At 38.0% G+C, this 72,089-nt stretch overlaps 1 protein-coding gene across 2 annotated transcripts; it reads left to right on the top strand.

The window, feature by feature from the left end:
* The first annotated feature begins 55,279 nt into the window (after nucleotides 1-55,279).
* On the top strand, nucleotides 55,280-66,927 carry LOC130935094 (nicotinate phosphoribosyltransferase 2-like). Of its 2 annotated transcripts, none has more exons than XM_057864664.1 (15): nucleotides 55,280-55,775; nucleotides 56,047-56,194; nucleotides 56,677-56,796; nucleotides 56,903-57,037; nucleotides 57,145-57,206; nucleotides 58,483-58,558; nucleotides 59,017-59,118; nucleotides 59,840-59,956; nucleotides 61,986-62,044; nucleotides 62,483-62,657; nucleotides 64,095-64,229; nucleotides 64,317-64,415; nucleotides 65,251-65,359; nucleotides 65,783-65,895; nucleotides 66,711-66,927. In XM_057864664.1, the coding sequence occupies exons 1-15, from the start codon at nucleotides 55,639-55,641 to the stop codon at nucleotides 66,714-66,716; spliced, it is 1,593 nt and encodes a 530-aa protein (XP_057720647.1). In that variant the 5' UTR covers nucleotides 55,280-55,638; the 3' UTR covers nucleotides 66,717-66,927. The 2 variants fall into 2 exon arrangements, with proteins under 2 accessions (XP_057720647.1, XP_057720646.1); XM_057864663.1 differs by lacking the exon at nucleotides 66,711-66,927 and adding an exon at nucleotides 65,984-66,331.
* Nucleotides 66,928-72,089: the final 5,162 nt, after the last annotated feature.

Below are 72,089 nucleotides of genomic sequence, written 5' to 3'. Positions count from 1 at the left end.
CCAATGCATGGATCACCAAGAACCATGATCAAAGTGTGAACCCGGACCCAAAGAATTGGCTTACAATGGTTCGGGGGAAATACTTAGATTTTAGTCCGAAAAATGTAAGGTTGGCATTCAACTTGCCCATGATGCAAGGAGATGAACACCCTTACACTAGAAGGGTCAACTTTGATCAAAGGTTGGACCAAGTCCTCATAGACATCTGTGAAGAGGGCGCCCAATGGAAGAGAGATTCAAGAGGGAAGCCGGTTCAATTAAGAAGGCATGACCTCAAGCCCGTGGCTAGGGGATGGTTGGAGTTTATCCAACGCTCAATCATTCCCACTAGCAACCGGTCTGAAGTTACTCTAGACCGGGCCATCATGATTCATAGCATCATGATTGGAGAAGAAGTAGAAGTTCATGAGGTTATAGCCCAAGAACTTTATAAGGTGGCGGACAAGTCCTCTACCTTGGCAAGGTTAGCCTTTCCTCATCTCATTTGTCACCTCTGTTATTTAGTTGGAGTTGACATAGAGGGAGACATCCCCATTGATGAGGACAAGCCCATCGCTAAGAAAAGGATGGAGCAAACAAGAGATCCCACTCATCATGAAATCCCCAAGATACCTCAAGGGATGCACTTTTCTCCACAAAACTATTGGGAGCAAATCAACACCTCCCTAGGAGAATTGAGTTCCAACATGGGACAACTAAGGGTGGAGCACCAAGAACATTCCATCCTCCTCCATGAAATTAAAGAAGATCAAAGAATCATGAGAGAGGAGCAACAAAGGCAAGGAAGAGACATTGAGGAGCTCAAGCACTCCATAAGATCTTCAAGAGGAAGAACAAGCCGCCATCACTGAGGTGGACCCGTTCTTTAATCTCCTTGTTCTTTATTTTCCTATTTTTCGAATTTTCATGCTTATGTTTATCTATGTTTGTGTCTTATGATCATTAGTGTCTTAGTGTCTATGCCTTAAAGTTATGAATATCCTATGAATCCATCACCTTTCTTAAATGAAAAATGTTCTTAATTGAAAAAGAGAAGAATTGCATGAATTTTAAATTTTATAACAGATTAATTATTTTGATGTGGTGGCAATACTTTTGTTTTCTGAATGTATGCTTAAACAGTGCATATGTCTTTTGAATTTGTTGTTCATGATTGGTTGGCTCTTGAAAGAATGATGAAAAAGGAGACATGTTACTGAGGATCTGAAAAATCATAAAAATAATTCTTGAAGCAAGAAAAAGCAGTGAATACAAAAAAAAAGCGAAAAAAAAGGAGAAAAACGAAAAAAAAGAGAAGAAAAAGAAAAAGAAAAAAATAAAGTTGTGATCCAAGGCAAAAAGAGTGTGCTTAAGAACCTGGTGGACGAAATTGTGATTCTTATTCATTGTAATTGGATTTTAGAAATTGGCAGGGGCAGCAGCTTGAATTCACAACTCCGTTCAACTAACCAGCAAGTGTACTGGGTCGTCCAAGTAATAACCTTACGTGAGTAAGGGTCGAATCCACAGAGATTGTGGTATGAAGCAAGCTATGGTCACCTTGCAAATCTCAGTTAGGGAGATTAAAGGGTAATTGTGATTATTGAATTGTAAATAAAAGGGAATAATAAAAGGGATAGAATACTTATGTAGATTCATTGGTAGGAATTTCAGATAAGCGGAATGGAGATGCTGTAGAGCTCACGGACGCCTGCTTTCCTATTCCTTCTACTCAATCCTTCTTACTCCTTTCCATGGCAAGCTTTGTATAGGGGTTCACCATCAGATGTGGCTACTTTCTTCCTCTCGGGGAAATATCCTATGCGGCTGTCACTCGCACAGCTAACCAGTCTGGAGGCATCACCCATGGCTGATGGCTACATCCCATCCTCGCAGTGAAAGCTAATGCTCACGCACTCTGTCACAGTACGGCCAATCACCGGTTGGTTCCCTCCCCTACTGGAATAGAATCCATTGATTCTTTTGCGTTGTCACTACACCCAGCAGGTTACAAGTTTGAAGCATGTCACAGTCATTCATTACCGGAATCCTACTCGGACACCACAGACAAGGTAGACTTTCCGGATTCCCAGGATCCTACTCGGAACACCACAGACAAGGTTGGACTTTCCGGATCCTCATAAATGCCGCCATCCATCTAGCTTATACCACGAAGATTCTGTTGGGGAATCTAAGAGATACACATTCAAGCTTGTGTTGCATGTAGAACGAAAGTGGTTGTCAATCACGCGCGTTCATAAGTGAGAATAATAATGAGGGTTATCTAACTCATCACATTCATCATGTTCTTGAGTACGAATGAATATCTTGGAATAAGAATAAAAGAGGAATTGAATAAAAGAAAGTAGAACTTCATTAATCTTTGAGGTACAGCAGAGCTCCACACCCTTAATCTATGGTGTGCAGAAACTCCACCGTTGAAAATACATAAGCATAAGGTTCAGGCATGGCCGAATGGCCAGCCCTCTCCTAACGTGATCAATGATCTCCTAAGATGAAGAATAAAACAAAACTGAGACCAAAGATGTCTAATACAATAGATAAGTGTCCTATATATACTAGACTAGCTACTAGGGTTTACATGAGTAAGTAATTGATGCATAAATCCACTTCCGGGGCCCACTTGGTGTGTGCTTGGGCTGAGCTTGATCAATCCACGTGTAGAGGCATTTCTTGGCGTCAAACTTCAGGTTATGACGTGTTTTGGGCGTTTAACTCCGGATCATGACGTTTTTCTGGCGTTTTACTCCAGACAGCAGCATGAACTTGGAGTTTAACGCCAAGTTACGTCGTCAATATTCGAATAAAGCATGGACTATTATATATTGCTGGAAAGCCCTGGATGTCTACTTTCCAACGCCGTTGAGAGAGCGCCATTTGGAGTTCTGTAGCTCCAGAAAATCCATTTCGAGTGCAGGGAGGTCAGAATCCAACGGCATCAGCAGTCCTTTTGTCAGCCTTTTTCAGAGTTTTGCTCAAATCCCTCAATTTCAGTCAGAATTTACCTGAAATCACAGAAAAACACACAAACTCATAGTAAAGTCCAGAAATGTGAATTTAACATAAAAACTAAGGAAAACATCCCTAAAAGTAGCTTAAACTTACTAAAAACTATATAAAAACAATGCCAAAAGCGTATAAATTATCCGCTCATCACAACACCAAACTTAAATTGTTGCTTGTCCCCAAGCAACTGAAAATCAAATAGGATAAAAAGAAGAGAATATACTATAAAATCCAAAATATCAATGAATATCAATTTAATTACATGAGCGGGACTTATAGCTTTTTGCTTCTGAACAGTTTTGGCATCTCACTTTTTCCTTTGAAGTTCAGAGTGATTGGCTTCTCTAGGAACTTAGAATTTCAGATAGTGTTATTGACTTTCCTAGTTAAGCATGTTGATTCTTGAACACAGCTACTTATGAGTCTTGGCTGTGGCCCTAAGCACTTTGTCTTCCAGTATTACCACCGGATACACAAATGCCACAGACACATAACTGGGTGAACCTTTTCAGATTGTGACTTAGCTTTGCTAAAGTCCCCAGTTAGTGGTGTCCAGAGCTCTTAAGCACACTCTTTGCTTTGGATCACGACTTTAACCACTCAGTCTCAAGCTTTTTACTTGGACCTTCATGACACAAGCACATGGTTAGGGACAGCTTGATTTAGCCGCTTAGGCCTGGATTTAATTTCCTTAGGCCCTCCTATCCATTGATGCTCAAAGCCTTGGATCCTTTTTACCCTTGCCTTTTGGTTTTAAGGGCTATTGGCTTTTTCTACTGCTCCTTCTTTTTTTTTTCTAATTTTTTTTTTCGCCATTTTTTTTTCTTTTTTTTTTCGCAAGCATTTGCTATTCACTGCTTTTTCTTGCTTCCAGAATCAATTTCATGATATTTTTCAGATCATCAATAACATTTCTCTTTGTTCCTCATTCTTTCAAGAACCAACAATTTTAACACTCATAAACAACAAGATCAAAAGACATATGCACTGTTCATTCATTCATTCAGAAAACAAAAAGCATTGTCACCACATCAATATAATCAAACTAAATTCAATAATAATTTCGAAAATTATGTACTTCTTGTTCTTTTGAATTAAAACATTTTTCTTTTTAAGAAAGGTGAAGGACTAATGGAATTTATTCATAGCTTTAAGGCATGGTTACATACTAATGATCATGAAATAAAGACACAAAACATAGATAAACACCATAATTAAAAATCGAAAACAGAAAGAAATAAAGAACAAGGAATGAATCCACCTGAGTGAGGGTGGCGCCTTCTTGAAGGTCCAATGGTGCTCTTTGAGCTCTTTTATGTCTCTTCCTTGCTTCTGTTGAATGATCCATAATAATTTTAGTGTTTCCACCCTTAGTTGCTTCCAATGTTTGTGTGGAGGATAACTTTTCCCCTGAGGTATCTCAGGGATCTCTTGATTTGCAGCCACATGTTCTACCACTAAGCTATGACGGCTTATATTTTTGGCTTTCCATCTCCCATGACTCAGAGGTGGAAGCTTTTTGTCTTCCCTTTGAGGTTTCTCTGGCTTTAGGTGCCATTAATGGTAATGGAAAAGCAAAAAAAAACTATGCTTTTACCACACCAAACTTAAAATATTGCTCGCCCTCGAGCAAGAGAAGAAGAAGAAGAAGAAAATATGGTAGAAAGTGAGGGGAGATGGAGTCGGCTATATGGGTGGGATTGGGTGGGAAGGAGAAGTTGAATTTTGAAGGTGAGTGAGGTTTATGGGAAAGAGTGAGTGGTGAATGAAAAATAGAAGGAATGGTCATGGATGGAGAGAGAGAGTGGATAGATGTAGGTGGTGAATGAAAAACAGAAGGAATGGCCATGAATGGAGAGAGAGAGGGCGAGGTAGGTGGGGATCCTGTGGGGTCCACAGATCCTGAGGTGTCAAGAAATACCATTCCTGCACCAGATAGGCATGTAAAATGCCTTGGCACACCATTCTGGCGTTTAAACGCCCATTGGTGCACATTCTGGGCGTTCAACGCCCGTGTGATGCTTGTTTCTGGCGTTGAACGCCAGTTTCAAGCTTGTTTCTGGCGTTCAGCGCCAGATTGTCCTCTGTGTGCGCATCCTGGCGTTAAACGCCAGGATGTAGCTTGTTTTGGGCGTTCAGCGCCAGAATGGTGCTCTGTTCTGGCGTTGAACGCCGGCCAGATGCACCTTCTGGGCATTGAACGCCAGCCCGTGCGTCCTCCAGGGTGAAAAATTTTTTTCTTCTATTTTTGACTCTGTTTTTAATTTTTTTTTTATTTTTTTCGTGACTCCTCATGATCATGTACCTAATTCAACACAAAAATAACACCAAAACAAAATAAAATAAAATTAGATAAATAAAATTGGATTGCCTCCCAACAAGCGCTTCTTTAATGTCAATAGCTTGACAGTGGCTCTCATGGAGCCACAAGGTGATCAAGTCAACTTAAGTGTGGTATTCCCAACACCAAACTTAGAGTTTGGATATGGGATTTGGACACCAAACTTAGAGTTTGGTTGTGGCTTCACAACACCAAACTTAGAGTTTGACTGTGTGGGCTCTTCTTGACTCTGAACTGAGAGAAGCTCTTCATGCTTACTCTCTTTTGTCACAGAGGGATGGCCATGTGCCTGAAACACAAGGTAATCCCCATTCAATTGAAGGACTAACTCACCTCTGTTGACATCTATCACAGCTCCTGCTGTGGCTAGGAAAGGTCTTCCTAGGATGATGCATTCATCATCTTCCTTCCTAGTGTCTAGGATTATGAAATCAGTAGGGATGTAAAGGCCTTCAACCCTTACTAGCACGTCCTCTACTATTCCATAAGCTTGTCTTATGGACTTATCTGCCAATTGTAATGAGAACAAGGCAGGTTGTACCTCAATGATTCCTAACTTCTCCATCACAGAGAGTGGCATAAGATTTATCCCTGACCCAAGATCACATAGAGCTTTTTCAAAGCTCATGGTGCCAATGGTGCAAGGTATTAAAAACTTGCCAGGATCTTGTTTCTTTTGAGGTAGAGTTCTCTGAATCCAAGTATCTAGTTCACTAATGAGCAAGGGAGGCTCACTTTCCCAAGTCTCATTACCAAACAGCTTGGCATTCAGCTTCATGATAGCTCCTAAGTATTGAGCAACTTGCTCTCCAGTCACATCTTCATTCTCATCAGAGGATGAATATTCTTCAGAGCTCATGAATGGCAGAAGGAGATTTAAAGGAATCTCTATGGTCTCTAGATGAGCCTCAGATTCCTCAGGATCCTTAATAGGAAACTCCTTCTTGCTTGAGGAACGTCCCAGGAGGTCTTCCTCACTAGGATTTTCGTCCTCCTCCTCCCTAGTGCATTCGGCCACTTTGATCAAATCAATGGCCTTGCACTCTCCTTTTGGATTCTCTTCTGTATTGCTTGGGAGAATACTGGGAGGAGTTTCAATAACTTTCTTACTCAGCTGGCCTACTTGTGCCTCCAAATTTCTAATGGAGGATCTTGTTTCATTCATGAAACTGAAAGTGGCCTTTGACAGATCAGAGATTATATTGGCTAAATTAGAATTATTTTGTTCAGAATTCTCTGTCTGTTGCTGAGAAGATGATGGATATGGCTTGCTATTGTTCAGCCTTGTACGCCCACCATTGTTAAAGCCTTGTTGAGGCTTTTGTTGATCCTTTCATGAGAAATTTGGATGATTTCTCCATGATGAGTTATAGGTGTTTCCATAAGGTTCACCTAAGTAATTAACCTCTGCCATGGCAGGGTTCTCAGGATCATAAGCTTCTTCAGAAGCTGCCTCTCTAGTACTGTTGGATGCATGTTGCAATCCATTCAGATTTTGAGAGATCATGTTGACCTGTTGAGTCAACACTTTGTTCTGAGCCAATATGGCATTCAGAGCATCAATTTCAAGAACTCCTTTCTTCTGAGGTACCCCATTATTCACGGAATTCCTCTCAGAGGTGTACATGAACTGGTTGTTTGCAACCATGTCAATGAGTTCTTGAGCCTCTTCAGGCATTTTCTTCAGGTGAATAGATCCACCTGCAGAATGATCCAATGACATTTTCGAAAACTCAGAGAGACCATAATAGAATATATCTAATATGGTCCATTCTGAAAACATGTCAGATGGACATCTCTTGGTCAGCTGCTTGTATCTTTCCCAAGCTTCATAGAGGGATTCACCATCTTTTTGTTTGAAGGTTTGAACATCCACTCTCAGCTTGCTCAGCTTTTGAGGAGGAAAGAACTTATCTAAGAATGCAGTGACAAGCTTATCCCATGAGTCCAGGCTATCCTTGGGTTGAGAATCCAACCATACTCTAGCTCTGTCTCTTACAGCAAAAGGGAAAAGCAAGAGTCTATAGACTTCAGGATTAACTCCATTTGTCTTTACAGTGTCACAGATCTGCAAGAACTCAGTTAAAAACTGGTAAGGATCTTCAGATGGAAGTCCATAAAACTTGCAGTTTTGTTGCATTAAAGCAACTAGTTGAGGCTTAAGCTCAAAGTTATTGGCTCCAATGGCAGGAATGGAGATGCTTCTTCCATCAAACTTGGACGTTGGTTTTGTAAAGTCACCAAGCATTCTCCTTGCATTATTATTATTATTTTCGGCTGCCATCTCTTCCTCTTGTTCGAAATTTTCTAAAAGGTTACTTCTGGATTGTTGTAATTTAGCTTCTTTTAATTTTCTCTTCAGAGTCCTTTCAGGTTCTGGATCAATTTCAACAAGAGTGCCTTTATCCCTGTTCCTGCTCATATGAAAGAGAAGAAAACAAGAAAAGAAAAAGGAATCCTCTATGTCACAGTATAGAGATTCCTTTATGTTAGTAGAAGAAGAAGGGGGTAGAAGAAGATTGGAAAAAAGAAACACAACTGTGAGGATGGCAGAGATGTGAGATGAGATGTTAGGAAATGAATGAAGAGAGGTGAAGAGAAGTGTTAGTAATTAAATAATTAAATAGAAGAAGAAAAGAGAAGAGAAATTTCGAAAATAATTTTTGAAAAAGAGGTTAGTAATTTTCGAAAATTAAAGATAAATGTAATTAAAATTAAAATTTGAAACAATTAATTAATTAAAAAGAATTTTTGAAAAAGAGAGAGATATTTTCGAAAATAGAAGAGAGAGAAGTAGTTAGGTGGTTTTGAAAAAGATAAGAAACAAACAAAAAGTTAGTTAGTTGATTGAAAAAGATTTGAAATCAAAGTTGAAAAAGATAAGAAGATAGCAAGTTAGATAAGATATTTTGAAATCAAATTTTGAAAAAGATAAAATTTTTGAAAAAGATAAAATAAAAGATAAAAAGATTTACTTCAAAAATTTTTTGAAATTAATTGCTTAACTAACAAGAAACTACAAGATAAGATTCTAGAATTTAAAGATTGAACATTTCTTAACAAGAAAGTAACAAACTTCAAATTTTTGAACCAATCACATTAATTATTAGTTAATTTTCGAAAATTACATATAAAGATAAGAAAAAGATTTTGAAAATAAATTGAAAAAGATTTTTGAAATTTTCGAAAATAAAAAAAAATTGAAAAAGATATGATTTTGAAAAAGATTTTGAAAAGATAAGATTTTTAAAATTGAAATTTTGACTTGACTTGTAAGAAACAACTAATTTTGAAAATTTTTGACCAAGTCAACCCAAAATTTCGAAAATTTGGAGAGAAATAAGGAAAAGATATTTTTTTGATTTTTGAATTTTTAATTATGAGAGAGAAAAACAACAAAAATACTCAATGCATGAAATTTTTAGATCAAAACAATGAATGCATGCAAGAATGCTATGAATGTCAAGATGAACACCAAGAACACTTTGAAGATCATGATGAACATCAAGAACATAATTTTGAAAAATTTTTGATGCAAAGAAAACATGCAAGACACCAAACTTAGAAATCTTTAATGCATGGAAAATATGAATGCAAAAATGCACATGAAAAACAAGAAACAACACAAAACAAGAAATCATCAAGATCAAACAAGAGGACTTATCAAGAACAACTTGAAGATCATGATGAACACTATGAATGCATGAAATTTTCGAAAAATGCAAAAAATTTTTAAAAGCATGCAATTGACACCAAACTTAAAAATTAACACAAGACTTAAACAAGAAACACAAAATATTTTTTATTTTTATGATTTTCTAATTTTTTTGGATTTTTATTATTATTTTTCGAAAATAAAGTTTAAAAACACGAAAAATAAAAGAAAAATTTTTGAAAAAGATTTTTGAAAAGAAAAGTACCTAATCTGAGGAACAAGATGAACCGTCAGTTGTCCATACTCGAACAATCCCCGGCAACGGCGCCAAAAACTTGGTGGACGAAATTGTGATTCTTATTCATTGTAATTGGATTTTAGAAATTGGCAGGGGCAGCAGCTTGAATTCACAACTCCGTTCAACTAACCAGCAAGTGTACTGGGTCGTCCAAGTAATAACCTTACGTGAGTAAGGGTCGAATCCACAGAGATTGTTGGTATGAAGCAAGCTATGGTCACCTTGCAAATCTCAGTTAGGGAGATTAAAGGGTAATTGTGATTATTGAATTGTAAATAAAAGGGAATAATAAAAGGGATAGAATACTTATGTAGATTCATTGGTAGGAATTTCAGATAAGCGGAATGGAGATGCTGTAGAGCTCACGGACGCCTGCTTTCCTATTCCTTCTACTCAATCCTTCTTACTCCTTTCCATGGCAAGCTTTGTATAGGGGTTCACCATCAGCTGTGGCTACTTTCTTCCTCTCGGGGAAATATCCTATGCGGCTGTCACTCGCACAGCTAACCAGTCTGGAGGCATCACCCATGGTTGATAGCTACATCCCATCCTCGCAGTGAAAGCTAATGCTCACGCACTCTGTCACAGTACGGCCAATCACCGGTTGGTTCCCTCCCCTACTGGAATAGAATCCATTGATTCTTTTGCGTTGTCACTACGCCCAGCAGGTTACAAGTTTGAAGCACGTCACAGTCATTCATTACCGGAATCCTACTCGGACACCACAGACAAGGTAGACTTTCCGGATTCCCAGGATCCTACTCGGAACACCACAGACAAGGTTGGACTTTCCGGATCCTCATAAATGCCGCCATCCATCTAGCTTATACCACGAAGATTCTGTTGGGGAATCTAAGAGATACACATTCAAGCTTGTGTTGCATGTAGAACGAAAGTGGTTGTCAATCACGCGCGTTCATAAGTGAGAATAATAATGAGGGTTATCTAACTCATCACATTCATCATGTTCTTGAGTACGAATGAATATCTTGGAATAAGAATAAAAGAGGAATTGAATAAAAGAAAGTAGAACTTCATTAATCTTTGAGGTACAGCAGAGCTCCACACCCTTAATCTATGGTGTGCAGAAACTCCACCGTTGAAAATACATAAGCATAAGGTTCAGGCATGGCCGAATGGCCAGCCCTCTCCTAACGTGATCAATGATCTCCTAAGATGAAGAATAAAACAAAACTGAGACCAAAGATGTCTAATACAATAGATAAGTGTCCTATATATACTAGACTAGCTACTAGGGTTTACATGAGTAAGTAATTGATGCATAAATCCACTTCCGGGGCCCACTTGGTGTGTGCTTGGGCTGAGCTTGATCAATCCACGTGTAGAGGCATTTCTTGGCGTCAAACTTCAGGTTATGACGTGTTTTGGGCGTTTAACTCCGGATCATGACGTTTTTCTGGCGTTTTACTCCAGACAGCAGCATGAACTTGGCGTTTAACGCCAAGTTACGTCATCAATCTTCGAATAAAGCATGGACTATTATATATTGCTGGAAAGCCCTGGATGTCTACTTTCCAACGCCGTTGAGAGCGCGCCATTTGGAGTTCTGTAGCTCCAGAAAATCTATTTCGAGTGCAGGGAGGTCAGAATCCAACGGCATCAGCAGTCCTTTTGTCAGCCTTTTTCAGAGTTTTGCTCAAATCCCTCAATTTCAGTCAGAATTTACCTGAAATCACAGAAAAACACACAAACTCATAGTAAAGTCCAGAAATGTGAATTTAACATAAAAACTAAGGAAAACATCCCTAAAAGTAGCTTAAACTTACTAAAAACTATATAAAAACAATGCCAAAAAGCGTATAAATTATCCGCTCATCAGAACCCTGGACACCTCTAATTGGGGACTCTAGCAAAGCTGAGTCACAATCTGAAAAGGTTCACCCAATTATGTGTCTGTGGCATGTATGTATCCGGTGGTAATACTGGAAGACAGAGTGCTTTGGGCCACGGCCAAGACTCATAAAGTAGCTGTGTTCAAGAATCATCATACTTAACTAGGAGAATCAATAACACTATCTGGATTCTGAGTTCCTATAGAAGCCAATCATTCTGAATTTCAAAGGATAGAGTGAGATGCCAAAACTGTTCAGAGGCAAAAAGCTAAAAGCCCCGCTCATCTAATTAATACTGATCTTCATAGATGTTTTTGGAATTCATTGCATATTCTCTTCTCTTTAACTTATCTGATTTTCAGCTGCTTGGGGACAAGCAACAATTTAAGTTTGGTGTTGTGATGAGCGGATAATTTATACGCTTTTTGGCATTGTTTTTAGTATGTTTTTAGTATATTTTAGTTAGTTTTTAGTATATTTTTTTTAGTTTTTAGTTAAAATTCACTTTTCTGGACTTTACTATGAGTTTGTGTGTTTTTCTGTGATTTCAGGTATTTTCTGGCTGAAATTGAGGGACCTGAGCAAAAATCTGATTCAGAGACTGAAAAGGACTGCAGATGCTGTTGGATTCTGACCTCCCTGCACTCGAAGTGGATTTTCTGGAGCTACAGAAACCCAATTGGCGCGTTCTCAACGGCGTTGGAAAGTAGACATCCTGGGCTTTCCAGCAATGTATAATAGTCTATACTTTGCCCAAGATTTGATGGCCCAAACTGGCGTTCCAAATTAGCTCAAAATTGCCCGGCGTTAAACGCCGGAACTGGCACAAGAATGGGAGTTAAACGCCCAAACTGGCACAAAAGCCGGCGTTTAACTCCAAGAAGAGTCTCTACACGAAAATGCTTCAATGCTCAGCCCAAGCACACACCAAATGGGCCCGGAAGTGGATTTTTATGTCATTTACTCATCTTTGTAAACCTTAAGCTACTAATTCTCTATAAGTAGGACCTTTTGCTATTGTATTTTTCATCTTTAGATCTTTGAATCTTTGGATCCTTGATCATTTTGAGTCTTTTGATCATGTATTGGGAGGCTGGCCTCACGGCCATGCCTAGACCTTATTCTTATGTATTTTCAACGGTGGAGTTTCTACACACCATAGATTAGGGTGTGGAGCTCTGCTGTACCTCGAGTATTAATGCAATTACTATTGTTCTTCTATTCAATTCAGCTTGTTCTTATTCCAAGATATTCATTCGCACTCAAGAACTTGATGAATGTGATGATTATGTGACGCTCATCATCATTCTCACTTATGAACGCGTGCCTGACAACCACTCCCGTTCTACAAGCAAACAAGGCTTGAATGTTTATCTCTTGGATTCTTTAATCGAAATCTTCGTGGTATAAGCTAGAATTGATGGCGGCATTCAAGAGAATCCGGAAGGTCTAAACCTTGTCTGTGGTATTCTGAGTAGGATTCAATGATTGAATGACTGTGACGAGCTTCAAACTCCTGAAGGTTGGGCGTTAGTGACAGACGCAAAAGAATCAATGGATTCTATTCCAACCTGATTGAGAACCGACAGATGAATAGCCGTGCCGTGACAGGGTGCGTTGAACATTTTCACTGAGAGGACGGGATTGTAGCCACTGACAACGGTGATGCCCAACATACTGCTTGCCATGGAAAGGAATAAAAAGGATTGGATGAAGACAGTAGGAAAGCAGAGAGACGGAAGGGACAAAGCATCTCCATTCGCTTATCTGAAGTTCTCACCAATGAATTACATAAGTATCTCTATCTTTATTCTATGCGTTATTTATATATCATCCATAACCATTTGAATATGCCTGACTGAGATTTACAAGGTGACCATAGCTTGCTTCATACCAACAATCTCCGTGGGATCGACCCTTACTCGCGTAAGGTTTATTACTTGGACGACCCAGTGCACTTGCTGGTTAGTTGTGCGAAGTTGTGTTTATGCCATGGTATTGAGCACCAAGTTCTTGGACTCATTACCGGGGATTATTTGAGTTGTGAAAAGTAGTGATCACAATTTCGTGCACCAAGTAGCTTTCTCTCTGCCTTTCTTGGTGGCCATCCTGAAAAGGGAAAAAGAAAGTAACTTTTAAAGCTAAGGGTTGGAGCAAGGAAGAGAACGGGAAAGGTGGTAATCAATGCACAGTAATGAAGAATGACGTTAACACATGGTCATAACTACATGTGAGAGGTTCATCAATGGAAATATAGCAAGTGCATGTAATGACAATTAAATGCAAGGTAGTTATTGGCATGCTGGCAAAGGCATGAGTAGCATAGATCAAGCATTCAATGTCCAAGTCAGATTACCAAGTTTTTCAAACTAAAAGTCTGTTTGTAATAACAATTATATTAAATTAATAAAATATAAAATGGGTTTTGTGAAAAACAGGCATTAAAGTATGATAACATAAAAGTAGTGCATAATGCCATATGGGTGTTTTCACAAACACATAGCATGCATGGTGAAAATATGATGAAAAGTAGTAACTTGAACATGCAAGCAATCCCATGAAAAAGTGATATAATTGTCCCAACAGATCCTCAATAATCCACAAACAAAAGATAGAGAATAATGACCCAAATAAATTTCCAACACCAATTTAAAAAAAAAGAAAGAAAAAAGAAAGGAAGGAAGAAAGAAATAAGAAGGGAAAGAAAAGATTTAGATTTGGGGAAGAAAAAGATAAGATATTTGGCTAATTTGGATAAGCTGTGCACCGCTGGTGACGCGGACGCGTGAGTGACGCGTTTGCGCAGATAGCGCTTCTATGAAATTACGCGGACGCGTCATCCACGCGGTCGCGTGGATCGATTTGTGCCATTAGCGCGAGGGCAGCCTCGCGGTCGCGCAACTCTCTGTGTAAAATTCATATTGCCAAATCTTTGGGTGACGCGGTCGCGTGGTTGACGCGATCGCGTGGATGGCCTAAATTTGAAAAGCGACGCGGCCGCGTGGGGTACGCGTTCGCGTGAGGGGGCTTGTGCTTCCAGCATGGATCCAGCCTCATTCCAGCCCAACTTAATGCCATACACCCATATACGTCGTTTCCATAGAGCCACACGTTCGTGTGGGTGGCATGGACGCGTCAGCGACGCGGTCGCGTGGACCAATTTGTGCCAAGGGCACGCCTCCAGCCACGCTTTCGCGTGACTCTCTATTCAATTTATTTTCTTCCCAACGCACCTATAACGCAGACGCGTCGGTGACGCTGTCGCGTCGCGTGCGATTTTTTTATGCAGTATGCAGAATGAAAAATGCAATGAATGTTATGCAAAAATTTCAGGTTCAATCAAAATTCAAAAATAGACAAAAATTCAAACTGAAGAAGAAACGATCATACCATGGTGGGTTGTCTCCCACCTAGCACTTTTAGTTAAAGTCCTTAAGTTGGACATTTGGCGAGCTCCTTGTCATGGTGGCTTATGCTTGTACTGATCCAGAAATTCCCACCAATGTTTGTACTTCCAATAGCCTCCGGGATCCCAGACTAGGCGCATAAAGCCTTTAAGCAAGTTAAAGCAAGTGACAAGGCCCCACGAGTGTTGATTGTTGGAATGAATTCCGGGGTCCCAAACCTTGCTTTTGCACCCGTCTTTGTGTAGATCATTGTGATTCCATCCGGGTGGCACGCGATTGAAATTCTCACTACAGCTTGCAAACAACTTCCAAGACCCATTCAATTGAGCTCTACACCAACCTTTGCGTTGAAACTTAGAGCTTCCAACCATAATGAACCTTGCAGGACAATTCTTACCACTGACCATCTTCCTCTTACTCTTAATGCCACAAAGAGCTCTAAGTTGACCATCCGTCTCCAGTAGCCCATATTCAAGTGGAATTAGAAAGCTAAGGGATATGAATTTTACCCACTTGAATGTTGTGAAGGGTGATGGCAACTTAGGGGGAGGGGTTTCTAATGAACTTGCAAGCTCCACTCCTTTGTGCTCTTCTTTGACATCTTCCACCTCTTTGCAAGCTTCTTCAATTTCAACCTCTTCCTCTTGGTAGCTTTCTTCTGATTCAATTTCTTCTTTATTGTTCACCAAGGGCATGGGAGGTTGTGCTTCTTCTTTTTTAATCTCCGTCTCTTGATCAACCTCTTCCAAGTCTTCAACCATGATATTCCTTGGAGGTTGTACACCCTCTTCAGCATCAATTTCAATCGCCTTGGAAGGAGGCTCTATAACTTGACTTTCCCATGGAGGTTCTGCATCTCCTGAGTCTGCAACCACTTCTTCCTCTGCAACTATTATGGCTTCCTCCACTTGTTCCAGTACAAAGTCATGCTCCTTATTGTCCACTAGAGTCTCTAGTGTCTCCCTCATGCTATTTTCTTCATTGAATTCTCCACATGGGGCCATGGGAGTCTGTTGGATGTCTGAACGTCTGGAAGATAATTGATTTATCGCTTGCTCCAGTTGATGAAGGGTTGCATGAAATTGATCTACTGTTTCCTTGAAATGATTCCTTGACTCTTGTTCCTCCTTGATGATTACCTTTCCATGACAACTCCCTTCAATTACTCCTTCACCTTCAAAGGTCTCTTCTACCTTCACCTTTAGTGCCTCCTCTAGCTCCTTATGAAGTATGGATTCGCGAAGACGATCCTCTCTCTCTTGTTCCATATCAATAGCATAATTGGGATCATCTTGCTCTTGGATTGATAAATGTGGGTGCTCTTCCATGGATGGTGGTGATGGGATGGGTGGATTATTATGCGGTTGAGATGGAAGTGCATTAGAGCTTGAGGGTAGAATATTGAAGGTATTCAGTGGTCCAATTTGGGCGGCGAGGGCTTGTATAGTAGAGTTTAGATCGGTAAATGCTTTCTCCAAGGAGGTTTGGGGTGGATAGGAGGGTTCATTTGTTGGGAGAAAGGGTTCATGGTAGGAAGGTGGTTCTATATATGGTTCATAAGGTGGATAAGGTGGTTGGTATGGTGGATACGGGTTAGGGTCATATGGAGGTGAATGGTGGAAAGGGGCTTGTGAGTGTGGTGGTTCAAAGCTATATTGAGGAGGTGGTTCATTGGCATATGATGGAGCTTGTTGGTAACTACAAGGGGGTCCACCATACCTATCATCTTGGTATGCATTATAGAATGGTCTTCGTCCATGATATCTTGGAAGGTGTTGTCGCCTAAAGGGTTGATCAGATCCTCTTGGCTCCGTTCATCTTTGATTGCTTTGACCTTGATGCATATTCATGTTATAGCTTCCTCTTCCTGCAACATAGTTGTAACCAGACTCATAGCCAAAGGGGTGAGAGTTCATAGTAGTAGGAGAAATAAATACAAAAACTAACAAAAAGAAAATATTTTGAAAAAGATATAATTTTTGAAAAAAAATAAGATAGGATTTTGAAAAAGATATGATTTTTTAAAAAGGATAAGATAAGATAAAAAATTTTAAAATCTGAAATTTTTTTTTGAAAAATATTTACAATAACCAATAATAAGGCGCACGTTTGCAATTCCCCGGCAACGGCGCCATTTTGAAGAGAGGATTTTTGCGTGGTCTAGAATTCAGAATAAATTCCCATTGCAAGTATAGCTTCTAAACCAACAAAAGTCCTTTCTTACAAACGTTTTGGTTGTCACAAGTAACAAACCCCTAAATAAATTAATAACCAAAGTATTTAAACCTTGGGTCGTCTTCTCAAGGAATTGCAGGGAGGTATGTTCTTATTATTGGTTATGAGTTTTGTAAATTGGGGGTTTTGGAGTTTGAGCAATGGGCAAAGATATAAAGGAAAATAAATTAATAATTATAAAATCTTTTGGCAAGGTATGAGAATTGGAAGTCTTATCCTAGTTATCCTTATCAGGTGTGATAAGAATTGGATTTTGCTCCCACTTAATTATCCCTTATTAAACAAAGAAAGGTCAAGTGGACTAATTAGCTTGATCCTCAAGTCATAGTCAATCCCTGTGGGAAGACTAGCTTTAGAGCGATCTATATCAATTAGAATCTGTCCATTTCAATCACTACTGAGTTTGACAACTCAAGAGTTACCAATTAATCAACCAAAGCCAATAGTAAATAATCTAAATTAAAAATAGAGAAAAGCAATCATAAGTTTGAAATACCTCAAATTGAATTAATAAAAATATCAAATGTAACATGGAAAAGTTCATAAACAAATAAAAGAGAAAACAAATAAAAAGAACATTGAACCTGTGATTGAAGAAGATGAAATCCTAATTCTAAAAATTCTAATCCTAAATCCTAAGAGAGAGGAGAGAGCCTCTCTCTCTCTAAAAACTACATCTAAATTATGAAAAGTGTGAATTATGAGTCTAATCTGAATTTTTCTCTTCATTCCTCCACTTTGCAGCCTTTAATTTGTGTTTTCTGGGCTTGAAACTGGGCCGAAAATAGCCCAGGATTCGCTAGTTGTGAAATCTGCCACGTTGATTTTTGTCACTACGATGCGTCCGCGTGGAGCACGCGTTTGCGTCGCCTAGTTGTACAGCCACTATGACAAATTATATATCAAATCGAAGCTCCGAACGTTAGCTTTCCAACGCAAGTGGAACTGCATCATTTAAATCTCTGTAGCTCAAGTTATGATCGTTTGAGTGTGAAGAGGTCAGGCTGGACAGCTTAGCAATTTCTTCAACTTCTTGTATTCCTTCCACTTTTGCATGCTTCCTTTCCATCCTCTAAGCTATTCTTGCCCTGTAATCCCTGAAATCACTTAACACACATATCAAGGCATCGAATGGTAATAAAGGATAATTAAATTTAATATTTCTAAAGCATAGGAAACATGTTTTCACATATATCATATCATAAGGAAGGAATTGTAAAACCATGCAAATAGTATGAATAAGTGTGCAAAGGCTTGATAAAAACCACTCAATTGAGCACAAGATAAACCATAAAATAGTGGTTTGTCACCCCACCTAAAGATGGAGTTTGATATATATAACATCAATTTTCTTTCTTGTTGAGAATGGAGTTTGATATATACAACATCAATATTCCTTCTTTCAAATCAAGGAGAAAAAGAAAAAGGAAAACAAAACACCCTACAATGAATCAAGTCCATGCAATAAAATATCATAATTCACTTGAGTTATGTTCACTAATTGACAACATATATATTTTAATATAATGATAAAGATAAAAAAAAAGAAGATATATACTGAGATAGAGTTGGTGAAACATAATGAGTAAGATGCAGCACAATTTTTGTATGTTCATAATAACTTTGCCACATTAATTAGCTTAATAAGCAATACCTCAGAGCTTAATGGTGCTGCTGCAGCATCATCCATAAGCTTTTGCATTGAATAAGAATGCAGTTTTTGGTGTCAAAAGATAGAATCCTATTCTATTCTATCCCCATTATATATCTGAGTCCAAAATTATCTCAAAAGTTCAAAGCCTATTCCTGATTTCAGGGCCACATCAAGATCAACACTTTATATCCCTCTTTCCATATAAGTCACGGTCACACATTACTCCACCATCAACTGAATACACTAAGCTACATTATATAAATCAAGCATTGTATAAGGGAAGTTGTTATCTCATTAGGCATGGATTCCAAAGATTATATATCAAGTTATGAATGCAGTCTCAGAAAAGCAAGCAAAGCATTTAACAAACTCACAACTCTTTCAAAAAAAAAGGTTTTCTAACACATTTAAAGTGCAATGTCAATTGCACCAAAAGCATTTAACAAACTCACTAACTGTTCTTTCTAGCAACTTATACAAAATGCAAGTAAATAACAAAAGAAACCCATCATTCTATCAAATAGTTGGCAGTCATAACTAACGAATAGGGAAAAAAGAGGAAACTAACCTAGATCATGGTGATACTCATAAGGATTCATCATCATCCTTTTCATAGCAGTGGTATTGCTGGTGGAGGGTTTGTGCTTCTTCATCATCAATGCCTCTTCATAGCAGTGGTATCCGAGTGACAGGACACGATTCAAAAGCAGCGACGTCCAGAAGGGTAGACGACGGCATGACAGCATAAGCAGAAGAGGTTCTGTTCCTCGGATTCAAAAGCATCTAACAGTGCAGCCTCGAACCCCTCTCGCATGTTCTGTTCCTCGCATCAACGACGGCTCAGCGGCGACTTCGCAGACTCCCTCTCTCCCTTCGCGAGCTCGCACCGGTGACGGCCTCCTCGGGGCTCCATGATGGTGACGATGGCGAGCCTGCAGCAGACGCGACAGCAGCTCTCTCCCCCTCAGCGATCTCTGGCCTGACCCACGACTCTTCTCTCCACGCATCTTCTCCCGGCAAAATCGACGGCAACGGCGAGGCATGTGACGGCGGCAGCAGTCCCCTTTTCCGTCGGTAACATCCCCCATTCTCCTCTCTTCTCATGGCGCAGCTATTCATCGAACCCTCTCTGTCGTGTGTGTGTGTGTGTGTGTGTGTGTGTGTGTGTGTGTTATCTTGTTAGGTTAAAGGGAAAGGGAGATTAGGTTTAGGATTTAATTAAAAACTAAGATTTTTTATTTAGAAATTTAGGGTTGAGTTTTTATAAAGAAAAATGTATTTTATTTTGATAAAATTGAATGCTGGAATAATAATTTTAAAATTAAATATATTTTATTAAAATATTTAACAATACAATTTATTAATATATTATTCATTTCTAATAATTATTTTTAATTTAAATTATAAAATAAATATATTAATTATACTTTATAAAGTATCATTTAAACTCAAAATATCAATTATTTAATTTAAATTATTTAAATCTTCATTAATTTTTTATTATCAAAAATTTAATTTCAAATTATATAAAATAACCAATTATAATAAAATTTACAAAAATATTAATTAACTTAACTCTAAATATTCATAAAACTAATTTAATTACTTTAGATTAAATTTTAAAAATAAAGAATTTAAATTAATAAAATAAACCATAATTTATTCATAATAGAAATTACTTAAATTAAACTATATAATTCTTCCATTATTGAATTTTAATCTCTATCATGCAAAATATTAAATTATAATAAAATTACATAAGAATCTTAATTAATAAAATTACATTAAGAAAAATGGCGAGGATTAGGATTAGATTTTGGAGAGTGTGTGTAAATTAGGTTATTTTTTATTAGTGAGGGTTAGAATAAGGGTTTTTATTTTTCACATTTGTTTTTATTTTTAAATTTTAACTATATTTATTTATGTTTAACCATTAACTTTTTTAATTTAAAAAATTAATTTTTAGTCAATATTGAAGACTTGATTTTTAGTAAAAATTATATATTAATTTTATAAAAAATATAAAATAATATATATTATTTTTAAAAATTAATCCTTTAATCTTTAATTTTTATAAAAAATAATTAATTAATACAAATAATATTTCAAAAAATTAAATTTTTGAACCAAAATAAAATTATCTTAAAGATTTTAATATTTTAAAATAATTTTTTTAATTACAAAACTTCTTGTATTTTGTGACAAACAAATAACTTGTTACAAATAATATTAAATTTTGTGACAAATTAATTTTTTGTTAGAAAATAGTTAGAGTTTTTGAAACAAATGGATGTTTTGTTACAAAATATTTTGAACTTTTGCAACAACTTCATTTTTTGTTACAAAATATTATAAAATTTTGCAACAAAACACCGATTTGTTACAAAAAGCAATATAATTTGTAACAAAAAAATTTAAGTCGTTACAAAATAACAAAATTTTTTGTAACAAATTATATTGTTGTTACAAAACATTATTATTATGTAACAATTGCCAATTTTTATTACAAAAAAAAATAATTTTTTGTAACAATTTTAAATTTGTTATAAAGTTTTTGTTACAAACATTCCATTTTCTTGTAGTGTTAAGTATTCAACCGGATTAAGGTTATTGCTCAGCTCAGGCCCCCGGTTGAACCAAATTAATCTTTATCCAGTCCCACACTTTCACACAGCACCCTCTTGGGAACAGCTACCTCACCCATACAGCTGCACATTGCCTCTCTCCATTCTCCTCTTTGTCATTCATTCCTCTACAGTGGCCACTTTGACAGTGCCACCGTTCGAGTCAGACAAACCTCTCATCATCGCTTTTTCCATTGAGTTTTTGATACTTTATTCGTTTGCTACGACATTGCATGGGTCGATATCTGCAGCGCCTAGTATCCATTATTTATAGCTAGGACTACTCGGGTCCAACTAAAAACGAGTTGATGTGAAAGCACCTCAAGCACGTTGACCACCACCACTGACCTCTTTACACAAACTCATTTACACACAATCCATTTCAGGCTTTCCTCAAAACAAAGTTATAAAAAATATAAAATTATTAAATTTATTAACTATAAAACTTTATGTTTTTACCTTCTTATTCCATTCCCCCAACAGCCCAAGCTCCTGTCCACGACCATTAACCACGTCACGAGGCACTAACAATGGTCCCAAAAGGCCAGAACCACATGCACAGTTGGTAATGTACGGGGCTCGATCTTGGAATCCAGCCCAAAGGCCCAACATATTTAGGCTAGAATTGATCAGGTTAAATCTCAAAACACCACAAAACCAAAAGCAAAGAAACTTGTCTGGTCTAAGTATTCAACCATATTCAAGTTATTGCTCAGCTCTGTCGCCCGGTTGAACCAAATTAATTTTTATCAGGTCCCATACTTTCACACAGTATCCTCTTTGGCATAGCCACCCCACCCACGTGGCCGCAGCATGCCTCTCTCCGTTCTCCCCTTTGTCCTTCATTCCTCTCCGGCGGCCACTTTTTTCGGAAGCGCCATCGATGAGTCTCGCCATCGTTCGAGTCATACGAACCTCTCATCACCGCTTTTTTCGTTGACTTTCTGATACTTAACGCGTTAGCTACAACATTGCATGGGTCGATATGCGCAACGCCTAGTATACATTGTTTATGGCTCGGACTACTGGGGTTTAACTATCGTTTTGGAGTTGACATGAAAGCATCTCAAGCACGTTGACCAATGTAACATCCTACCACACAGAGTCTTATGCTTAAGTCATAAAACAGAGGTGGTGAGGTATTACGACCTCTAAAAGTAAAACATATATATATATATATATATATATATATATATATATATATATATATATATATATATAGTAAGGATATTTTTACCTAGGAGCCTTTTGAAGAAAAGTTTAAAGCAAAAGCGTTAAACAGAAAAGCGCATCACTCACGTAAGTGATAAACGTAAACTGGATAGGATAAGAGTAAAGCGACATAACTATATATATATAAGGAAAGACTTCCAAGGATACAAATAACAAAGCTTCTGACTCAGCTCGCGAAGATTAAATCGACCAGAGCATATATATACATATATACAAAGTAACCTAAAATACCCAAAATACAGTTTATATAACCTGTTTCTCCAAATCATCCTCGAAGAGGGATAAAACATAATATACAAATGCAGTGGAGATATAAGAATATCTATATATACATCATAAGCCAAAATAAAGTCCCAAAACACAAAATTCCTTCACTTTCAGAAGCTCCCAGAATGCCTCAGTGAAGTGCCTCACGTCTTGCATCTGAAAACCACAAAATATGTATGGGGGTGAGAACCAAAGGTTCTCAGCATGGTAATAGTGCCCACATAACTAACATATAAGGTCCCAAGAAAGCCGAAGGCGATCCTAGAACTTTCGACAAAAGATTCAAACTTAAAGCTAACATATAAAACCATAAATAAGGTGAGGTATCTAAGGATTCTTGATTTTTACTCCAATTCTAACTTAATCCCTAAATTCAACGCCTTTCCTCCAACCCTCCGAAACACTGGTGGAACTACCCTCGTCACTCCTCCTCCAAACAAGGGGCATCTGAGTTACACAGACAAATAATGCATACAAGAAAAACACAGGTAGTTTATAGGTACAACAAACAGAACATATAGCAGTTAAGCATGAATATCAACTAGGCAAACCTAAGAATGCAAACCAAAGCAAACAGACAAATGCATATGATGTATACCTGCCCTATGGCTGATGATATCATCTGTCGGTTATATAGCCAACTCGACATGTCCTAGTAGCTAAGCTTGGACAGAAACACCCATTGCAGAGCAAGTGGGTCTGAGGTATAACTCCCTTACTACTACCCCCTTAACCTAGAGCAAGTGGAATAAACTACTACTACAACTACTATCCAAGCGGGTGTTTAAAAGCTCAACTTGGAGCAAGTGGAATAATTCATTACTGCTGCTACTACCCAGGCGTCACAAACACTGACCTAGAGCAAGTGAGACAAACCACCATCCTTGCTACTACCCAGGTATCTTCAACATGCATTCATTAAAAAATCATTCATTATGATTTTCATTATCATTTCAATTCTTTCATATTCATTCAAAATTACTCATTTTCATTCAAAATAATTCACAATGGCCATATTCATCACCTATATGTCTCACATTTGCACTTCTCATACATAATTCATTACTTTTCAAGATTTCTTCGTCTCCAAGTTACCACCTCTTCCCAATTTCATCTCATTACTCAAGATACAACTAAGGTTTAGGAGCTAAAAGAATAAAAATAGAGGTTTAGATGTTCAAAATTATGTTTTAAAAAAAATTCACTTTGCTGAAGATAGTGGTTCTGCGTACGCATGGATGGTCTCGCGTACACGGGATTGTGTTTTGCCTTGCCCGCGTACGCATACACTTGCTCGCGTACGCGAGATACCAAACCCGAAAGGAATGGTCGTGTCGTGTGCAAGTGTTCGCGTACGCAAACCCTTGAAAACTCAATTCTCGAGTACGCATACACTGGCTCGCGTATGCGAGATGCCAAACCCAAGGGAATGGCCGCGTCGTGTGCGGGTTCTTGTACACGACTTCTGCAGGATAGGCAAAATGGTTAAGTGCTACAGAATTTCAATTTTACACACCAAACTTCTGACGCGCATAACTTTTTTGTTTAAAAACATTTTTCGTTCGTTCTTCGAAAGTGTAAACCTCTCGGACCAAATTTTCTTTCTAGACAAGTTTAATAGAAATTGGAGGTCCGAAGGCCAAGTTATGCTCCGCCAAAGTCGGTCAAAAATCAGAGTTTTCATTGAAAATACTAAACCTTAATTTTCAAAACACCTATATTCCAATCTTTTCAAAACTTACCATAACCACATCAAACCAATCCAATCATTCTTCAATACATTGTTTTACTCCATATTACACTAATTTCACAATTTCAATCATTTCCACACAATAATTCATTTCCAAAGCATCTTTACACAAAATCATCAACAACGTGCATATACACTTCATCATTCTCCACAAAATTTGCATTATTTCACCAACAACACCCTTAATTAGCTAAACCTCATAAATACCAACCAAACCCAAATCAATCAACAACATCAACATTCTAATAACATCAGCATTACCATTTACCAATCTCAAGCATCAACAACATAAATAATTCAATCTTATCCTACGGTCAACTAATCTAAATTTTTATGACACATTATATTTTAGTTACGAGAAACCGAAACCATACCTTGGTTGATTCCTCCTAATGCACGGAACACCCCACTTAGGTAGTGTTTGGTTACTGGGTGTGTCTACACAAGACAGAGACACGTTGACACACGTCCTCTGTTTGGTTGTTGAGACACACAATTTTAAAGGACATGCTGGTACACAAATTGACACAAATTACATGTATTCAGTGTACCTCTAATAAGTTGAAGACACAAAATTAATATTGAGACACTGATTATTTTGACAATTTTATCCTCTCTTCTCCTTTCCATTTCAAGTTCCATCTCTTTTCTCTTCATGCCCAACCAAGCAGAATCTCTTCTCCCCTCCCTTCTTCTCCCCATTTGAATTTCTGTTTCTTCTCTCTTCATGGCCAACCAACCTCCTCTTATTGAAGTGTCTCTACCACTGCCATTGCTACTGCCACACTTCCTCCTCATACTCTCCAGATTGGGTCTCTGTCTTCTTCCTTCTTCCAAATCTCCAGATCTGCAACTTGTGTCTCTGCCATGTCGCAGGCGAGCCTCTATCATCGATCCATCGTGCCTCCATCTTCGTCTCTGTTCATCCTTCTATTTGCCTCCTTTTTGGATTTTTTTCCTAAAAATTTTATTTTTTCTTTATTTCTTATTATTAATCTGTGCTATTTTTAGAAAAAAATTATTGTCTGAATGCTATAAACAATTTTTTTCTGTTGGCTTCTATGTTATTAAAATATCTCACATTCCAATTAATTTTTTTATTTGATATTCCATTCGTTCATAGTCGTTTCAACAACTTAAAATTGACACAAGGGATTCAAAATGAAAATCATGGCAATTAATTACTTCCTGTTTAATGAGGAAGATATATATTAAATTTGTTGTTGAAATTACTAGAATTTTTGTTATCTGGAATTTCTTTTTTATGAATAGAGATGGAAGAAAATTAGTGTAGCTGTTAAAAAAATATAGATAGTGGTGATGGTGGTAAAGGTAAATGATGGAGGTATTATTGACTTTTTAAAGTTTGATGTATTTTATGTATGTTCTTTGCCAAATATAAAACATGTATACATATATTTTATGTCTATGTCTATATAATTCATGTCTCTGTGTCCATGTCTCATGCTATACATTAAACAAACGGAGCCTTATATACCACACCCCAAGCTTCGAAATCCCAAATCCTCTCCAAACAAAACCCAGCCTCCAAGATTAGCCTTCTAGCTTCCGATTTCTCAAATTGACTCCATCCAACAATCAATTTCAATCTATTATCATAATTATCACTATAATCAAAATAGAGTTCACTAATCCAACATATATACCAAGGGTTTGAGGGTACTCACCTCACCCAAAGCTCAAGTGAGCTAAACCCGACAATACTCGCAAGTTAATTCGAATCTAAACACCAAAATTACAAAAAATTCAACATAGTTGTTCATTGAATTTCAAAATTGGGAAAGAGAAAATTGGAAAGGAAAACATGGCTTTCTTACCAAATTAAGTACCGAGCTTTTTAGATCTCGACACTGCGATCGCGTGGCCGCAAACGGTGCGGCGATCGGAACTTAGAGTAGAAAGTTATGGCAACTTGAATTGGAACAAGGATTTGATGCTTCTCCCCTCCCCCTTTGTGTTTTGGAATGTGTTTTGTGAATGAAGGAGGAAGTAATGAGCTTAAGCTCATTTTGTTTATGGATTAGGTTTTGGGCCTTGCACCCAATATGGGCCCAGTTCGGTCGTTTGGCGCAATCATGGGCCAAATTTTCTAAAATGAGTGTCAAAGTTCTTATTTTAATTACTCGAGGTTTACAACCACCAACACCGACCTCTTTACACAAACCCATTCACACATAATCCATTTCAAGTATCTCTCGAAACGAAGTATTAAAAGAATATAAAATTAATAAATTTATTAACTATAAAACTTTATATTTTTCCTTCTTATTTCATTCGCCCAACAGCCCAAGCTCAAGTCTACGAGCATTAACCACATCACGAGGCAGTAACATTGGTCCCAAAAGTCCGAAACCACACAGTTGGTGGTATACAGGACTCGATCCCGGAATTCGGCCCGAAGGCCCAACATATTTAGGCTAGAATCGATCAGGTTAAATCTTAAAGGGCGACAAACCCAAATGCAAAGAAACTTGCCCGGTCTAAATATTCAACTGGATTAAGGTTATTGTTCAGCTCAGTCGCCCGGTTGAACCAAATTAATCTTTATCCAGTCCCACACTTTCACACAGCACCCTCTTTGGCACAGCCACCCCACCCACACGGTAGTACCTCACCTCTCTCCATTCTCCCATTTGTCCTTCGTTCCTCTTCGGCGGCCACTTCTCTGGCGGCACCGTCGATGAGCCTCTCGCCACCGTTCGAGTCATACGAACCTCTCCTCACCGCTTTTTACATTGACTTTTTGAACATAACGAGTTAGCTACAAGCATTGCATGGGTCGATATGCGCAGCGCCTAGTATCCATTGTTTATGGCTAGGACTATTGGGGTCAAACTATCGTTTTGGAGTTGACATGAAAGCACCTCAAGCATGTTGACCACCACCACTGACCTCTTTAAACAAACCCATTTACACACAATCCATTTCAGGTATCCCTCCAAACAAAGTTATAAAAAATATAAAATTATTAAATTTATTAACTATAAAACTTTACATTTTTCCTTCTTATTCCATTCGCCCAACGGCCCAAGTACAAGTCCACGAGCATTAATCACGTCACGAGGTACTAACATTGGTCCCAAAAGGCGGAAGCTATGTGTATAGTTGGTGGCGTACAGGACTCGATCCCAGAATCCGGCCCAAAGGCCCAACATATTTAGACTAGAATCGATTAGGTTAAATCTCGAAACACAACAAAACCAAATACAAAGAAACTTGTCTGGTCTAAGTATTCAACCGGATTAAGGTTATTGCTCAGCTCAGTCGCCCGGTTGAACCAATTTAATCTTTATCCAGTCCCACACTTTCACACAGCACCCTCTTTGGCACAGCCACCCCACCCACACGGTAGTACCTCACCTCTCTCCATTCTCCCATTTGTCCTTCGTTCCTCTTCGGCGGCCACTTCTCTGGCGGCACCGTCGATGAGCCTCTCGCCATCGTTCGAGTGATATGAACCTATCATCACCGCTTTTTTCACTGACTTTTTGATACTTAACGCGTTAGCTACAACATTGCATGGGTCGAGATGCGCAGCGCCTAGTATCCATTGTTTATGGCTAGGACTACTGGGTTCCAACAATCGTTTTGGAGGTGACGTGAAAGCACCTCAAGCACATTGACCACCACCACCAACCTCTTTATACAAACCTATTTACACACAATTCATTTCAGGTATCCCTCGAAACGAAGTTATAAAAAATATAAAATTATTAAATTTATCAACTATAAAACTTTATGTTTTTCCTTCTTATTCCATTCGCCTAACGGCCCAAGCTCAAGTCCACGAGCATTAACCACGTCACCAGGCACTAACATTGTTCCCAAAAGGCTGAAACCACACAGTTAGTAGTGTACAGGACTTGATCCCGAAATCTGACCCAAAAGCCCAACATATTTCGGCTAGAATTGATTCGGTTAAATCTTGAAATGTGACAAACCCAAATGTAAAGAAACTGGTCCGATCTAACTATTCAACTGGATTAAGGTTATTGCTCAGCTTAGTCGCCCGGTTGAACCAAATCAACATTTATCCGATCCCACACTTTCACACAGCATCCTTTTTGGCACAGCCACCCCACCCACACGGCCACACCTTGCTTCTCTCAATTATCCCCTTTGTACTTCGTTCTTCTACAGTAGTCACTTCTCTGGCAGCACCATCGATGAGCCTTTCACCGCCGTTCAAGTCATACGAATCGCTCATCACCGCTTTTTTTAATTAACTTTTTGATCCTCCCAAACTCGTGCACCGCCGTTAATCTCTGCACCTCATACATTGCCTTCTTTACTCCACTATGCTTCTGGCCACCCCACCCTTCTGCTGCCGATCTGCTGAATGCTGTTGTTAAACCCGATCTTAGTTTGGCCCGATGACATGGAAGTTTCATCGGGTTTAATGTTTAAGGTTGGGAAGGGTCTATCCGCATGCCACAATTTAGTTTTAATCAAGGTTTTGAAAATTGGTTTGACCAGTTTGTGGTTCGAACCGGTCAAACCATAAATCGGTGTAAAAAGTGAATCGGTCATATATCAAGATCGGAAGATTCAGAAACCATTATTCGAATGTCGAACCAGTTAGTCAAACCAAACCGAGATCTGACCAGTTTTCTGAAATTTGCTTAAAATGGCGCCATTGGTTAGAGTAACCCTAACCCATTAACCAAAACGCGCAGCACCCTCTTGGCCTCACCTCTCTCAGAGTCTCACTCTACTACTTTTCTCCTTCCTCTCATCAAGCTCCTCCCTCACTCCCTCACTCCCCTCTCTCTGGCCTCTGAACGAACACACCAAACAACAAAGAGAAGAGAACTCAAACGCATCTTGGAGGAAGCACCGAAGCAGCCCTCCATCTCGTCGCCGTTCTTCAATGTCCAGTCACCACCGCCGTCCGCGTTGCTACAGCTTGGGCGCAACGTTGCCCTTGTTAGCCGTACGTCCGCCTCCTTTTTGCCCAAGCTTCTGGCTCTGTTTTTTGGCCAACCCATGTTCTGCCCTTGTTCGAGCTGCTTAGCCCTCTGTTCAGCCCTCTATGCCGCGTGTTCGAGCCTCCGCCTTTCAGCCACCGTTCAGCCATCTCCATAGCTTTTTAAAGCTCCAGCTCCCTCTCCCTGTACTGTTTGAATTTCAGAACTATTCCATGATAAACCACTATTTTATGGTTTATCTTGTACTAAATTGAATGGTTTTTATCAGTTCTTCGCACACTTATTCATACAAATTGTACGGTTTTACAAATCCTTCCTAATTTTGTTCCATGATTGAAAACTTGTTTCTAAGCCATTAAATTGTCAAATTTTAATTTCTCTTTATACCATTCGATACCGTGATCTGTGTGTTAAATATTTTCAGGCTTTATAGGGCAGGAATTGCTTAGAGGATGGAAAGAAAGCATGCAAAAGTGGAAGAAATACAAGAAACAAAGGAGCTGACCAGCGAGGATCGACGCGCACGCATGGCTTACGCGTGTATGGGCATTGGCACATTTCCAGCGACGCGTATGCGTGACAAGCGCAAACGACCAGTGATGCGTACGCGTGGCCGACGCGTACGCGTGGCCGACGCGTACGCGTGGCCGACGCGTACGCGTGACTATGCGTCATGTGCTGCACTAATCAGAACTCGCAGGGGGCGATTTTGGGCTGCTTTTGGACCCAATTTCAAGCCCAAAAACACAGACTAGAGGCAGGGGGCAAGCTGAGACTCATCATCCATCGACATTCACTTAGTTTTAGTCTTTTAGTTTTGAATTTAGGAGAGAAGAACACTACTTCCTTAGTGTTATTATATTTTAGTTTTATGCTTCTGGATTGGATATTGAGAGAGCTATGTCTACCTTTAATTGAAGTCTTCATTGTTCTAGTTTGCTTTTCTATGACCTTACTCTTTTGTTTTCCATTCAACTTGCTCGTGGTCATATATGGATATTGTTAATTTTTGGATTTATTAATATAATGAACAATTTTTACATTTAATTCCATTTCTTGTTTGAATTTCTTCAATTAATTATCAGCTTTAAAATTTTCTTTTATTAATTTATTTTATTTACCATGTCTCTTATTTGTTCTTATTCCATGTTGTTGAAAAATGACATTCATGTTATGATTTAAAACTCTCAACTTGGCTTGGGAGTTGATTAATTGGAACCGCTTGAGTTGGAATACTCAAAAGTTACTTTGTAATTGGGGGTTGCTAGCTAACTCACTTTTCATTGACTCTAATCCTTCCTTAGGAAGGGATTAGGACTTGTGAACCAAAGTTAGTGTTACCCACTTGACATTCCTTTGCAACTGCATGAGGATAACTGAGTGGAAGTGACAACTTTTTACTATTATACTTGGGAAAACCAACAAGGATAGAAACTCTAATTAATCCTCTCCTAGTCAAGGCCTTTTATTTCAAATACATAACACTTCTTGTCATTATACTACTCCTTGCTTTAATTTTTAGCTATTTATTTTTCTGTTCTTAAACTCCTAAAGTTTCTCAGAAAAATCCTAATCAATAAATTGCACTCTTTTGTCAACTCTTTGGGAAACGACTTGGGAACTTTACTCCCAGTTTTTATTCTTAATTATGATATCTTCTAAATTGATAGCGGAAATTTCGTCGGTTGAGAACTGTACTTGCAATGCTAATTTTTACTGAAATTTCTTAATCGGCATTTTTTCGCCCGTCAATTTTCGGCGCCGTTGCCAGGGAGTTGCAACAGTGTGCTAATTTATTGGTTGATGTAAATATTTTTTTTTATTTACATAATTGCATTTTTTATTTTATTTTTATTTGTGTGCTTTTTGTTTATTAGTAATTTTATTATTTAATTTTCTGAATATATTTTATTACCATGAGCTATAAGTTTCTTTCTTTGAATGACGCGTTTGTTACCGAATCCGAACTTAGCCGCGTTTGATCCTGAGATCAAAAAAACTATTTCACGTATTAGGCAAGCTCGGCGTCGGTTAGCCTCTGAGGGTGGTGAATGGGTTTCTACCAATTCACCAGTCTTATCTGAGGTTGAATCTGAAGCGTCATTTGAGGAACAAATTAGTTCCTCTTCTACTAATTCTATTGATGCTTCTTCTGTTGATTTAAGTGCATGTACTATGGCGAAGCCTAGAAAAATTACTCTCTAGGAAGCAGGAGCTCCAAACTTTACACTGCAACCATATCAAGCGCGTCATCCGAATTTAGCTGCGAATTTTGAACTAAAGACCGCTCTGATCAATCTACTGCCTAAGTTTTATGGCTTAACTGCACAAGAGCCTATTAAGCACTTTAGAGATTTTCAAACAGCCTGTTCAACTACTAGAAGGCATGGTGCGGATGAGACTACCATTTGGTTATATGCCTTCCCATTTTCTCTTGAGGGAAAGGCAAGGGAGTGGTTCTACACTCAACCTGAAGCAGTTGTTACTAACTGGGATCAGCTCAGAAGGGAATTCCTGGACAAGTTCTTTCCAGCTAAAGTTATAGATAGACTGAGGAAAGAAATTTCCTGCATTATCCAAGGCGAATCAGAGACTCTTTACGAGTATTGGGAACGCTTCAAGAATCTCTTAGACTCATGTCCCCATCACAAGATTGACCAGTTGGTGTTGATTAGCTATTTCTGCCAAGGCATAAAGCCTCAAGACAAGACTATATTAGATGTTGTGAGTAATGGCTCTCTAACTAAGTACAAGACGGCGGCAGAAGCGTGACAACTAATCACCGATCTAGTTGAGTCCACCCGAAATGCAAGGCAAAGGAACAACCATCCTAAGGCTATTACGGAAGTTTCTTCGAGTAGTGAGACAACTGCTCTCACAAAGACTCTGGAAGAGATGACCAATGTACTGAAGCAGCTCCAGCTTAATCAACAACAACCTCAACCTCCTCCACAACAACATTGTCAACAGTTGGTCCCCTAGAGAGTGTGTGGCATATGCACTTATTACTCTCATTACAATGATGAATGCCCATAACTCCAACAAGAAGACAACACCTTGGCAGCTACCAATAGCTACTACAACCGTTTGAGTCAAGGGTATTGTTCCGAGGGTTACCTGAAACTGGAGGTCGATCTCGGACGAGATCTTCTGTACTGGTTGGTGCTAACGTGTCCGGCTGGTGGGAGACGGCCGGAGCTGTCGTGTCCGACTTATTGGACTGGCTGCACTGCTGATCCTTCGTCACCGGAGGGTGGGGGGTACCTGCAAGAGACTCCGATGCTTAAGTTAGCATGGGTATTAAACAGGTATTGAGTAGAATCAGAGTATGAGTTATACCTGGGTGCTCCAGTGTATTTATAATGGTGAGAAGTGACCTTCTTAGATAAGATAAGTTAGTTATCTTATCTTATCTTATCTTATCTTTGGGTGAGGTCAGCTTATCTTCAACGGAACCGCCTTTATCTTTCGGCTGCCTTTGGATTGGGCTGTGTTCCTTCGTTTGGGCCTTCTTGGGCCTCTGTGGCGTTTTGGCCAAGCTCTTTGTGAAGAGGTCGGGCATTGGCCGAGCTCTTTGAGAAGAGGTCGGGCATTGGCCGAGCTCTTTGAGAAGAGGTCGGATATTGGCCGAGCTCTTTAAGAAGAGGTCGGATATTGGCCGAGCTCTTTAAGAAGAGGTCGGATAGCCTGACCTGAAGAGGTCGGTTGGCTTGTTGCTAAACATCCCAGGTCGGACATCTTGACCCAGGGTATGAACAGTGCCCCTGCTTGAGTTCGATCTTTTCGTGAGATCGTGTTTTTCAGAGCTTCGATCTCTTTGGAAGTCGTGCTCAAGCATCTGTCTGGCTTTGATTCTTCATTGCTTTGAAATCTTTTGCAGATTTTCTAGAGGTTTGGTACTTTCACAGTCCGTCCTCTTTTGAGTAGTAGTGTGGGTTTTCTACCCTTGCCTTCTGGATCACGCCTTGCTTTTGTGTTGACAACCCTCTGCTTTGGTGAAGTTATCCTTGCGGCTTGATATCCGGACTCTTAGTGACTTGTCTGATGACTTTTTAGTGTTCTTTATATAGAACCCTTTTTTAGGATGATGTTCGTAGCCCTGTTTGAGATTGTGCCTTCATTGAGTGGAGTTGTATCCCTTTTGGCTAAGCACATTTGAGCCTTAAGTTGTTTCCCAACTTTTTGGCTTGTTCTTTTTTGAAGTCGTACTTGTGCCTCTTCTTGAGCTGACGTCGACTTGCATGACTTTGCCCCTGCTTGAGTTCGATCTTTCCGTGAGATCGTGCTCTCTTTGGGGGAAGTCGTACTCAAGCATCCTGACTTTGGTCGATCTTGAGTAGTTTTATCTTGTGCGAGTTTTGGCATTGCCTTTTTTAGTTTGTTGAGAGGTCTTTTCAGCCTTCTTCCGACTTGTTTGTCTTCACTGTTCGGGCTTTTTAGTCATAATCCAACAACTTTTTAGGTATAGTTCCTGATGGGAAACCTTTTATAGTCTGTTTGGATGACTTTTTAGCGCCGTTTTGATTTGTGCTTTTGCCTTTTAAGTAGTGTCTTTTTTCAAGACTTCGTACCTTTTAGCAAAGCATTCCTGGCATTCCTCTGGCCGTTGCGAGATGTCTTTGTCCCCTTTGTGGATCTTTGTAGAGTGTCGGTATTTTGTTGTCCGACCTCTTTTGATCACTGCCGGTTTTGTCCACTTTCTGCTTGGTTGAGGTGGTCCTTGAGGCTAACTTGTCCGACGACTTTTTAGTGTTCTTTGGTAGAACCTTTTTAGTTGGTCTGAACAATTTTGATAGCCTTGTCATGGAGCCGTGGCTTTTTGGGCAAAGCTATGTCCCTTTTAGCGCACGCTTTTCGTTGGTCCAATTTCTCGTGTCGACGAGCTGTAGCTTTCGTTGGTCCGACTTCTTGTCGGTCCAAGCTGTGGTTTTCGTTGGTCCGACTTCTTCTTGTCGGTCCAAGCTGTAGCTTTTGTTGGTCCGACTTTTTCTTGTTGTTCCAAGCTGTAGCTTTGGGCCGACTTCTTCATGTCGGTCGCTTCTAAGTTATTTCTAGTAATCCTCTTTATTGGACCTCTGTCAGGTCTCTTTCAGGGATTACTTTTTATAACTTTTTGTTTATGGGACGACTTCTTTACGTCAGTCCCTTCTCCAAGTTATTTTTTGTAATCCTCTTTCTTGGACCTTTGTCAGATCTCTTTTAGGGATTACTTTTATAACTTGTCCGTTGTAGGAGACCGACTTCTTTATGTCGATCTCTTCTAAGTTATTTCGTAATCCTCTTTCTTGGACCTTTGCCAGGTCTCTTTCAGGGATTACTTTTATAACTTATTTTTGTAGGAAACCGACTTCGTTAGGTCGATCTCTTCTAAGTTATAGCAATTCCTCTTTTATAGGGTTGTCCAGACCTCTTTCCAGGGATTTGCTGATAACTTGGGTTGACTTGGTCCGACTTCTCAACGTCGGCCAGTCTTTAAGTTACTATTTTAGCAATCCGTAAGACCTCGTCAGGTTCTTTTTTGGATCACTTTCGATAACTTCTTACATTATTCTGTGTTCATCTTTGCCGATTTGTAGAAAGTGGTTGGCATCTCTAGCTCGTCCTTTGGGTGAATTGCGTTTTCACCTTTATCGGACGACTCATCTTTATCGTGGTCGTGCAGTGAAATTGTTTTTCACTTTCTGCCGACCTGTAGCTTTATAATCGGACGATGAACTCTGCTTTCACTTTTTTGCCGACCTTGTCGAAATCGGGCGATGAATTCTGGTTTCATCTTTGCCGAATTTTATCATGATCGGGCGGTGAATTTGGTTTTCACCCCGCCGACCTTGTCGTGATCCGGCAGTGAAATTTGCGTTTCAGATTAATGCGTCTTGGTATAGCAGTGAATTTTGTTTTCACTTTGTCGAAATCGAATGATGAATTCGGTTTTCATCGTGGTCGGGCGGTGAAGTTGGTTTTCTCCTTGCCGACTTGTCGCTTTGTAATCGGACGATGAGTTTGGTTTTCATCTTGCCGACTTTGTCGTGATCGGGCGATGATTTTGGTGTTTCACCTTGCCGACCTGCCGTAGTCGGGCGTCTTGGTAGGAAACTTTTTAGGGAATCTGCAATCTTTTAAACAATAATATAAAGATAAGAGTGTGTACATGTTAGTACTTACCTTTCTAGGTCGGGCAATCTTTTTGGATCTCGGCCTGGCGCCCTTTTTAGATTGCAGGCATGCCATGACCTTGGTAGCTCTTGCCCTTCAAGTTCGGGCAGTCTGTAGCAACCTTTCCCCAGTTCTTCTAAACAACTTGGTATGGTCCTTTCCAGTTGGGTGCTAGCTTTCCTTCTCCAGGTCGAGTTGTTCCGATATCATTTCGGATTAGGATAAGGTTGTTGTTGGCAAAGCTTCGCTGTACTACCTTCTGATTGTATCTTGAGGCCATTCGACGTTTTAACGCCTCTTCCTTGATCGGAGCTCTCTCTCGGACTCTTGGAAGTAGGTCGAGTTCTTTCCTTTGGATTTGGGAGTTGACCTCTTCATTGTAGAAGATCATTCTTGGGGGATCCTTCTTCGATCTCTACTGGGATCATTGCCTCCATTTCGTAAATCAATCGGAAGGGTGATTCCCCGTGGTGAAGTGTGGAGTTGTCCGATATGCCCATAGGACTTGTGGGAGCTCTTCAGCCCAAGCTCCCTTTGTGTCCTTTAGTCTCCGTTTTAACCTAGCTAGTATGACTTTGTTGGCAGCTTCTGCTTGTCCATTGGCTTGTGGGTGTTCTACGGATGTGAATTGGTGCTTTATTTTCAAGTTAGCCACTCTTTTCTTGAAACCTGTGTCCGTGAATTGAGTGTCATTGTTTGTGGCGATGGAGTAAGAAACCCCAAACCTTGTAATAATGTTCTTGTACAAGAATTTCTGACTTCTTTGAGCAGTGGCATTAGCTAGGGGCTCTGCCTCAATCCATTTTGTGAAGTAATCCACCCCTACAATGAGGAACTTGACTTGTCCCGATCCTTGGAAAAATAGTCCGAGGAGGTCGAGTCCCCTCTTTGCGAACGGCCAAGGTGATGTTACACTGATGAGCTCCTCTGGTGGGGCAATGTGGAAGTTGGCATGCTTTTTGATGTAAAGCTTTGACTTTGTATTTGGGTTTTTGCTCTGTTGTTGCCTCCAAAGGGTGCCCTTGGACTTTTGTGTGAGTCCTGGGGTTTCCCTTTTACTGCCACGTCTGTCACTTTATGTTTTACTGTTATTGTCCGAGTTGTTTCCTTATTTGCCCGAGTTGTTTGGTAGTAATTCCATAGTCGACCTATGTCTTTGAGATGTCTACTAAGATCCCGGACAGCGTGTCTGATTAGCTGGATTTCATAGTTTAAATGCGTGTTACTGTGGCTGACCCTGAGTACATCCCTTATACCGCCTTCGAGACCGATTTGTTGTGGTCTTGTAATGTAGCTCGGATGAGGCTTCTGTTATTGCCCCTTGGTTGGCTAGTTTTGAAAATGCATCAGCTCGGGCATTCTGCTCTCAAGGTATGTGTCGGACCTCATATCCCCGAATTGTCCGAGCTGTTGGTGCTGGCTGGTTTTGAAAATGCATAAGCTCGGGCATTCTATGTGTCGGACTTCATTTTTCTCCGATTTGTCCGAGTTGTTGGTGCTGGCTGCATTAGCTCGGGCATTCTATGTGTCAGACTTCATTTTCCCCGATTTGTCCGAGCTATTTTCTGTTTTTGTCCAGAGTCCCCCGAATTGTCCGAGATGTTCTCTGGTTTTGTCCAAGGTCTCCCGAATTATCCGAGCTGTCCTCTGTAGGATTCTTCCAGCTAAGTTTGTTTTCTGCAGGATGCCCTTTATTGGCTGGTTGGTTGGAACTCTGATAGTGTGAGCTTGAAAGTATGGGTGGAGTCGTCGAGAGGTGAGTATGAGGGTGTAGGCGAACTTTTTCTATCTGTTGATAGGTTAGTTCGGTCCCTTGTAAAGCTTTGCTGATGAAGTAGACGGGTTGTTTCCCACTTTCGTCTTCTCTGACTAGTGCTGAGGCTATTGCCTGACTTCCCACTGCGAGGTATAATGAGTTCTTCACTTTCCCGTGGTCTGGAAAGGATGGGTGGTTGCCCCAAGAATTTTGAAATCTCGGAAGGCTTGTTCGTACTCCGTTGTCCTTTTCAACTCGTCCGACCTCCTTGGTGTGAGGTGGACGTTCAACTCGTCCGACCTCTTTGGTGTGAGGTAGATGTTTAACTCGTTTGACCTCTTTGGTATGAGGTGGACCTTCAACTCGTCCGACCTCTTGGTTGTGAGGTGGACCTTCAACTTGTCCGACCTCTTTGGTGTGAGGTGGACCTTCAATTCGCCCGACATCTTCGGTGTGAGGTGGACCTACAACTTGTCCGACCTCTTTGGTGTGAGGTGGAGCTTAAACTCGCCCGACATCTTCAGTGTGAGGTGGACCTTCAACTTGTCCGACCTCTTTGGTGTGAGGTAGACCTTAACTCGCCCGACCTCTTCGGTGTGAGGTGGACCTTCACCTTGTCCGACCTCTTTGTTGTGAGATGGACCTTCAACTTGTCCGACCTCTTTGTTGTGAGGTGGACCTTAACTCGCCCGACCTCTTCCGTGTGAGGTGGACCTTCAACTCGCCCGACCTCTTCGGTGTGAGGTGGACCTTCAACTTGCCCAATTCTTTGTTATGAGGTGGGCCTTCAACTCGTCCGACCTCTTTCTCCTTTTTGCTTTTGATTGGGCGAGGTGGTGGGATCTTCTCCGATTGATCTTCTCTTTTCTTGGACTCTTTATCCTTGTCCCGTGGTGGGTTAGGAGAATTCTGTTTTTTAGCTTTCTCCTAGTCGAGAGTTCTCTTCCATGTTGATGTATTTCTGTTCCCGTTCCTGTACCTCGTTCAGAGATGTTGTGTGCTTCTTGGATATTGAGTGGCTGAGAGGTCCTTTTCTTAGGCCATTGATGAGTCCCATGATGGCCGCTTTTGTTGGAAGACTTTGTATGTTAAGGCATGCGTTGTTGAATCTTTGCATGTAGCTGTGAAGGCTTTTCTGATCTCCTTGTTTAATTCCCAGCAAGCTTGAAGTGTGTTTGGCTTTATCCTTCTGGATGGAGAACCTGGCGAGGAATCTTCTTAACAAGGTCGTCAAACTTGTGATGGATCTTGGAGACAAACTGTCGAAGCACCATATTGCTGTCTTCGTTAGAGTAGTCGGGAAGACTTTGCATCGAATGGCGTCCGATGTGTCGGTGAGGTACATTCTTCTGAAATTACTGAGATGATGGCTTGGATCCAATGTGCCGCCGTACGGGATCATGTCGGGAGCCTTGAATTCCTTTGGGACTTTAGCTTTCATGATATCTTTGGTGAATGGGTCTTGATCTTTGTAGGGGCTGTCTTCGTGACCGGATCGAGTTGTTTTGGCCTTGAGATCTGCTTCGAGTTTTAGGAGCTTGTCCTTTAACTCGTGGCATCACCTAACTTCCCTTCGTAGGTCTCTCTCAGCTTCTTGTTGATGTTCCACCTTTTTTTTTTCGAGTTGCTTTAAGCGATCTTGAAGTGCCTCCATAGCCTCATCTTTTGGCGAATTCTCGCCTTTGGTGGGTTGAAGAGTATCTTTTGGTGTAGTATCCGCGTCTTTGTGCGGTGTTCTATCCTCTAGATCTGAATCATGGTCGTTGTCATGGTTGTCCGCCATGGTGATGGGATGACTTCCAGGTTCCCCGGCAACGGCGCCAATGTTCCGAGGGTTACCTGAAACTGGAGGTCGATCTCGGATGAGATCTTCTGTACTGGTTGGTGCTAACGTGTCCGGCTGGTGGGAGACGGCCGGAGCTGTCGTGTCCGACTTGTTGGACTGGCTGCACTGCTGATCCTTCGTCACCGGAGGGTGGGGGTACCTGCAAGAGACTCCGATGCTTAAGTTAGCATGGGTATTAAACAGGTATTGAGTAGAATCAGAGTATGAGTTATACCTGGGTGCTCCAGTGTATTTATAATGGTGAGAAGTGACCTTCTTAGATAAGATAAGTTAGTTATCTTATCTTATCTTATCTTATCTTTGGGTGAGGTCAGCTTATCTTCAACGGAACCGCCTTTATCTTTCGGCTGCCTTTGGATTGGGCTGTGTTCCTTCGTTTGGGCCTTCTTGGGCCTCTGTGGCGTTTTGGCCAAGCTCTTTGTGAAGAGGTCGGGCATTGGCCGAGCTCTTTGAGAAGAGGTCGGGCATTGGCCGAGCTCTTTGAGAAGAGGTCGGATATTGGCCGAGCTCTTTAAGAAGAGGTCGGATAGCCTGACCTGAAGAGGTCGGTTGGCTTGTTGCTAAACATCCCAGGTCGGACATCTTGACCCAGGGTATGAACAGGTATTATCAACAAGGTGGTAATTACAATCAAGGTGGGAACTACAATCAAGGTTGGCAAGACAACTCTAACAAAGGATAAAGAGATAATTCTAACCAAGGATGGAGAGATAGTTCCAACCAAGGATGGAGGGACAACTACAATCAAGGAGGCAGAGACAATGGTGGCAATCAAAGATGGAACAACAACAATAACTATCAGCAAAACCGGTATCAACAAAACCCTTCATACCAACAGTAGAACCAAGGCCAAAGTTATCAGACACCTCATCAAAGGCAAGCTCAAGCACCTCAAAATGACCAATCACAATCCCCTTAAATCACCTACCCTCCTTCTTCCTCCAATGATGAGATGCTTCGCTCTATTGTGTAAGGACAAAAAGACCTTCAAAATTACTTACCTCTAGCATCACCGATCTTACCTCCACTCTACAAGCTCTCATCTCCCGCATGGAACCACCACTACTCCCAACAATCAACCTTCAAGCTCTAATGTACTTCTCTCTCAACCTTTACCTAACCCCAAGGATGAAATCAATGCCATCACTTTGAGGTCCGGCACTACATTGCAAGAGAGGAGTCCCGAGGAGTCAAGCTCAAGAGAAGACATTCGGGTTAAAGATGTCATTGAGGTAGAAGATGTTGAAGAGGAAGATGAAGTACAAGATACGGTTGAAGAAGAAGTTGCTCAACCAAGGAATGGAATATCCAAGGAAGAAGATGTTATAAGAGAAGCCATTCCCATCCCTTTCCCACCTTGCTAGGAGGATAAAGAAGCAAGTGGAGCTAGACCCCAAGATGGTGGAAATCTTCAAAAAGGTTGACGTAACTATTTCCCCTTTTTTATGCTATTCGCCAGGTACCTAAGTATGCTAAGTTTCTAAAAGATTTGTGCATGAATAAGGATAAAATACATTATTTAGAAACTATTCCTTTAGGTAGCTCTATTTCTGCTTTAATGGGTGCTATACCAGAGAAATGTGGTGATCCTAGTCCTTGCATGGTTACTTGTACTTGATAAACCCCATTTTTAGGGTTCATCTTGTATTGAATTTAGAGCATTTTGATAACCTTTTCTCGCATTTAACCTATGAATTGGCATGGTTTTGTAATCTCTCCCGTATTTGTGCTTAATTATAAAAACATGCTTTTTAAGCCTTATTTTGATGAATTCTAGTTCCTCTTTGATTCCATAAGATGCCTTGATGTGTTTGCTAGTAATCTCAGGATGAAATAGGTTAGGCATGGATCAAGGGAGCAAGGAAGAAAGCATGCAAGTGGAGAGAAGCACAAAAGCCAAAGAAGTTGATCTAGGCCATGCACGCGCACGCGCACAAGGCGCTCGCGCGCACATTGCGAAACAAGCCAGGGACGCGCACGCGTACCGTGCGCGCACGCGTCGATGACAGCACATGACCTCATTAATGCAACACGTGCCTGGCAATTTGAGAGGGTTTCTGAACCCATTTTTGGCGCCAATTGCTAAGGGAAAGGAATAAAAGGATGAAGGATTAAGGGGAAGGATCAGGGAATGAAGGGAGGAATCATATAAATCTAATATAGAATATACTTAGGATTAGTTTAGAGTTTTAGAGAGAGAAGCTCTCACTTCTTTCTAGAATTAGGATTAGGTTTAGTTCTTAGATCTATGTTTTAATCTTTGCTTTCTTCTACTTCTACTTCCCAATTCATTGTTGTTACATTCATCATTCTTCTACTCCTTTGTTGTAATTTCCTTTATATTGCTCTTATACTTTGTTGTAGATCTACTATTGCTACTTCCATTTTCTTTCAATTCAATAAGAGGTAATTCATAATAATTGTTCTTCATTGCTTTTCTATTGTTGATCTCTTGTTTTTGTAGTTTAAGATTCCTTTAATTCTTGCATTTAATAATGTTTACTTGTATTGCACCCTATGTGTTTGATGAAATGCCTCTTCTAGATATAGTGTAGGTTTTGTTCCTCTTGGCCTAGGGAGAGTAATTAGTGACTCTTGAGTTATCTAATTCCCTTGTTGATTGATAATTAGAAGTTGCTAATTAATTTGAATATCTCTAAAGCTAGTCATTCCTTTAGGAGATGATTAGGGCTTGAGGAATCAAATTGATTCATCCACTTGACTTCCCTCCATAGTTAGAGGTTAACTAAGTGGTAGCAATGAACAATTCTCATCATAATTGAGAAAGGTAACTAGGATAGGATTTTTAGTTCTCACATCTTGCCAAAAGCTTTGTTAGTTGTTAGTTTATTTTCATTGTCATTTACTTTCATGCATCTTATCCAAAACCCCAAAATAACTCATAATCAATAACAAGACACTTTATTGTAATTCCTAGGGAGAACGACCCGAGGTTTGAATACTTCGGTTTATAAATTTTAGGGGTTTGTACTAGTGACAAACAACTTTTTGTATGAAAGGATTATTGTTTGGTTTTGAAACTATACTTTACAACGAGATTTTATTAGTGAAATTCTAAACTGTCAAAAATCCAATCATCAATACTATAGGAGGTGTACAATTTTTTTACTGTAAGTGTGATTTAGGTGCATGTGTTAGTATTATGCCATTATCTGTATATGATGCTTTGAGGCTCCCACCCTTGAAAAGGTCGGCAACATGTTTTATTTTGGCAGATAAGAGCATAATTTCAGTGGTTGGCATTGCGGAGGACGTCCTGGTGAGCATTAAGGGGCTGACGTTTCCTATTGACTTCTACATTCTAGAGATGCCCCCTAATGACTCAGGAAGACCTTCATCTATCCTACTTGAAAGGCCATTTTTGAAGACTTCGCAGTTCAAGCTAGAAGCCTTCTCGGGTACCTATTCTTTTGAGATAGATGGTAGAGCGGTGAGCTTCAACCTTGATGAAGCCATGAAGCATCCACCGAAAGATCACTCCATCTTCGAGTGCGATATTATTGATGATATTATAGCTGAAGTTCACCAAAAGGCAATAGAAGAAGAGACCATGGAGTAAGGTACAAGTGTGGGGAAGTCCTCTGAGTATATTGAAGACGCCTTGCTACCCCCAGTGGTCCCGGATGATCAAGTGCCAAGCCATGAGCTGAGAATGGAGTTGAAGCCCCTTCTACCCCATCTCAAGTATGCTTATCTTGAGGACAATCAAAAGCTCCCAGTTATTATTGCAAAGGAACTCACTTTCCAACAAGAGGAGCAACTGCTTAGTGTGATGAGAAGACACAAGAAAGCTATTGGGTGGAGTTTGGCGGACATAGTAGGAATTAGCCCTCAAGTCTGTGAGCACCGAATTTTCCTAGAGGAGGGAGCAAGGCCTATCCGTCAACCTCAAAGGCGGTTGAACCCCACTATTTTAGAAGTTGTGAAGAAGGAGGTGACCAGACTACTTGAACCTGACATCATCTATCCAATCTCGGATAGTGAATTAGTTAGTCCAGTACAAGTGGTCCCGAAGAAGTCTGGTGTCACCACAGTGAAGAATGAGCATGGGGAACTCATGGCTACCAGAGTTCAGAATTCCTGGAGGGTGTGCATTGACTACAGGCGTTTGAACCAGGCCACTCGCAATGATCACTACCCATTGCCTTTCATCAATCAAATGCTTGATCGCCTGTCAGGTAAATCGTACTACTATTTTCTAGATGGTTATACTGGTTATTTTCAAATCCATATTGCTCCTGAAGATCAGGAGAAAACTACTTTTACATGTCCCTTTGGAACGTATATATATAAGATATTGCCTTTTGGCTTATGTAATGCACCAACTACGTTTTAAAGGTGCATGATGAGTATTTTCTCAGATCTTCTTGAGAATTGTATGGAAATTTTTATGGATGATTTTAGTGTCTATGGTGATTCATTTAACCTTTGCTTGGATAGTTTAGCTAGAGTGTTAGAAAGGTGTGTTAGTTCAAACCTTGTACTTAATTTTGAAAAATGTCATTTTATGGTAAAGAAAGGTATTGTTCTAGGACATATTGTTTCTAATACTGGTATCTCTGTTGATCCTGCAAAGGTAGATGTTATTTTTGGATTACCTTGCCCCTCCTCTGTGAGAGAAGTCTGTTTATTTCTTGGTCATGCAGGTTTCTACTGGTGGTTTATCAAGGACTTCAGTAAGGTAGCACTACCCTTGTCCCGACTGCTGCAGAAGGACGTGGATTTTGAGCTGAATGAAGACTGTATGGAGGCATTTGACAAGTTGAAAATTGCCTTGACCCAAGTTCCTATTGTGAGAGGGCCTGACTGGAGTAGGCCGTTCGAGATCATGTGTGACGCATCCAACTATGCTGTAGGAGCGGCGCTGGCTCGGCACGAAGGTAAGGACCCTTATATTATTGTTTATGCTTCTAAAACTCTAGATGGCGCACATTCTAATTATACTACCACTAAAAAAGAATTGTTAGCTATTGTTTTTGCTTTGGATAAATTCCGAACTTATTTACTGGAAACTAAGGTGGTAGTATATTCAGACCATGTAGCTTTAAAATATTTGTTAGCTAAGAAAGAGTCTAAACCAAGGTTAATCCGTTGGATACTGTTATTGCAAGAGTTTGACTTGGAAATCAAAGATAGGAGTGGTTCCCAGAATTTAGTGGCAAACCACTTGAGTCGCCTGGAACATATTAAAAGTGACTCCACTCCTATCAATGATGCTTTTCCACTTGATAGCCTGCAAGCAGTATCTGAGGTGGTTCCTTGGTATGCACCTGTAGCTAACTATTTGGTTAGTCGTACCTTTCCTCCTAATTTTACTAAGCTTCAAAAGGACAAGCTCAAAAGCGAGTCCAAGTATTACATACGGGATGACCCATATTTGTGGAGATGTGGTGCTGACCAAATAATTAGAAGGTGTGTGCCACAATCAGAATTCCAGTCAATTTTAGAGGCCTGCCACTCTTCTGAGAGTGGTGGACATTTTGGTCCTCAAAGAACTGCTAGAAAAATTTTAGACTGTGGATTTTGGTGGCCCACACTTTTTAAGGATGCTACTGCTTTCTGTGAATCTTGCCCCTAATGCCAAAGGTTTGGAAATATATCTAAGAGGGATGAGATGCCCCAACAACTTATGTTGTTTTGTGAAATTTTTTATGTCTGGGGTATTGACTTCATGGGTCCATTTCCAAATTCTAATGGTTTCTTATACATCTTGTTAGTTGTTGATTATGTTTCTAAATGGGAGGAAGCAATTCCTACCCGTACTGATGATGCTAATGTTGTTGTTTCTTTTATTCGAAATAATATTATCTGTCGCTTTGGATCACCACGAGCAATCATGAGTGATCAAGGCCCCCATTTTTGTAACAGGAGAATGACAGGTCTGTTGAAGAAACATGGCATTATTCATAAGGTGGCGATGGCTTACCATTCCCAGACCAATGGGCAAGCCGAGGTGTCTAACAGAGAGATAAAGTGCATATTGGAGAAGATTGTCAAGCCTAACAGAAAGGACTGGAGCTCCAGGCTTGCAGATGCACTATGGGCTTATCGGACTGCCTACAAGATACTGATCGGCATGAGTCTGTTCCGCCTAGTCTACGAAAAGGCTTGTCACCTTCCGGTAGAGGTGGAACACAAAGCTTACTGGGTTGTAAAGGAATGCAACTCAGAACTAGGAGGAGCCGGAATTGAAAGGAAGTTGCAACTACAAGAATTAGAGTGCATTCGACTAGAAGCATATAAGAACTCAAGACTCTACAAGGAGAGGGTGAAGGCTGTGCATGACAAGAACATCAAGAGAAGAGAGTTTAGAGCTGGGGATTTAGTCCTCCTCTATAACTCAAGGTTGAGACAAATGCCAGGCAAGTTGAGATCAAGGTGGGAAGGACCTTATAGGGTGGAGAAGGCTGAGCCATATGGAGTCTTCTACCTGAGTCACCCTTCAAGCCCCACCTTCTTCAAAGTCAATGGCCACCGATTGAAGCTATATCATGGTGAGAAGATGAAGAACAACAAGGAACTGGAGATCTTCCTCTTGGCAGATCTAGCAAAGGAAGAGGACTAAGCTTATGGACCGTCCAACTTAAGGACGTTAAACAAAAGTGCTAGGTGGGAGGTAACCCACCATGGTATGATCTTCCCTTTTTCTTAGTTTTATTTTAGTTATATTAGTGTTACTTTCCAGTTTCTGCATGTTTACCTTTACTTTGCTATTTTTTATACAAAAAAGTGCCTACAACGTGCAAGTGTCTACGACGCGTACGCGTCATATGTGGGTGCGCAAAAATAAAAAAAATAGGCAGAGAGTTTCGCTGAAACTGCGCAGGAACGGTGCCTGACGCACACGCCAACCCACGCATACGTGTGGGCAACGCGTACGCGTGGGGTAAAAATCCGCGTCAATGGGTGGTTTGGATGAGAGTTGCGTTGCCTTGGTGCTTGTATTGTGCGTTTAGCACAACCAGTGGTCACGCGTACGCGTGACCGACGCTTGCACATTGCCTGGTCTTTTTTGCCACCCATGCTTACGCGTGGGCGACACATGCACGTCGTATGCGCAGCGTCACTTACTCAGCGCGCCACCCAGGTTTCTTTCTTTCACTCTTATTTTCTTTTTCAAATCCTAATTCTTCCTCCCTTCTTCTTCCTTCTTTCTTCTTCATTCTTTCTACTTCTTTCCTCTTTCTTCTTTTTACCTTCTCTCACCACCACCGGCGAACGACCACCAGAGACCACCAACTCCAGCAGCTACAATTTTCTTTCCTTTTTTCTTCTTCCATTCTTACTCTTCTTCTCTCTTTCTCACCCCCTTTACATCTATATTTTTATCTTCTCTCAAGGTTTCTTTTCTCCCTCTACTCTAATTTTTCATTCTTCTTTTCTTTATTGCATTTGACTATTTTATTTATTTTTAATTTTATATTAGCTTTGTTATTTTTAATTCCATTTTCATTCTTTTATTGCTTTCTTATGTTGGTGTTGGAGCTTTATTTGGGTGATTATTTTGCTATATTTTAACTTGTGGATATTCTGAGGAGTGCTTTGATAATTGACATTTTATTTTGAGTCTCATATACACTTGGATTGATTACCTCACTTTTTATTTTTAAATTGCACACCAAGTGTTGGTGAAAAAGCTCTCATGGCATTTCGAATTCTTTTAAATTTTATTCTTCTACCTTAATGCCTCTTTTTCACAAACCTTGCGATCCATGTGTATTGAGTATATTAGTCATTAATTGTCAACATCGAAGTGCTCAATATCTTTTTGCATGTGACTATTCATGATGCTCCTAATACTTGAACTATGCTTCTCATGCTTGTTACTTGCATGTTTTTAACCATCTTGCATCGAGTTGTTATCATATGCCATCATGATTTTAATTGATGTCCCATGTGCATGTTGTAGCTACCATGCATTCAAGACATTGTTTATTTTCTTTGGCATTCATTATCACTTGGACTTTTCTCCTTCCGGTTTTTAGCTATCTATATTTGACACTACTTCTCTTTCTTCCTCCCTCAGGATGGCCACCAAGAAAGGAAAAGGCTTCTGACAAGACACCGGCAAATAGAGGAACTAAAAAAGCACCAGTTAAGGCACAACCATCCACAACAGTCAAGCCACCTATTAAGAGGGTGAAGAGGACCATCTGAGTGGATGAAGCGGAGAAAGCATTTTCTGCACGGGATTCCGCACGGTTTAGCAACTGTTATTGTGAGCGGATGTTCCTCGTTTTAGCAGAGAGGAACTACAACAATGAGCACCTCCTCATCCTTCCGACTCATTTTGTTGACTTTGTGGAGCCCTGCATTGAAAGAAGACAGTGGAGATTCTTAAAGAGGCAGCCGCGAGAGGCCAATCTTTCTTGGGTAGTTGAATTCTACTCCAACTTCCACTCGCCTACCTTGTAGTATGTCTATGTTCGCCAAAAGCAAGTCCCTATTTTCGGAGGTGTCATTCAGAGAGTACTGGATCTTTCACCTAGCCCAGAGGGATTGGATGCCTATCAAGCGGCCCAGATTGAGCGCCAGACGTACCAGTTTGACTGGGACAGCGTACTTGGAGTCATCGCCCAACCTAATAGCAACTGAATCTATGGACCACACCAGGCTAGACCCAAGAGCATCTTAGCCTAAGCACTCACCTTAGAGACTCACGTGTGGGCACAGATTATGTCCCACTACATCTTTTCGAGCACTCACGAGTCGACCTTCACTGCTGACATGGCCGTCTTCATCTGGTACATTCTCACAGAGCAACCTCTCAACTTGCCCCGACTCATCCGGTAGGCCACGGGACATGTACAGATAGCGGAAAACCTACCTTTTCCTGTATTAGTTACAAATTTGGTTTCTGCAGCGGGAGTTTCCTATCGGGTTGGAGATACGAAGGCCATGATTCCTCAGGATGATCAGTATGTCCCGAGTGAGAAGTATATCAGACCTCCAGTACCTTCCGTAAGCTGGACTGAATGTCCGTCTTTCGATGCTCCTTCATCATCTACTCCTCAGACACCATCCCCAATCAGCTGCTCCTTCAAATCCTTGAGAGGTTGGACTGACAAGACCGGCGGATTCAGCAAATAGAGCGCCGCAACAAGCATCGATACAACTACTTGAAGGAGTTCCTTATTAGCACTCACCCACCTCCGGAAGAGAAAGATACCCCAGATTCTACTTCCCATCATAGCATGGAGAGCCATGACGAGCTGGACAGCAGGACTGATGATCCCAACCCCACTCTGCTCATCACTGATGACACGGAGGACCGTGCCAAGCCTTAAGTGTGGGGAGGTCGGTAACTGATTTTCGAAGGTAACACTCTCTCTCAACACCAATACTTTCTTTTTATTTTTTTTCTTTTGTTAGATAGGATAGATTGCATGGTAGTACTAGTTTCTTGTATATATGTACTACTTAGTTGAGTGATAAATTCTTTATCAAGACACTATTTTATAGCATTTCACTAATTTAAATCACAATTTATGTTAAACTTGTTTGAAGATTTTAATTTGGAACATGGTTTTAGAGATATAGAACACACAACCTGTGAGATTTTGAGCTTAATTATATGGTTACATTATTTAACCATGAATTTTATTCTTGTGTGTTTTCTTCTATATGATTTTAATCTTTAGTTTGTTCCATTCTATATGTCCATTATTTAGTGTATATTCATGCATATATGTGATTGATGCCATCATTTGATTATAGCTCACTAATCTCAAATAGCCTACCATTTTATTTACCTTTATTTGCCACTTTGAGCCTTTTTTAACCCCATTTATTCTTTATATTACCACATCACTAGCCTTAAGCGGAAAAATAATTAATTACCCTATTTGAATCTTTGGTTAGCTTAAGATAGGGATTGTGTGTGTCAACTAAGTGTGGAGAAATGTGGGAACTATGGTTGATGAGAATGTGTTTTGCTCTTATTGACAAATATTGGGAATTTGGGTGCTCACTTGTATGAAATTAGAGAAACCATATGCATTGATATATTATGCTCTAAAATAAATAAATAAATAAATGAATAGGGGACAAAATTATCCCAATGTTAAGTTCAATAAAAAAGTCAATGCATATGAGATGGAATTAAAACTGATACATGAGTATGTGAAATTTTGCAAAAGTGAGACTTTGGGCAGCTAAGCATGATTTTAGAATTATATAAAGTGTGTGTATGTGTTAGGTGAGAACTTAGGTTAGTCAAGGATTCAAATTATAGCACACTTAGCCATGCATATATCCTCACCCTTACCTTAGCCCCATTACAACCTTGAAAAGCCCTCATGATATTTGCATTTGTACACTAAATATTTGTTGATTGGTTAGATGAAGAACAAAGTTTTAGAAAGCATGACTAGAGGAGATTAGAGTGAATTAACCCTAGACACTAGAGCGATTAGAGTGCATATACACTTCCAGTGAGGGTTCAATGCTTGATTCCGTGTTCCCAGCTTTCATGAGCTCTCTTCTTACAAGTTTACTTGTCTCTTATTGTGTGATTTGAATTAGTGGAATCCGATTTATGTTTGTCTTGGAGAACTTGTTTACTTTTAACCAAGTAGGTAGAAACATCTTAGCATATAGTTACATTCATATATATAGGTTGCATTGCATGAGTCTTATTTTCCCCTATTCATTCTTTTGGTCTCCTTGAGTTTAGCATGAGGACATGCTAATGTTTAAGTGTGGGGAGATTGATAAACCACTATTTTATGCTTTATCTTGTGCTAAATTGAGTGGTTTTTATCAGTTCTTCGCACACTTATTCATAAAAATTGCATGGTTTTACAAATCCTTCCTAATTTTGTTCCATGATTGAAAACTTGCTTCCTAAACCTTTAAATTGTCAAATTTTAATTCCTCTTTATACCATTCGATGCCGTGATCTGTGTGTTAAGTATTTTCAGGCTTTATAGGGCAGGAATGGCTTAGAGGATGGAAAGGAAGCATGTAAAAGTGGAAGGAACACAAGAAATAAAGGAGCTGACCAGCGATGATCGACGCGTACGCGTGACCGACGCGTACGCGTGACAAGCGCAAATGACCAGCGATGCGTACGCGTGGCCGATGCGTACGCGTGACTATGCTTCATGTGCTGCATTAATCAGAACTCGTAGGGGGTGATTTTGGGCTGCTTTTAGACCCAGTTTCAAGCCCATAAACACAGACTAGAGGCAGAGGGCAAGCTGAGACTCATCATCCATCGACATTCACTTAGTTTTAGTTTTTTAGTTTTGAATTTGGGATTGAAGAACACTACTTCCTTAGGGTTATTATATTTTAGTTTTATGCTTCTGGATTGGATATTGAGAGAGCTACGTCTACCTTTGATTAAAGTCTTCATTGTTCTAGTTTGCTTTTCTATTACCTTACTCTTTTGTTTTCCATTCAACTTGCTCGTGGTCATATATGGATATTGTTAATTTTCGGAGTTATTAATATAATGAACCATTTTTATATTTAATTCCATTTCTTATTTGAAATCCTTCAATTAATTATCAGTTTTAAATTTTTTTATTAATTTATTTTATTTACCATGTCTCTTATTTGTTCTTATTTCATGTTGTTGAAAAATGGCATTCATATTATAATTTAAAACTCTTAATTTGGCTTGAAAGTTGATTAATTGGAACCCCTTGAGTTAAAATACTCAAGAGTTACTTTGTAATTGGGGGTTGCTAGCTAACTCACTTTTCACTGACATTCCTTTGCAACTGCATGATGATAACTGAGTGAAAGCACAACTTTTTACTATTATACTTGGGAAAGCCAACAAGGATAGAAACTCTAATTAATCTTCTCCTAGCCAATGCCTTTTATTTCAAATACATAACACCTTTTGTCATTATACTACTCCTTGCTTTAATTTTTAGCTATTTATTTTTCTGTGCTTAAACTCCTAAAATTTCTCCGAAAATTTCTAATCAACAAATTGCACTCTTTTGTCAACTCTTTGGAAAATGACCTGGGAATTTTACTCCCAGTTTTTATTCTTAATTGTGACATCTTCTAAATTGATAGCGAGAATTTCGTCGTTGAGAACTGTACTTGCAATGCTAATTTTTTACTAAAATTTCTTAACCGGCATTTTCGCCCGTCACTCCATCCTAGGGTATTTTTTTCCTCCTTCTTCTTCTTTATTGTATTAATTATTCAGTTATTGTTTTATTTTATTATTGTTTTCATGATTAGTATATTTTTCTAGTTCTTATTTTGTCGTTGGTTAGCTGTAGTTTAAAATTTTAATTGTTCTTGTTATTTTGATTTTTAGTTTTAATTTTATTAACTTGTTAATTTGATAAATTATTGTTTTGCTGTTGTTCTTGACCTTTTGATTGTTATATTGTGTTTTGCTGTTGTTGATTTAATAAATTATTCATTGAGTGGAAGATAAAAACCTGCCATGTTAAAATTGCTCCTACCATGTTAAATTTGTTCCTGCCATGTTAAATATGCCATCTTAAAACTGCTCCTATTGGTTTAGTATGGCTCAATCCCTGTTTCAAAGAGATTCTACCACCATGCTTGGACCTTCTCTCTGAGGTCGGCCCTGTAATGATTAAGGATATAAATCTTGTGACCCACCTTGGGAATTAACTTTTTATTTTCTTTTTTAAATTGGATGTCGAAATTTATTTGTTGATGTGTGAATATATTCTTTCATATTCCTCGCTAAGTCGTAGTAATATGTAAGCCTTTAGTCCCATAGCTTTGTTAGTTATTGTTGCATATTGGTAGATAGAAGGTATCAAATTTTGTAACACATGGTAGTAACTAGTAAGTAAAGTAGTTTATTCTCTTCTTTTCTTTTAGAGATATGTCAGACAAAATAATGTATATACTTTTGAAAACCAAATTATTTCTTTTGAACCAAAATTTAGGTGATTATTCTTTTCTAAATATGCAAGCAATTCTGTCTAGTTGGCTATGAAAGCTTTCATTTTCTTTCTAGTATTAGTTCATGTTGTAAATGACATTGTTTTGCAAATAAAACAGTTGTGAAGTTATTGTGAAACAGTAGTATGGAATAGTCTTTCGTTCTTTCTCTAATTTATTTTCTATTTTTTCCTTTGAAAAATAACATATTGGATATTTTCTTTGATTAGAATGTAGAAGATAGTATATCTTTTTATGGTTTTATTTTTTATTGTAATAAATTTTGAATAATTGTTGTTAGTTAATCTTGAACCTTGCTGTTAGTTATTTTATTTATTATTTTATTATAAAATAATTTTTTTATTGAATTATGGTCGAACCGGTTGAATCAGTAAATCAGTAGTTAGAGCAGTTTAATGATCGGTTCGATTTTCAGAATCTTGGCTTTAATCTAGAAACTAAGTCGAAAGATACACATGTTATTTCATAAAGAGATAAAGATATTTTTATTTATGGAATGATTATTTAACACCTAGCCCTTCTTTCCATGTGTAGGGAGCAGCTTGACCAAGCTTGGCAGAGCTTGTCCCAACGGTGGCTAGTGATGCCTGTGATGGAGTCACATGTGAGATAGTAGCGCCTTGTAACCAAGCCTTCTTATAAGGAATACACGGTTTTATATATTTTAGTGTTGCAAAATTTTATTCACCATTTAAATAACAATATTAAGTTGAGATTTGTAATAAATAATTTTTATTTTGATATATCAAAAAACAGCTATTCACAACTGATTTAATACGTAATAATTAATAATTTTTTAATGTATATATTTTGAGTTTATTGAAATAATTATTTTGTAATAAATTAATAATCAGTCTATTTATATGTGTAATATAATTAAAATATTAACTAATGAAATATATTTATTGAATAAAATATTTATTATCACAAAAACTATTATAAAAAAATCACACTGTGAAATGAATATTTTATTAAAAGCACATTTAGTTAAATGTATGATAGTTTTTTTTATCCATGATATTTCTCAATTCGATAAGTTAAGTATTAATTTACTGTGGATTTGAGTTTTATTTAAGGGTCTACCACTGACTAATATATTGCTACATGTATAAGATAAAATTCGAATATTTGACACTTATTTAAAGTTTTAAACGAATAAGTGAGCTGACCACCTGACCAACTGAAATTGGTTAGTTAAAGGTATGACGATTGAGTGGAACATATCAACCAAGTATTAAATTGTTCATTTTATTTTCTGATCATAGTACAATAAGTAGTATATTTAGTTATAGCTCAATTCTTTTATATTAAAGATGGTCGAAACCATTTAGAAGGATGAAATATTTTCGGCATACCTTGTAATCCAATCCCATGTTTTGTTACTTCTCTGTGTGAGAAAAATTTTTAAAAATAAAATTAATTAATTAATTAATTTATATCTTTAAAATAAATTAAATTAACTTTAAGAGTATAGAATTTTAAGATTTAAGGGGTAAGGTTTAGCTTATATTGTTTAAGATTTAAGAGTATAAGATTTGGTTTTAAGTTTAGGGTTAAAATTATTATTGTTTTCGTGGAGGTTGGTGGTTATATAGTTTATTTGTCGATAAATTTTTGTAAGTTTTCCGTCGAGATGAGTTATACGTCGGCAATAAGAGAATATGAGAGTGGATATGTGTAAAAAGCACTCCGAAACTTAAGTCAGTAAGTGAATAATAGGCTTTACAAGTTGTAATAATCTGAATAACATTCTTATCCTTTCTTTTATATCTGAAATGAAAGATAATGGTTGAGTTAGGGGTGTTCATAGATCGGATCCGATCTGCATATCTGCAGTGTTTATTCGAATCTGATCCGAAAATTGCAGATATGAATCCGATCTGTAAGGATATCAGATCCGATCCAATCCACACAATAATCGGATCAGATTGCGGATTTTGTATAGGTATGCATATCCGATCCGCATATCCGCGTATCCGCAAAAATAAAGAAATAAATAAGTAAATATTTTTTTATGTTTTATTTCAACTAATAATTATCATATATGTTGTATTATTTTAATTTATTATTTAAAAAGTATGTTTAATATTATTTTAAGAGTAAACATATTTAAAGGAATAGAAAAAATGAATTTTATTGATATTTTTCAATAAAATTAATTTTTAAAAATATTTTTTGTATTTTGCGGATATATCCGATCCGACTCAATCCACAAATGTACGGATCGGATCGAATCCAAACTTAAAAATTGCAAATATTTGATCCAATTCGATGATTTTAGTGCGAATCGAATCGAAATTTTAGCCATATTCAATTTGATCCAATCTGCGTTCACCCCATTGAGTCTCCGAATAATTTTGCCATTATTAACGGAGAATAATAGCGCATTTGAGCGTTTTAATATCTGCTTTGATAATCGTTATTGATAACCAATTTATAACATTTTTGGCTTAATTATAACATATGATGGATTTATAATGATCATATCAATTATAATTTTGTAAGGTTTACATTTTAAAGTTTTAGATTTAGAGTAGCTTATGATGTTTTATTATTTATTTATTTTTTTGTTTCCTTTTAACAGCAAGTTAAAATTACAGAGCACTACACTCTTTATTTTTTTTAAAGTGTACTAACATTTGTTTGTACTGATATACTAATATTTGATGTATTGACTCTAAATTTATTTTATTTATATTCACATAATAAATCAGTGTGTTTATGAATTAAAAAATAATTAAATATTATGTTTGATTAAAAATATAATTTATTGCAGATAGAATTAGATAGAGACTTTAAAATATAATAAGTATGGTTAGAGTTTAAAAATTCTTAGTTCACGAATAAGATAGAGTTAAAATTTAAAAATAATTTAAAGTTTAAACACACAAAAAAAATTAAGGTAGAATCTAAATTCTACTCTATTATTATCCAATACATTGCTAATCCAAAAGTTATTATTTAAAGTTTAATTTAGAATTGTAATTACTGCTAATTATTTTTAGAAATTTATGGTACTGCTAATTAATTATATAAATATTTATTTATAAAAATATATTTAAAAAAACGTGTAGTCTTTGTTAAAAATATTTTTTTTGATAAACCTCCATTAGAAATTTATATTACTGTAAAATTATTATTAGGCAAAAAAAATTTTGAACAAAACTCTTAAAACTTTTGAATAAAAAATAAATAAAGTTATCAAATTTTTATATATGATTATTCAAATGTGCTTTTAGCCAAGCAGTCTTTTCACGGCCATGGTCACAAACTCAAGTAAAAACACTTGTCCATAAACAAAAATTTTAGGGAGAATTTCTGTACCTTGCATCTGTACCGTAGTATGACCCCGAAATAACCCAAACAACACTTCACTATTTTCCTCTTATATTTCAGAGTCTTTGATTTTTGTCTTTACTTCACGCTCTTTTCTTGTTCTTGTTCAAAGTTCAAACCGGTTTTAGTTCTATGTCTTCAATTCTTTCATCTTTGTTTCTTCTTCTAATTTCTGCGTCACGCACATGCTCGCTTCGTAGTTTCAATTTATATAAGTAGAGCTAGCGCCGGGCGTTTGGCCCAATAGAGAGAGAAAATAGTAAAATAAAATAAAACATCACAGACAATTGAACAAACGTGGAAGCAGAACAAGAGAAAGAGAGACACGAATTCCAAAGAAGAATGGAAGTGACGGAGAACAGTGTTGGAGCCATAGATGGACCAACGAATCCCATGGTCACTCCTCTGCTCACGGATCTCTATCAATTCACCATGGCTTACGCTTACTGGAAAGCTGGCAAGCATCAAGAACGTGCTGTGTAAGTGTTCTTCCCTTTTCTTTTCTTTTCTTTTCTTTAAATTTGCATTTTCTTTTGATGCTTGGTGTTTTGGTTGCTGAGTTTGCTGGAAATGATTTATTTATTTATTACTGAATTGAACACTTTCAGTTTGGTCTTTAGGGTTAGTGTTTGTATTTTAGTCACTGGATAGTCAACATATTTTGGAGATTAGATTGGACTTGGTAGTATTAATTTGTCTTAGATGCATGGTGGTGTGTGTTTATGTTAGAATATTTGAATTTGATTTCAGGTTTGATTTATATTTTCGGAAGAATCCATTTGGTGGAGAGTATACTGTCTTTGCTGGTTTGGAGGAATGCATCAGGTTCATTGCTAATTTCAGACTCACAGAGGACGAGATCAATTTTATCAGGGAAAGTTTACCTGGTTCGTGTGAGGTAGACCAAATTATGATTATTTTCTTGGCCATGACATTAATGTTTCATTGTGGGATTGAGTAGCATGATTTCATCTTAGGTGTTGAGTAAAGTTTTTCTCTTGTTATCATTTCAGATGTTATGTTGAAGACTTTTCAATAAAGGAAATGATAGTTATAGTAATTACCAATTAGATTGTAGAACTTGTGTAGGCAATAATAACTAGGTATAGATAGATTAGAACTGTTTGTATTGTGAATACTTAAGACAAAGGCAATTTCTTCAGTTGGTTGTTAAAGGGATATTTATCATTCTTTTACAATTTTATAAAATATTTCTTATAATAATAGCATTGGGCTATGCTTAAGTCTCAAACAACATGGTTGATGACTGTATTCACCGTTATTCTGTTAAAAGTTTTAATGCTGCTGGCATTTTGTAGTATGGAACCCTTATATATAAACCATAAGTTATTTATAATTGATAACTATTATTTATTGTAGGATGGATTCTTTGATTATCTCAGAGGAATTGACTGTTCTGATGTTGAGTTGTATGCTATTCCTGAGGGATCTGTTGTTTTTCCTAAGATACCCCTGTTGCGAGTTGAAGGTCCAGTTGCCGTGAGTACATGCTACCATCAAATACTCACTCTAAATGCTTTTTTATATAGTTATTTCTTTTAGACAACTTATTTCTTACCTTACGTTGACTTTCTATACTGTTCAGGTGGTTCAATTGCTAGAAACACCATTTGTGAATCTTATTAATTATGCATCATTAGTTTCTACAAATGCCGCAAGACACCGTAATGTTGCTGGAAAATCCAAAACTCTACTTGAATTTGGACTACGTAGGGCTCAGGTTATAAAGTCTTTTAAAACCACTTTTGAATGTGTAATTTTAGGAAAAATTGCCTTTTTGTATTTATTAAATTAATGAAATTCTCATTTTGACTGTATTGTACTCAGGGTCCTGATGGGGGATTAAGTGCATCAAAGTACTGCTATATCGGTGGATTTGATGCAACCAGGTATTATACTATCAATAATCAATTAAACAATTATTTCCTATATTTCCTAGCAGCATTTATTTGCATTTTTAATTTCAATGTGGAAATGTTCATTATACTATGTAGTTCTAACCGTTAATGTTGTTGAGTTTTCGTGGAACTACAATATTAAAAAAAATGTTAGTATATTCCAATATGTTTTCAATTGTCATGGCATGAGGGTTCGGCTATATTTTTATGTTGGTTGCCGAAGACCTAACACAACCCTCCTCCTTTATCCGGGCTTGGGACCGGCTATGTACCGCAAGTGTAACATAGGCGGAGTTATGTTTTCAAGTATATCATCAAATATAATTCTAACTGGAATATTAGATTAGAGCATTTAGATCAACATGGTAGACTCTTTGTTGTATAGTTCCAATGTAGATAAATCCATGATCACAGGTCTGAAGAGTTTAGTGTTGCAGTAGTGCTAAATCTGCTGAGTGGCATCTCTAACCAAAATCACTTTATTTTGTCAAAATTAAAACTATCATGTTGCAAGATTTAAGAAATTACCTCAATTATGAAAATGAATGAGATGTAGAAGGGAAATGGGAAACTTGTATGAAGGGGAGGGAGAGATTGCAATTAAACATTAATTATCAAAATATCATGATATTCTTTTTATACCAGCATTTCTATGTAATAGTTTAATTATGACGAGGAAATTCTTGGTTAAAAATGGCACAGAACCTTGCATGACTATTTGGCTTGTCAGATAATCCAATTAAGAGAACTTGAATTGATCACCAAGATATCATTTTATTGTTGATCTCCTTTTGTTACTATTTTAAGTCATTATTTATGTGATGAGATCGATGCAACATTATCATGTGAAGTTTTCTATTGGTTTTGGAGGAACCCTTAATTTGTTTTCTTTCCTTTGAGATCATTTGCACTTGCATTGTTCATCTAAATCGGTGTGGTTTGCAGACGAATAAAGTAAATTAATCCCAATATTGAGAGATAGTCTAATTAGGTTCATGTGTACATTTTGGTGAATATTATATGCTCAGCTACTTCCAATTGAACACATAAATTGTGTTTGCACAATGTGGTAATGTATGGAATATTTGGGGAAAGTCACCCTTGCAGTTGCAGGCCTCACTATACACCTTCGGATATGGGGAGGGCACTCAAAAGAAAGTCAAACATAAGAGAAAAAAAAAAGGGGGTGGGGGGGTTGATCTTCTTAGTTATTATTATTTTGGTTTCTAACCTTTGCTTCTGTGACTTTTTCATGTGTCCTAAACAGCAATGTTGCAGCTGGAAAGTTATTTGGGATACCCCTACGTGGTACTCATTCCCATGCCTTTGTTAGCTCATATATGGTGTGTAACCATTTCACTGAAGCTTTATAAATTTGTTTGATATTTCTTAAGAGATTTTTCAAAGGCAATCCCAGCATAGCCTTTTTCTCTTCTCTCTTTCAATTAGTTTGTGAAAGAATATTTCCAAATTTTTAGTGGGTGCAAAAGTCCATGATAACTAATGGAGAATTGTTGTTTAGTGGGAATATAGATATAAATATTATTCTTCCACAACGTGCAGTCAAAGCAAAACTGCAAAATTACAGTAGATGAAACTTTAAACTGTTTTTCTTTTTAATGGTGGAGTTTCAATCTAGTTTGTTTTGATAAATATCATTACCAAACAAGCTGAACTGCCTTTGGTAGGTTAATCTTTATGTGATTACTTTTGTTGGCATTATTTTATGTGACCTGTCACATTTTTTGATATATAATTTCACTTAATTCTATGTGTACCTTGTCTGTGCTGTCATGTGCAGAGCCTTGATGAGATTATAGACAAGTCACTTAGTAGGAAAGATGGTTCAAGTACTTGTGAAGATTTCGTTAGTCTTGTTCAAACATGGCTGAACAAAATACAGGTGCCACCAGGATATAAACATTTAGATCATAATGTTGCCTTTATATTATAGTTCTTTTTTTGTCGTTTATGCCAAGATATAAACATGGTAGGCTCTTTTCTTTATTATCAAATGTTTATACATGAACTCTGTAATGTAAAATTCAATGTTTGCACACAACGGATGTTCAAGTTAACTACTGCATATGCTAGCATTGTTCTAGAGAATTTTGCCTATTCTGGTTTGTTATGGCATGAATTTTGGAAGCCAAAATATTGTTGTGTTTTTAATATAACTAAAGAATTCTTATTTAGAAGGCCAATGAAATTAAAAGAAAACATTCAACTGGTGATGGCATGAATGTATGCATAGCAATCTGTTATAGAAAGACTTATGCCTTTGTATATGTAAGGTAATTGGCAAATGCAACTGATTAGCACTATATTAGGTTCACATGATTAAAATAAAGCAATATCTAATATAGTGGCTAAAAGATGCTTTTAGTCTTTCAGATCTTGCCTATGTCACGGGCAATATACTCTTCTGCTTTGGAAATGTTCCACAAATAATAATAATAATAATAATAATAATAATAATAATATTATTATTATTATTATTATTATTATTATTATTATTATTTCTTCTTCTTCTTCTAGAATATTTTATATTATGCACTCTTAAAAGATCAAAGGTGATGTAATAATAGATTCATAGTTCACTAATCCGTGTTCCTAATGTGCAGTGGTCAAGTTCATTGCATGGCATTTTTGGTGAGACCAATCAAAGCGAGTTGGCAGCGTTCATATCATATGCACTGGCATTTCCAGATAGCTTTCTTGCCCTTGTGGATACATACGATGTAAGTATCTTATTTGCAACAGCTTAAACATTATATATATCATCTGAGCATCCTTTTATCCAGCAATGTCCAGTAAGTATGGAATTGGATTTATGGTATCTTGCTTACTCTTTCTTTGCCAACTCCACCTAATGGGACAAGACTAAGGTGTTGTTTCTATTTATCTTTCCTTTATATCTTTCGTGAAACGAAAACAAAATTTTTATGTTTTAATTGGGATACTATGAATTGCATGTGTTTCCCAATCATGATTTATATTTTAGTCTGCAATGATTGAGAATAAAACTAAGAATTTGCTATAAGCTAAATGATGGGAATCAGTTCTTCTGGGGTCTGTATCGATTTGGCTGAGAGATAATAGGCGAATCACATAGCTTGCATGATTTTTGAGGGCAAATAACTGCAATATGAATGAATGAGATCTGTTCTAAGACATTTGTGTGTAGGTGCCTCATTATTTCCTCTAAACATATGTATGATATTGATTTTCAATTTGCCCAACTTCTCATATTTAAGATTGGGTATCGATTGGGTGGTGTAAGACTCAACTTTGGGGTACAACGGACAAATGCTGACATTCTTAAATTGGTGTAAAAGTCACTTTAAGGTCCTTTAGGCTGCGTTTGTTGAGGTACTGAGACTGAGACTGGGACTCGTATTATGTTTGGTAGTTAGAGAATGGAACTAAAATTTCAGTCTTGGTGTACAAAATTTTAGTCCATTCAGTATCTCCAGAAAGTTAGGACTCAGGACTGAAATTTTTGGAAATGGAGACTGAAATTTTATTAATATTTCTTTCCTAAAATGTCCTTATTTGAAATTTCATATTTCAAGTCTACTCTTTACAATCCATCCATTACCAAAACTTTCACAGCCTTCACCTCTCACCCACATCACCACACCTCTGCTATTACCGAATTTCACCACCACCAACAACAATAATACCAAAAACAACAATCTCATAAACATATGTCAAAATCAGGTTCAACAATCTAATAAACAAGAGGATTTCAAAATCAAAATAGCAAAGAGAACATTGGGGCAGAAAACAGAACAGGGGGAGGCAGAAGAGAGGAAGGAAGAGGAGACGGCGACGGCGACAACACACAACAGAGAGAGGAGCCGCTGGCGCCGCCGAATAGGGAATGGAGCGGACGGTGTCAGGCTAGAGCTTAGGTGCTCTGGCGAGAATTTTCAGTTTTTGGAGCTCCTCGAGAGGAGGGAGCCCGGTGGGAGCCCAGATCAAGAACCCAAACACTCTTCAGCCCGGAACTGGAACAGAGGCGGCGTGGTGAGCACAGGGAACAGAGGCGGCATGGTGGACCAGCAGTGATGTGACTAAGTGCTTGCGATGCGACAGGACGGAACGAACATGATGGCAGACACGATGGTGGTGGGTGTTGTCGTTGCTGCTGCCGTTGCCGTGGAGGGAAACCGCCGTTGCCAGTTTGCCAGAGAAAGAGGACACAAATGAGAGAGAGAGAGTGAGTGAGAAAACAGAGATAGGGAAAGGGGAAGGAGCTAGGAGGATGGCTAGGTAGGGTTTTATTTTGAATTTTTTAATTAGCAAGGGTATTTTAGTAATTTCACTTATAAGTCTTCATTTTTATCCTAAACCAAACAAGATACTGAGGTATAACTCAGTTTTGTACATTTTACATTAAATACAATACAGAGACTAAGTTGACTTAATTTAGTTTTTGTCTCTCAGTCTCTATCTCCCTTGCAAATGCTACCTTAGTGATGTGATACACTGATACTTATTTCTGACTTAAATGTTGTTAACACATCTGACTCTTCAACGTCTGCCTACTAGTTCATACCGATTTTCTTTTATTGCAATGTTATCTTAAATTTGAAATTGGACAAGCTTTTTTTCTTTTTTCTTTTTATTATATTACTCATCAAATGTTTATTATTTTTTAATAATGTTTTAAAGCAACTCATAAATTTCTTATTTCTTTTGTTCATTCCTTTTGTTTCTTCTTAGACAAGCTATTTCTTGAGATAATTTCCTTTTTTTTGACAGGTCATGAGAAGTGGAATCCCTAATTTTTGTGCAGTAGCGTTAGCTCTCCAGGATTTAGGGTATGAGAGAAAGTTTCTCTTGTCTATTACTGCTATTATCTCCTTGTAAAGTTTAAAATCATTTTCTACATAGTTCTGGTTGGATCAAGCACTTGGCACTTTGCCAAAAACTATAGCTTTTCGGAAGGAACTATATTTATAGTTTTCTCAAAACCGTATCTAGCTTAAGGTATTCCAGATATTATAGTTAGATTATGGCTTGCTATGATGTTTGTTATTTTCAATATGAAATATTGTAGCTGTTAATTGACTGTAATATCCCTTCTTACATGCACTGGGTAGTAATTTATAATGCATTGGTTCAAATAGTATTATATTAACTTGCCTCTTCCTGTTTACAAAAGAAATAAGGGGAGTGGAAAAAGAAAAGAAAAGAAAATAACCATGTGATCCCCCCTTGTCATTCAGTACTTAAGTTTTGGATGATTTCCTGTGCAGATACAAAGCTGTAGGCATTAGATTGGACTCTGGTGACCTTGCATATTTGTCTTGTGAGGCAAGGAAGTTCTTTTGCTCCATTGAGAAGGAATTTGCAGTGCCTGAATTTGGGAAGATGGCTATCACTGCTAGTAATGACCTCAATGAGGAAACTATAGATGCTTTAAACAAACAGGTAAGTATTCATTACTAACTTGAACCTGTACCTTTCTGCCTATTTATTCAGCAGCTCAATAGTTAAGCTGTGTTCATGTTTGTGTTTACAACAATGTAAATGCTATCCTAAAAAGCTAGAGATTAGATTGGGTGGGTAGTTATTCCAATGCTTTTTTCCTAAATAAAAATATATAGATGAAATGTTGATTGACAGTAGTTATATTCAATATTATAAATTCTTGTAAATTGATACATATAACATGTTTGTGGAGATAACTAGTGTGCATAAAATGCAGTAATATAGTAATGTTGTAAAAGTATGCTTATGTTAGTGTTGCATATTTGTGTACCATGGTTATCTGTTAGTTTCTGGGTTTATGTTTTACAACATTGAGGCACAATCTAGTGTGCATAAAATGCAGTAATATAGTAATATTGTAAAAGTATGCTTATGTTAGTGTTGCATATTTATGTACCATGGTTATCTGTTAGTTTCTGGGTTTATGTTTTACAACATTGAGGCACAATCTTATGATGGTTATCTTACTCCCTCAATATGTTCATGCCATTTCATTATTCATAATTCATCATTCATTTTCATTCTCCTTAAAACTTCCAAATGGACCTTTAAGTGCTAGAAATATTTTTTCTATTAACCAAAAGATCAATAAATTAAGGTGTGATTAAAAACCTTGTTATTTAAGTGTAGAACTTACAATTTTTTATCAAATGGGAAGCTGCCTGTATCCTAGATTCCTAGCATCAGATGATGTTAATAATATAGAATTGAATTTAGATATTTGGTTACTATAATAAGTGCTCAGGAACTATGTATATTATCTGATTTGCCTCCTTCAATTTACTTTTTGACTTATCCAGTCCTTAATCTGCAACTAAACAAAACTAGTTAAAGGTGAATAGACCCTAACCCCCAGCCAGATAGCCCAAATCGAAAAATCTAGTCTCTTTGGTGCGTCTACTGGCAAAATAAGTGATAGTTCTCAATCCAAATGTGTAATGCTGACTTATTAAAGAGAATATAGAGGACATTACTTTCTTCAGAAGATATCCTCTCTTTGATTGGTTTTGTTTGTGTTTGTGTGAGAGTGGATGATGTAATGGAAGGAAAATGATATCTTTACGTTCAAAGAGTTGTTTCTCATTTGCACACCAACTTTATCACCATTAGATTAATTATGGACCCCACTTGATTCTCACTTACCTACTCTCTCTACCTTTAGATCTCAGGTGGTAAAGTTTACCCCAAATTGGTTGTGCAAGTATCATTACGTGTAATGATAACAATTTTATTTAGTGATTTGGAAAAAAGTGGCGGGGGGGATTAACAACAGGTCTAGCCTCAATAATGGGACTTGGTTATTGTGTCTTGAAAAATTAACAAAGGTAAATGATTGATCATCCTACCCTTCGCATTTGATTTTGATTTACTCTACAGGGTCATGAGGTTGATGCCTTTGGAATTGGTACATACCTGGTCACATGTTATGCTCAAGCTGCTTTAGGTGTAGTTTTCAAGTTGGTTGACATAAATAATCAGCCTCGTATCAAACTTTCTGAAGATGTGTCGAAGGTTTGAATATGCTGAATTGTAAATGTTATTGTAATCACATGTTGATTGTTAATTATAATCCTTTTCTCTGTTCCTTCTGCAATCTAGGTCTCTATTCCATGTAAGAAACGAAGCTATAGGTTGTATGGTAAAGAAGGTTATCCCCTGGTAGACATCATGACTGGGGAAAACGAACCATCCCCTAAGGTAATTTTTTTTACACTATGGATCATACTATATTCTTTCTTTTCCCTGGGTACAATAACCAACTTATTTAGGTTGAGGCCTATACTTAATTACACTATATTACGAGAAGAACGAGAAAATTGTAATGTTTAGGTTGAAGCCTATACTTATTTATCTATTAAGTTACTCTCGTCTCTCTGCCACACTGATAAGGTCCCTTCTGGTCCAGCCTTACCTTCGGGTGAGCTGGACAAAGAATACCCCTTTTCTGTGCAATTATTGATAGTGAACTTTTATTCATGTAAATCCATATCCAGTGGCTATTCTTCACTCTTTGAATAATATAAATCATCAAGACTAAATTATCTATTTAGTTCCGTGAAGATACATGCGAATTCAGTATAGTCCCTGAAAGATTTTTGACGTTAAGTTGGTCCCTAAAAGAATACATCACATCAATTCAGTTCTTTAAAGATTTGTTACATCAATTTAGTCCCTGAAAAAAGTAAATTCCACGTCAATTTAGTCCTTAAAAGAATGAATATGATATCTACTTGGTGTCTTTTTCATCGACTAAATTGATGTAAAAAATCTTAAGAATTAAATTGATACGACGTGAATTCTTGAGGGAGTAAATTGATGTTACAATATTTTGAGTACTCAATCGATATCATATCACATGTATCTTTGAGGGACTATCAGCAAGTTTAGTCTAAAATCAATTAATGATTAGGAAGTGTTGCATTATTGAGTTGTCTCATGCCCTTGCAACACTATCGTTTAATCCTATTGGCTAGCCATGCGTAGTTAATAAATGGCGGCACAAACATTATTTAGTTATTCTTTTAATTCATAGGTGGGAGAAAGGATCCTGTGCCGTCATCCCTTCCAAGAATCCAAGAGAGCATATGTGGTGCCGCAGCAAGTTGAGGAGCTTCTAAGGTGCTACTGGCCTGGTAATTCAGGTGAGAACAAATTACCAAAACTCTGGATATCAATTTGGTGTTCATTGATAACTAAAATTCTCTGTATGCTCAGCTATGTCTGAGTTTTGATTTTTGAGGGAAATAGAGGTTGAAATGTGAAGCTTTGTCCATTTTCCTCCCCTCATTTTCTTTCCACTTCAATGATTTCTTATTAATTATTGTAATTTGTTTGCATGCTACATTTGCTACACGCTGTTACACCATAAGCTAAGACAATAAAGAATTTTATGAAAGATATTCTCTCATATGGCAATGATACAGTTGTCAAATGTATCATTTCACACATGAAATGAAATGATCATGTGTTATCAGGTTTTCAAAAGTATTTGAAATGGCTTATGAGCATTCATTCATCTGCATTTCAGATATGCAATTAAGTAAGTTAATGATTTTATTTTGAAGATAAAAGACGGGAAACTTTGCCAACTCTAAGGGACATTAGGGAGCGATGCATCCAGCAACTAGAACAAATGCGACCTGATCACATGAGGAGGCTTAATCCAACTCCATACAAGGTCACAGAAACTATTATATGCTTCTTTTATTTTATTTTTTTCTTGAATGATTTTGAATCTGAATTCCTTTTTCCTCGTTTATGAGCAGGTTAGTGTAAGTGCAAAGTTATATGACTTCATTCATTTCTTGTGGCTCAATGAGGCACCGGTTGGGGAGTTGCAGTAATAATAAAGAAAATAAAGTAGCATATTATGAGAACCTAATAATTTGGGCAAAGAGGATTTCCGTAAAAGAAATTCCTGTCATCCAGTATAGCATAGATTCAATGTGTTTTTACTTTTTAACTGTATTTTAAATTGTAAAGGAGTAATTATTTTTTTCCCAGCCCTAATCATCTATCTTTACCCTTGACCGCAATGTTAATTCATGACTTAAAGTTACATCGTTGGCATTTTTCTGTTGAAATATAAAAAGTACATTGCAGAGAGTGTGTAATATATGGGTGTAATTTATCCTTTCTTTTAATCTCAAAATTGTATAATATTTCTATAAAATATCTAACCCTGAAGAGGAAAAAAAAAAAAAACATGCAACTGAAATAGATCGAGTTCCCGTTTATTTCTATGATTCTAATGAAAGAATAACAAAATGTCCTTCAGGATGATATGTAACTAACTAAATAGTTAAATACACCCTTTACAAAAATATAAATGTTAGAAGTCTTATGGATTTGTATAAATGGACCGTTAACTTTACACTTTTATATAAATGAAAAAGAAACAAAGAATTGTATATAATTTCTATATTATATATTTTATCTTTTATTTTACGAGGGGCTCTATACTTCAAATGTTTTCTTTTTTATGAATAACAGGGCTAAAGGCCCAGAAGAAATCTGCATGGTAATGCAAGGGATACAAGCTGCAGCTGAGGCTTGGATCTAGTGGCAGAATCTGCTGCCTCATAAAAAGCTGGATCTGGATTCAAGTCTTATCAGAGAGAAAATGAACCCTTAAATGAACTCATGTAGTGTGTGTGAGTATGTTGTGTGGGTGTATAATATATGAACTCATGTAGTGTGTGTGAGTATGTTGTGTGGGTGTGTAATATATGAGTAATGCCTAGGATTAGAGATTTGGATCTTCTAAAGTTTAAATTTTACTTTAGAGAGTAAAATGTGATCTCCTACTCTTGAATAGTTTCTCTTTCATATTTATTCTTGGTCCCACTTATGAAATCAATGGTGAGAGATCACACTTTACTCTCTAAAGTAAAATTCAAACTTTAGAAAATTTAAATCCTAGAAGCTGTCTAATCCATCTGACAAAAAAAAAGGATACAAGCTGGTAATGCAACTCTCAGCTGAAGAGATTTTTCTCTCGTCTGGAAAGTCAACCCAGAACGCCAGGTTCTAACCAAATAGCATCGACCATCTCTTGAACACATATATCACTAACTCCAAACAAGCAAATTAAGCACAATCCCAACACAAACATATCCAAATCATGAACCATTCTACCATTCCATCACTTAGACCATATACTATACTAGGATAGAGGAAGAATAGCAATAACCCTTTACTTAAAGCCCTTCACCGAGTGCTTTTCACCCATAGACTTTCCACCCATCATCACCCTCACCAAGTAACACTCGTCGCCAGCATTGCTTCTTGTTAGACCACCAAAACACAGCAGCAACAACCGCATAACACTATCGTGTCACCATCATAGCAGCTAGGCATTGTTCCAAGGAGCAGATCACTACAAATCAGAGCAAAATCAAAGTGTTAACCAAGTCAAATTTCACTTTGGAATACATCCAATTGAAGGGAAGACGATCTGTCTGAATCTCAACAAAAATGCAGGATATGTTCCAGACCAGCTCAACTTAGTGGGGAAAGTGTTATCAGATAAGTAAGTAAAATTTAAGATATGCAAAAATACCTTCCTCTGGGACAATCCGACTGGAGTGGCTATCACAGAAGTGGGGAGAAATAAAATGCTCATTAGCTTTAAAGACATTAACTATGGATTAAAGATTCTTCACAACGGCTTTTGGAATATCAGGGATAGTCTAATAAACCTACAGTATTGGTCTCAAGATGTTTCAATCTATGAGGTAAGTCATGAATACATGGAATTCTGGATTCAGGTACATGGAGTTCCAGTTGATTACATGAGAGTGGAAACAACTAGAGCCATAGGCAATATGATGGGAATATTGGCAGAAGTCGAGAACCCAATAGTGGATAGTGTACTAAAGAGAGAGTTTCTCAAGTTCGAAGAAGCGAGAGATGTCACCAAACCACTACAAACAGGCTTCTGGATAAAGAGAGAAGAGCGTCCTAAGGCGTGAATTAGCTTGATATATGAAAGGCTACTAGATGCATATTGCCTTAACTATGGCATAATAGGCCATGATAAGAGAAGCTGCCAGAACCAACCGCGATGGCTATGTGGGACCCTAGCCAGCCTCGATACACGATGGGGATTGGAACCAAGCATGTAAAAGAAAATAAATATACATGATTTAGCAACCCGAGGGATGGCTTCATCGTAAGAGAGATACTGGATAGAACTATGGTGAATTGGCCTTGGAGGCAAATGTACGAGTACGCTACGCTCACTACGCTTCTAGTAATGTCATCAGAACACAGCCCTCTAGTATTAACTATAAAACGAAAGCTAAAAGTCCCAAAGACGTTCAAACACGAGGCGTACTGGGAATATGATGAGAATTGCAGCAGTACAGCTAAAAAAAGGTGGGAAAGAAATACAACATACATAAGTGAATGGAACAAAGTTCTGGGAAAAATAAAAAATTGCAAAGAGGAACTAAACAAATAGAGCATGTCAACATTCAAGAGAGTGGATAAGGAGATTCAGAAATGGCAGAACACTATTACAAAACTCTAAAATTCTGATCTTTCACAAGAGCAGATAAAAGAAGCACAACAGGCCCTTGCTCGACTTTGGATTCAGGAAGAAAATTTTTGGTGCCAGCGATCTAGACTTAAATGGCTAAAGTGTAGAGACAGGAACACATCATTTTTTCATGTTTCAACCATTCAGCGAAGGGATCGGAATAGAATTGACATGCTAAAGAATGCAGATGGAAATTAGGTACAACGCCAAAATCAGATCCTGAATCTTATTGAAGAGCGTTATTCGAAGGTGTTCACATCAAGAGAAAAAGTGAATATGGATAAATGCACCAAAAGTATTCCTAAAAGGGTCACGGAAGATATGAATAACGAACTGACTCAACAGGTCTCAAATGAAGAAATAAGGAGAGCGGCATTCAACATGGGCAGCCTGAAAGCTTTAGGACCGGACAGTTAAAATGGATTATTCTACCAGAGGTATTAGGACATAATTGGGTGGCGATATTTGTAAAGTGATTAAAAGCGACTAAAACCCCAATTTGGTCCCTAAGATTCACGCGATTACTCATTTTGGTCCTCGAAATTTAAAATTACCTATACTTGTCCTCCAGATTTAGATCCGAGCACCAATGTCGTCCCTCAACCCTTTCCGGTGATGACTCAGAAAACGGAGTGCCTTGGTGGCACCCTCCCTGCTACGCTGGACCCTGCAACGGCTAGCTGACATGGCGAAGGTTGTATTTGTACCCAATTTAGTCCCTAAAACCTAATTTTCTCTCATTTATTTGAGTTAGGTTCTTCTTCAACTTCCGTCTTCCTTCCTCTTGTCTTCTTATTCTTCTTTATCTTCTTCTTCTTTTTGTTGCTCTTCTTCTTGTTAAATATTTGTCATTTGTCGTTATTAATTGCAGCACCATGGTGGGTGGTGGAAGCATTGCAGCTGGAAACTCAATTCGCTCTCCTTAAAGCAGTAACTGGGCCACGTCACAAAGCCGAAACAGAAGTGCGAGAGTGTCGGAATGGTGTGGGTATGGTTATCGTCCAGTTCTACGATGGTCTGAAACATAATCAAATCCAAACAAACTATTTTTTAGATGTCCCAATTATAATGTAAGTTAAATATATGATATTTTGTTTATTTGTTTTTGCCTGCTTTATTTCATCATCTTTTGTTAGTTTATTTCAAACAAGAGAAAAAATTTGGTGTGGTATGTTTGTTTGGACTGACATTGAACAAGAGAAAAGTGCTAGAATAACAGATTCTGATAGAGTCAATGGTGGAATGAAGATGAACCTAGCATGGAGCGTTAGGAGGTTGGAAGATGCTGTAAGAAGACAAAAATTTATGACCCATTTGTTGATGGTAGCTGTGTTTATGATGGTAGTGTTTTTGTTAGTGATGTGTTACAAATTTTGAAGAAAAATGATGGAAGATTCATGTGTAATGTAATGTAATGGAATATGTATTGTGCAAAAATATTTGAATGGAATGAATAATTTAATTAGTGGTATTTCTGTGACTTACACATGATTTAACAAAACTAAGAACAACAAGAAGAAGAATATGTAACAAATAACGACAAAAAGAAGATAAAGAAGAATAAGAAGACAAGAGGAAGGAAGACGGAAGTTGAAGAAGAACCTAACTCAAATAAATGAGAGAAAATTAGGTTTTAGGGACTAAATTGGGTACAAATACAACCCTCGCCACGTCAGCTAGCCGTTACAAGGTCCAGCGTGACAGGGAGGGTGCCACCAAGGCACTCCGTTTGCTGAGTCATCACCGGAAAGGGTTGAGGGACCACATTGGTGCCCAGATCTAAATCTGGAGGACAAGTATAGGTAATTTTAAATCTCGAGGACCAAAATGAGTAATCGCGTGAATCTCAGGGACTAAAATGGGGTTTTAGTCGATTAAAAGCTTTTTCAATAAGGCAGCTGTTCATACCCCGGGTCGAGCTGTCCGACCCAGGCTGAGTCGACCGACCTCTTCAAGTCAGAACTACCCGACCTCTTCTCAAAAGAGTTCGGCCAAACTGCTACACCCAAGAGGGCTCAAACAGAGGAACACGACCCAAATCTAAAGACAACCTAAAGCCTAGAAAGATGAAGGCGGTTCCCTTAAAGATAAGATAACTTCACTTAAAGATAAGATAAGATAACTATCTTATCCCAAAGGAAGATCATTCCACACCATTATAAATACACTGGAGCACCCAGTTATGACTCATACTCTGATCCTATTAAAAACCTGCTTAATACCCTTGCTAACTTAAGCATCGGAATCCCTTGTAGGTACCACCACCCTCCGGTGACGAAGGATTAGCACCACCACCAAGTCCAACAAGTCGGACACGGCGGCTTCGGCCACCATCATCAAGTCGGACATAACAGTTCCGACCAGTACAGAAGATCTCGTCCGAAATTGACCTACAATTTCAGGTAACCCTCGGAACAGCAGCCTACCAGAAGAAATTAATGAAACACACGTAGTTCTTGCCCCAAAAACCAAACAAGCTAAAAATCTTAATCAAATTTAGCCGATCAGCTGTTGTAACTACATATACAAGATCATCTCCAAAATCATAGTGAAACAGTTGAAAGGAATTATAGACCACATCATCTCTCCTGTGCAAAGTGCATTTATAGGAGGCATAATGATTTTGGACAACATAATCATTGACCAGGAAGAGTTTCACACTGAGCTTAAAAGGGAATAAAGGAAATCACAACTTAGTTATCAAGCTTGACATGAATAAAGCATATAATAGGATTGAATAGGAGTACCTAGAGAAAGTTCTAAAGACATATGGTTTGACAATCAGTGGATAAGGATAAAGCATTGTGTTAAGAGTGTCAAAACAAATTTAAAATCAATGGAAGCTTGACAAGAACAATAAACTCGCTAAGGGGACTAAGATAGGGAGACCCTCTTTTACCCTACCTTTTTATTTTAGCCTTTGAAGTGCTATCTATACTTTCGGATAAAGCACAAAAAGAAAAATTTATTTCATAAGTTAAATTAGCTCTTACAGCACCTAACTTAACTCACCTCGTATTTGCTTATGACTGTATTATTTTTTCAGGAGTAAAAAAAGATGAAATATACTAGCTCATACAAATCTTTAACTATTACATCAGTCTCAGGACAAGTAATAAATTTGGAGAAGTCAGGGATATCTTATGGTGCCCAAGTGCCCATACAAATCAAAGTCAATATTGAGGATATCTTGGGAATTTCAGCTTGGGATAACTCAGAAAAATACCTTGGTCTTCTAGCTAGATGGGAAAGATCTAAGTGTAAAGTTCTAGAATGGATTGAGGAAAAAGTAACTAGAAAGATAGATGGCTGAAAAGAAAAACTTCTCA

Source organism: Arachis stenosperma, chromosome 6 (genome assembly GCF_014773155.1).
Source record: "Arachis stenosperma cultivar V10309 chromosome 6, arast.V10309.gnm1.PFL2, whole genome shotgun sequence".
NCBI classification, from domain to species: Eukaryota; Viridiplantae; Streptophyta; class Magnoliopsida; order Fabales; family Fabaceae; genus Arachis; species Arachis stenosperma.
The sequence above is the reverse complement of the archived record's forward strand: the minus strand, read 5'-3'. Positions and strand labels throughout refer to the sequence as shown.

Coding starts and splice junctions, on each gene's coding strand:
- LOC130935094 (XM_057864663.1), top strand. CDS start 55,639: ATGGAAGTGACGGAGAACAGTGTTGGAGCCATAGATGGACCAACGAAT. Junction 55,776..56,046: donor AAGCATCAAGAACGTGCTGT/GTAAGTGTTCTT, acceptor ATTTGATTTCAG/GTTTGATTTATATTTTCGGA. Junction 56,797..56,902: donor GAGTTGAAGGTCCAGTTGCC/GTGAGTACATGC, acceptor TATACTGTTCAG/GTGGTTCAATTGCTAGAAAC.